At 46.6% G+C, this 71,306-nt stretch overlaps 2 protein-coding genes across 3 annotated transcripts; both read right to left on the bottom strand.

Annotated features, from left to right (window-relative positions):
* Positions 1–8,068: 8,068 nt before the first annotated feature.
* On the bottom strand, positions 8,069–21,937 carry CH25H (cholesterol 25-hydroxylase). The gene is made up of 4 exons (XM_032430416.1): positions 20,422–21,937; positions 15,800–15,997; positions 9,456–10,130; positions 8,069–8,158 (listed from the first exon to the last, which is right to left on the bottom strand). Exon 1 carries the CDS (start codon positions 21,370–21,372, stop codon positions 20,569–20,571), a length of 804 nt encoding a protein of 267 aa, XP_032286307.1. The 5' UTR covers positions 21,373–21,937; the 3' UTR covers positions 8,069–8,158; positions 9,456–10,130; positions 15,800–15,997; positions 20,422–20,568.
* Positions 21,938–28,225: 6,288 nt separating this feature from the next.
* On the bottom strand, positions 28,226–71,009 carry LIPA (lipase A, lysosomal acid type). Of its 2 annotated transcripts, none has more exons than XM_032430344.1 (10): positions 70,930–71,009; positions 56,372–56,483; positions 54,820–54,937; positions 39,838–40,036; positions 38,598–38,707; positions 36,935–37,071; positions 33,164–33,310; positions 32,070–32,141; positions 30,613–30,684; positions 28,226–29,778 (listed from the first exon to the last, which is right to left on the bottom strand). In XM_032430344.1, the coding sequence occupies exons 2-10, from the start codon at positions 56,480–56,482 to the stop codon at positions 29,545–29,547; spliced, it is 1,200 nt and encodes a 399-aa protein (XP_032286235.1). In that variant the 5' UTR covers position 56,483; positions 70,930–71,009; the 3' UTR covers positions 28,226–29,544. The 2 variants fall into 2 exon arrangements, with proteins under 2 accessions (XP_032286235.1, XP_032286233.1); XM_032430342.1 differs by lacking the exon at positions 70,930–71,009 and adding an exon at positions 59,845–60,010.
* Positions 71,010–71,306: the final 297 nt, after the last annotated feature.

The following is a 71,306-nucleotide window of genomic DNA, read 5'->3' as shown; positions in this document are numbered from 1 at the left end:
TCATCCGTGGACATGTGCAGAGCAGGAAAAAAAAAAAAAATGAGTTACCTGACATGCGTGCTCCCAGCTGAGGTTGAACAGGGTGACATGCAGTCTTCCTGTTTCAGGGCTCACACTGCAAACAGATGACCTTTTCAAGGTCTGTATAGTGCTACACTGTTTGCATTTTTGGGTGTTTTGTGGGTGACTGCACTGTTTTAAATGACCCCCAGACACAGGGCTGAAGTGCTAGTTTTCCTAAGCACAGAAAGACTATAATGTGCCTTATGGAGAAAATAAGCTTAGTTCAGGGCTGAGTTGAGTACAGTGTGAATGAATCAATAATACATAATAAATAAGGTGTCTTTAAACACACATAAAAAACATGGTTGTCAGTTGATAAAAATGTTGTGGCTAGAGGCTCTCAGGACCTCACCCTGTATTTCCCCGAGGAGCCACGGTCAGTGTTGGCTGATTCAGAGTTCAAAGCCACCTTACAGCACACCACGACCTCAACGGATGAGAATCAACTGTGCTTCCATGTTCTCTAGTAAACAGCTCGTCATCCTGCACGCTGAGCTCCCCCGGATGCCTTGGCTGCTTTGTCCTCTCCTCACTCACACCCATCCTTCTAGACTTATTTATTAATGGAGCCTCTATAACTGGTTGATGTCCATGCTTCCCTCCAGGAAATAAAATAAGTCCTCCATTAGCCACAACTCACCAAAGTAACTTTTATTCAATCAAAGTTGTGTGAGTGCTTTCCTTTAAAAGAGCATGCACAAGAGAGAGGAGAAACAACTCCATAAGAAAAATTAATGATTTTGTTAAAATAACTAATACCCTGCCACCCATGAATTTTCAGCCAATATCCTGACAAACGAGACTGAGTTTCAGAATTACTAAGTTCCCAGGGTTCCAAGTTAAAAGAGAGAGAGAGAAAAGGTAAAGTGGTAAGAGATGAAGAAAAAATCTGATTATTGAGATAAGACTCCAGAATTTGCCAAGTTAGGATTATTTTAGTGGTAGATGCCACTGAGAGAATTAGGGTTTGGGAGCAATGGAACATTGAAGAACTGTCCTGATTTTGTTAATGAGATTATTCCTCAGGCCCCAGAATCTCGAAACACCTGTGTTCAAATCCTGGCTTTGCCATATACTTACCATAATGACCTTGGGTCAGTCACCAAACCTTGATAAGCCTGCTCCTAAATTGGTTAAATGTGAGTAATGCAAGTTCCACTCTCAAAGAGGATCTGAGAGAATGAAAACAGATGAGGCAGACAGAATATAGAGCCCAGAACCAGGCACAGAGAAAGGCCTCCAAGATTGTTAACAAGTATCATTCCATTACATTTCCCATAACATATAAATAATACATGCTTATGTTTTGAAAAATTGGAAATCAAAGAGCATATTGGAGCTACCACCTGGCTCTTTCCGGTCTTCAGCTTACTGAAGTCATAGTCACATGAGTTAATTCCTTAAAATAAATCTCTTTCTCTAGGTATAAAAAGCACAGGAAAGAAAGCAATTGTAATCTTAAATTGTAATCTTAATATCCAGATGACCTCTTTAAAAAATTAGGTGTATACTTTTTAGACCTGATACATTATAAACAATACCTACAAATGTCGTAGGTGCGTATATGTAATTTTAGGGGTAAAAAGCATATATTGCAATTCTTTGATGAGGAAAATAATTGGTTTCCCAGTGATTTCCTCACGTAAAGATTTGAAGTGTTTATCTGAGGAGTATTTAAGAATTGGAAGGCAAGGCAAATTTCATACAAATGCCAACAATGATCTCTAGAAGGAACTTCTAGCCCTATGACTCTTCCTGCCATTTTTCTGTCTCCACAGAGCCCTCAGTTTATACTCTCATTGCTTGATTCTAATTTATCAGACAGCGGCAGGATGGCCATCTAGCTGGCATTCCCGAAAGGGAAAGAACCCCTCGATCCTTGTCAGAACACAGCTTCGCTTTCGGCTCAGAGGATCACTGCAAACTGTCTCAACATATGTGCCAAGGAAAGAAAATACTTCCAGGCCCTTCCCATGAGAGTAGATCTTCCGTCGTGGGTGAACTTTTTCACAGCAGTACTTTGAGCAGAGCTGAGCCTTCTGGACAGGGGAAGAGCAGTTTCCTCTTGGACTAATATGGCTCTATATTTATCTAGCTATTCTGGCATCCATGTTCCTGTACCCAGTCTTTTCCAGATAACAGACTAGCACTGATTGGACCCTTGATATTGTTTCCGCTCCTTCCCATACAGTGACTTGCTCTCCAGAGTCTCCTCTGAGAAAATTATCTGCCTGGGAAACAAGCCAGCTACTTTACATTTCCCATCTGTCGTCCTGACAATTTATAGCTGTTGTATTTCTGGTGGCGTAATAGAACATATCAGAGCTGGAAGGAAGTTAGAGATTGAGGTTCATAAATGAAAAATGTCAGAACACACACCAAGGACTAAAGAGGGAGGTGAGTTGTACAAGGCTATATTTAATGGAGTAAGGGTCATGCGGATGAATAAAACCCATCATTTTTTTTTTAACTTCTACTCTAGAGATCTTGATCACCCAGCTATATTCTATTCTGTACTTGCAGAAGATTATTTTTAAGAATCCCTGCTCACAGACGGTTCCATCCATGAAAAATTTAGTGATTCTCAAAGGAAGAAGGGGGAATTATTGAATTGGGGCAAGATGAAATTTTGAGAATTTTAATGTTAATTAAAAGGGAGACATATGGGAACGTGTGGGTGGTTCAGCTGGTTAAGCTTCAGCCTTTGGCTCAGGTCATGATCCCGGGGTCCTGGGATCGAGTCCCACATTGGGCTCCTTGCTCAGCGGGGAAGCCTACTTCTCCCTCTCTCTCTGCCACTCCCCCTGCTTGTGCTCTCTCTCTCTCTCTGACAAATAAATAAAATCTTCAAAAAAAAGGGGACACATATGTTCCCAAAAGATTGAAAAACATTGTTTCTGTAAGAGAACTCTAAGTATCAAAAGTCTTCTTGGCAGGAATCTTCGGTTGAATGTTTTTAAGTTCTATGAATTTTGGTGTGGTGTTCCCCACTTAGCTATTTCTGAGTAAGAGCTGACAAGATTGAGGGATGATTGAGGGATGACAGACCTCATCAATAATCTGGGGATGTTTTGGCTGTAAAAGACTGATTATTCAGTATTTTGTTGAAACAAAAGATACCATCACTGATCCATTCCAATGAGACATGATGTGACTAATTCACACCTCTTATAAAGACGCCACTGTTGTTCAGAACATTCTGGAGGTGGGGGGGCGGGAAGGGAGTTCCCTTTCTAACCTGCCTTCAGAGGCTTTTGTCTGCTACATAGTATTTCAACCATCCTCTAAGGTATTAAAAAAAAATTTTTTTACCTTGAAACTGATTATGAAACCAGCATCATTTCAGATGCTATTTTTGTTTCAAAAATTACTTAATATTCTAGATTTCAGTCATATGTGATATGTAAGAAACGAAACAAGTGAACAAAGAAAGAAACAAACCAAAACATACTCTTAGCTACAGAGAATAAACTGGTGGTGACCTGGGGGTGGGGTGGCCGGGTGTGTGTGTGGGGGGGGGGGAGATGGGTGAAACAGGTGATGGGGATGAAGGAGGGCACTTGTCTTGATGAGCGCTGAGTAATGTGTAAAATTGTTGGATCACTATATTGCACACCTGAGACCAATATAACACTGTATGTTAACTATACTGGAATTAAAATAAAATAAAATAAACTTGATACTCTAAATACACTTATGATACAAATATCAGTTGTTATTACCATCTAAAGGTCATGCCTTTACAGTCATAATATTTAGCTACTAGGAAAATATCATAATGACAAAGGAATATGGCTTTTCCATCCTGTCCTGCTGGTAGGTTTCAATAGTCTCCTAATAAAATGGCTTTCTTGAAAGAATGTGGTTACAGAGATTCCCACTGCATTGCTGTGTCACTCTTCCCACATTCTTTTGAACACATTCCAACTACAACTTTGGGGCCATTCCAGGGTTTGATAGAAATGTGTCAAGAGAGCAAATCCAGGCAACTGCTATAGTTGGGGTCACCTTTCCAAGGCCTCCACCTGGCAAGCCCCATGCCGGGCATGGGCTGGAAAGCCTGCAGAGGTGGAATTTCGCATTGTGGGAGGCTCTGGAGGAATAGAATGCATTGGGGCTGCCTTCGATGTTGGTGCAGGGATTCTTACTTTGCCCAGAATTCACAAAATCTAGAAGGATAGCTGTCACCTCCGAGAACACACAGTTACCTCTTATCTCCTGCATCTTTTGCCCACGGCAATCAGGGTTTCTCAAATTATAGCCTGTGAGCCATTTGTAAAAGGGCTCCTTGTTCCTACCCGAGACCTGCTGAATCAGAACCTCTAGTGTACAACCCAAAATTTAGGTTGTTTACCACTTCCTGGAGTGATTCTCAGGTACTCTAAAATTTGAAAACCACCGTTTACAGGTTCTTACGGCCAACTTCAAGGGAAGGTATGAACTCAACTTGACAATATATCAGGGTACAGCTTCATTAAGCTGGAAAATTCATTCCTGTTAACCAATTTTGTTCCTCGGTAGGCCTCATTTTCTCCAGGGAGGCAACTGATGAGGACATCAAGTCACAGAAGGCCCGCATGCTTTCTCCTTAAGATACTTACTTTCCTGTGCTCCCTTGGTTTTAGGTACTTTTGTTACTCAAATGCAGATTTTGGAAAATACAGTGACTTATTTAACAGACTGCTGAATTAATTAGCACCTACCATGAGCCCGGTCTTATGCTTGTCACCAACCATATAGAAAGAAGTAACTTAGAATCCTTCCCATCAAGAGTTCACACCCTAATCCCCTCTTCCTTGACCTCCTCTGGCAATTGCTCAAGAACAAACACCTCATTCCCCACAATGAAATTCTAGAAATTGCCTAGTCCCCTGGGTTTTCACTGTGTTCCTTCAAGCTCTTGAAGTGCCTCAGATGCTATATGGGTGACAGATCAAGTAGGCTCTGTGTGACCATCTCCCCATTCAACCATAACAGCTCCAATTGTCTCTCCTTATGTTTTATATCGTAGCCACATGAAATTTCAGTTAAGACAAGAAAGAAAAGTGGTAAACCGTCACCCTCGAACATTTTCAAGTATTTCAAGTATTTGTCTCCAACAAAGAGTTTCCAATGCCATATTCCACTCTCCCCTTCTTGTCTTGTTGGATGTTTCTGGTTAATCAGAGGGAGCACCTCCCATGGTGCTTACACGGTGTAAACTCTTTTCCCACTAGCTAAGATTTGATTAAAGGTGTATACCCTAAGGGAGCTGGAGGGAGTCAGAAACACTAAAATTCAATGGAATTACTGCCACTGTATTTCACTTGGAAGACATTTTTGGAACCATGTCAAGACACACAAGGAACTTGGAAACCTCAAAACTTAACTCTCCGTCTCCTGAATTCTCTCTCTCATTCCAACCTGTCCCAGTCCGATCTCTGTGCTCAACTCCTCCTTGAGCTGTGGGTCAGCACCAGCTTCCACTGAATTAAAAGACGTATCTATTTTCTTGTTTTTTTTTAAGATTTTATTTATTTGACAGAGAGAGACACAGTGAGAGAGGGAACACAAGCAGGGGGAGTGGAAGAGTGAGAAGCAGGCTTCCCGCAAAACAAGGAGCCCAATGCGGGGCTCGATCCCAGGACCCTGAGATCATGACCTGAGCTAAAGTCAGATGCTTAACTGACTGAGCCACCCAGGCGCCCCAAGACGTATCTATTTTCAACGTTAATATTTACCTTTCACATCAAGAGCAGCCTACTCCAAGCTCATTCAATTATTCACAAGAACTTAGATGTTGAAAGAGAACAGGATGTCCCTCTTTGTCATCAGTTCATGATGGGCCTTAATGCATATGGGTCTATCACCATACACATTTAGATGCAAAAGACTTGAGCCCCCGCCGAAGACCACATTTGAAGACAGAAGTAGGAAAAGGAACCATGTGGAGGTGTAAGCACAGTTTTCTGAGAGGATAAAGTTATTTCCAAGTCCCTGAGGGTGAATATAGCATCATAATCTGGCAGAACGGGGCGCCTGGGTGACTCAGTCGGTTGGGCATCTGCCTTCAGCTCAGGTCAAGATCCCGGGGTCCTGGGATGGAGCCCCAAGTTGGGCTCCCTGCTCAGCGGGGAGCCTGCTTCTCCCTCTCCCTTCGCCTGCCGCTCCCCCTGCTTGTGCTCTCTCTCTGTCAAATAAATAAATAAAATCTTTAAAAAAATAATAATCTGGCTGAGTGACAATCAATAGTCAGCACTGTTTGTGCTCTACCTCCACTCAGTAGGTCATAGGGGGTTGTGAATACCTGCTTGGTCTTGGGGTAGTTGTTGCTGAAGCAATTCTTGACAGAGGACAGTTGGAGTTCTGCCCCTTGCTGTTTATGTTGCCTCTTGTAGATGAGGTAGAATGGGGGAGAATTACAGAAAGGGCTATTTCAGGATGAGGCAGCTTACAATGACATAGATTCATCCTGCTGGAATACTCTCTGGACTTAGCTTAAAATCACTGTGATAATTTAGAGAGGTTTTAAATGTTCTCTACATTGCCATAGTGGATCTTTTCACTAAGGAATTGAAAAAAACGTGAAGGATTTAAGTCTCCATGACCTCCAAATGGATGCAGTGGTTGCTGTGGGAATCCTGGGAAGGAAAGCTCAAACACGGTCCAGACTCTTATTTGCTTTGTGAACTTGGACATCGTGTTGTACATCTCTAGCCTTGTATTCCGGATATGTCTTTTGCAAGACATGAAATTATCTGTCCATCCAACTTCACAAGGTTGTGATACAGACCAAAGCTCCCGACTGTGAAAGCATTCTATAAAACCCAAATACATGTAAGGGAAGTAGAATAATCTTTTTACTATTCCTGACGTCATTAAATAAAACCACTAAGTGTGCCTAGCCCAGAGCACAGACCTTGCTCAGATCTACTGAAAGTTAGTATTTCTACTGCCTCCTTTGCGTGCAAACAGCATTATCAAAGCTTGGCTGCTAGGGAAAGACCTCGGTAAACCAGAGCATCTAGGAAGTGGGGCTAGAGAAAAAGGAAACACGCCCCAGTGAAAACTATTCATGTCCTCTATCTCATCCCTAAACTCACATTTCCTCTCATGTCTGAATAAAGGCACTTCTCACAGCCTAAGGCACAGAGCAGTGTTGAGCTGCGTTTTCTGGAAATGAGACATGAGGGAGTTTATTTCACAGAAGACGGCCTCTAAGACTTGGAGTGCCTGACGTACACACAAGGACATGAAGGAAATCTTCGAGGATGAACTCAAAGATAAGTCGTTTTTGCCCATGTTCTGGCATCATACCATCAAATGCAGCGAGGTGATTCAGTCGCTGTTTGGAGGGTACCAAGCACGTAGGCACATGCAGAAGGTAAATACCCAAAGAACAGTACAAACTCAGGCACATCCATCACCATCACGTCGAGAAAATCACACCACATGCTACAATGTAGTGTGGTCAGGCCCCCTTCAGGTCATTTACTCAGAATTTTAAAAGTATGGAAAGTACCTCCAAGAACAATTACAAGAAGGAATGCAGGGTTGAAGATGTGGTTGCAGCAAAATCTTCTCTGCTTTCTGAACAAAACCCATCAACTGCTCCGGAACCTCATCATATGTGTCTGCAGGTTGTGCACTGTGCATCTCCAGGGGGCGCCGTTCAAATTGATACCGATGAAAATGTCACCCCCTGGAGTTGTTCAGTGTACAACCTGCATGGCTGTGCATGGCAGACTCAGGAGAGCATCTCCATCATTTCAGGGATGCAGTAGAGGGGAGGTGTGTGGGAGAAAGAGGCATTGCTTAAAACTGACTTTGTATCCTGGTTCCCGTATACACTCTGGGCATTATTTTTTTTAAAGATTTTATTTATTTATTTGACAGAGAGAGACACAGGGAGAGAGGGAACACAAGCAGAGGGAGTGGGAGAGGGAGAAGTAGGCTTCCCATGGAGCAGGGAGCCCGATGAGGGGCTCGATCTCAGGACCCTGCGATCATGACGTGAGCCGAAGACAGACGCTTAACCGACGGAGCCACCCAGGCGCCCCTCACTCTGGGCATGATTATGAGCAAGTCATGTAACCACTCTGAGTCTTGATTTCCTCTGTAAAAAAGTGACAGTGAAAAAGATCCTATAAGTTTGATAGGTTAAATGAGGGCTAAATGAGACCAGGTAGATAATAGTGCCTCCCCCATGGAAGGGACTCAGAAATGACAGTTATCAGTATTGACTTGGACTGCCAAGCATACACTGAAGGAAACAGGCTTCCTCTATTTATAAAGACAGATAATTATAATAATAGTACCCAGTATTTAAGTAGCATTTTACATATTACTATCAAAATAGCTTTTTTTTTTTTTTTTTGTAAGCACTATGAGTAGATCCATTTTACAGATCACTTAAATCACTTTCCCAAAGTCACCAAGTCAGGAAATGAAAAGCCAAAACTCAAATCCCTGCTTTTGACTAAAAGGTCGATGTCCCTGGCTCTGAATGATTCAGCAGGAAACAAACGGGCTCAGGGGAAGCATTTGAAGGAGGCTCGATGAGCAAAGTAGGGTTAGCCATTGAGCTTCTTTGGCAGTGGGTCTTATGAACTCACTGATAGATAGCTATTTAAGATGCTTCCTTTTTCCCATCAGCCACCTTGGGACTGCTTTTGTGCAACCCAGGGAAAAGAAGCAGAGCTCAGCTCTCTCAGGCCATGCAGACATTACTAGAAGAGACGAACAGAAAGGTGCAATTCAAAAGTTGGCTCCAACCTTAATTCCTTCTATTTTGCCAGCAAATGTGTGTTGTTTTCTCATCTCGATAAGAGGTGTGTGTGATGTGCCAAAATTGGAACCAGTTCAATTGCAACAAAAGGCCAAGTTTCCAAGGGAGGTTACGATCCCTTCCCCTGGCCTGGCCCAGAGTTGGAATCACCACTACATACCTAAAACAACACACTCGTGAAAACCAAGGACTCTGGCATCTAACTGCTTAGGTTTTTCTCCTGCTGTATAAAACCTCGTACGTTGAATTTCTTTTCCTCTCTAAAACTGAGATCGTGGATACTGATATACACTTCTTTTTTTTAACCACCTGAGCCACCCAGATGCCCGCTGAATACACTTTTAACAAGGGAAGGAGGTTACATAGAGAAAGCAAGTAGGAGAACGCTTGCCACAGAGTAGGTGCTCAATAAATTAGGAGTGCGTAATAATCCTAGACGTTTCTATACCTCATGTAACAGAGTTCAAAATACACGAAGCAAAAACTGATAGAACCAAGAGAAGAAATAGAGACGCCTGCAACTATAAGCAGAGATTTCAAAACCCATTTTCAGTCATTAATAGAACAAGTAGAAGGAAAATAAAGATATAGGGGATAACCGAGAGTTTATGTCATTCTAACTTACCTTAATCCCAACTCCCACTCCCGAGCTCAGCGGTGGCCTTGAAGAAACAGCCCACATTCCCAGTACAGGAATCCAGGTCCAGGCAGAAGAATGGACTCCATTCACAAAGAATCACGGTTGTTGGTTTTGACCAGCCTTGTGTTTTCCTTGAGGATCCGCCCCACTTACTTGCCTTTATCTAGTCTTAACTCAGAGCTCACACAGTGCTGAGCCAAATGCCCTGGGGGGTGGAATTTGTCAATAACGTTTACAGGTAAATGTATCTGTCACTGCTGCTCAGGGAGTTCAACGAGCCATCAACTAACCAAAAGCTTGGAAATCAACTCACCCAAATTAAGAAAATTAGGAAAAGAAAGATGCATTGGGGAAAAAAACTCTGAAAAGTTCCAAAATATTCCCGGGAATCTAAAGGTCATACATAAACCCAGGGCTGTGTGTATGCTCAAGAAAGATGGGAAAAGGCCCTAAGCTTTCACCTCTGACTGACCTTCAGGCTCCGGGCAAGCAGGAAATGAAGATGAAGGCAGAGTTGTAAGCTGCCAGGCTGACGGTTCAAAGTGTGTCCTAACAGAGTCTGCTTGCAGTGACTGGAGTATTTGTTGCTTCCAGGCATTTCAGACTTTGGAAAAACCACTAAACAAACTCAACAACGACAATCAGCAGGAACAACACAACCTGCAGAGGAGAAAGAGTCTCATTTATGGAGCTGCCATCCCATAATATTCGAAATGTCTGCTTTTCACAAAAATTACGAGCCATGCAAAGAAACAATCAAGTATGGCTCATTCACAGGAGGGGAAAGCAACTAAAAGACGCTGTCCCTAAGGAAACACTGTGGACTTAGTAGACAAAGACTTTATTTTTTTAAAGATTTATTTATTTATTTGAGATAGAGAAAGAGTGAGCAGGGGCTGGGGCGCAGAGGGAGAGGGAGAGAGAGAATCCCAAGCAGAACCTGAGCTGAGCGCAGAGCCTGACGCAGGGCTCCCTCTCACAACCCTGAGATCATGACCTGAGCCGAAACCCAAGAGTCAGATGCTTAACTGACTGCGCCACCCAGATGCCCCAACAAGAACTTTAAATCAACTGTCTTAAATATGCTTAAATATTTGTATATCACATATCTGATAAGGGTCTGGTGTCCAGAATATATAAAGAACTCTTACAACTCTATAACAAAAACCAAAAATAAAAGGGCAAAGGACTTTAATAGGCATTTCTTCAAAGAAGATATGCCAATGACCAGTAATCACATGAGCAAATGCTTGACATCTTTAGTCATTAAGGAAATACAAATCAAACCACAGCAAAAGACCACTTTACACCCACGAGAATGGCTATAATTTTTAAAAACGAAAACAACAGATATTGGGAGAATGTGAAGAAATTGGAACACCCATGCATTCCTGGTGGGAATGAGAAATAATGCATTTAATTTTAGAACAGTGTGGCAATTTCTCAATAAAGTGTTACCGTATGGCCCAGTAATCCCACTCCTGGTTATACCCAAGAAAAATGAAAACGTATGTCCCCACAAAAAAATCTGCATGAATGTTCATAGCAGCGTTATTCACAATAGCAGCCAAAGGGGGAAACGGCCCAAATGTCAAACAACTGGTGAATGGATAGACAAAATGTAGTATATCCATACAATGAAATACTCGACAATAAAAAAGAACAGGTACTGATTGGTTGCTACCACATGGATAAACCTTGAACATGTTATTTTACTTGAAAGAAGTCAGTCGAAAAAGGCCACACGTTATGTAATTCCACTCACACAGCCTCCGGCCATCACTTAGGATATACCTATTTGGTGTCCACTGGGGAAAACCACTCACAACTCCTAGACTGGTTGGCATCTAAGGGATTTCCTCCTTCCATCTGAAGTCAGAAAGATGTCACAGAACCTTTGTGAGTTTTTTTTTTTTAAGAGTTTATTTATTTATTTGAGAGAGAGAGATAGCAAGAGAGAACACGAGCAGGGAGGAGAGGGAGAAGCAGGCTTCCCGCTGAGCAGAGAGCCCGATGCGGGGCTCGATCCCAGGACCCTGGGATCATGACCTGAGCCGAAAGCAGACGCTTAATGACTGAGCCACCCAGGTGCCCCAAAGACACAAATTTATTTAAAGTAAATGATGGAAAAAGATGTCTTATACAAACCATAGCCATAAGAAAGTTATAGTTGTTATAATGATATCACACAAAATAGACTTTAAAACAAAAAAAATATTGCTGGAGTGAAAGAGGAGTATTTCACAATGACTAAAGGGTCAGTAGACCAAGAAGATATAAAATTATAAATATATATACACACCTAACAATAAAGTACCAAAATACACAAAGCAAAAACTGACAGGATTGAAAGGAGGAATGGAACAGGTCATGGAAATGAATTGATTAATTTCTTTTTTTTTTTAAAGATTTTATTTATTTATTTGACAGAGAGAGACACAGCGACAGCAGGAACACAAGCAGGGGGAGTGGGAGAGGGAGAAGCAGGCTTCCCGCTGAGGAGGGAGTCCGATGCGGGGCTTGATCCCAGGACCCCGGGATCATGACCTGAGCCAAAGGCAGACACTTAACGACTGAGCCACCCAGGCGCCCCAGAACCCTTGTGTTTTAACCATGTTATCTTTGCGTACAAGAACCACAGTGACATCTCAACAAGTAAGGAGAGACATTTCATGGAAAGTCACGAAATGCAAAGGCAGGACCTATAGCGGGCTTAACACCCAAAACGTGGCGTATGGACCCCTCAGGAACCCAAGCAGCTGGCTGCTCTCTCTACTCTCCTTCCCCTCACTCTCTTTCCAGGGATGTGTGCATCTCATCTCTCCTCCCTGAAAATCTGCTCATCCTTCCTTTGTTCTGTAGACGAGCTTCTGATGCATCGCCATTCACAGGGCACAAGATGGTAGCCCAAAATGGTCATCTCGACCCCCTTGTTTACATATTGTAAATTCCTGGGAGAGTCTATTTATTCCTCTGTGAAAAAGATTTCCGACCCAGGTCCAGAAAGCTGTGGCCACAATAGACAGATCGTATAGTACAACATGGCTACAGGACTCTAACCTGGCTGTGTACATGATGGGGGGGGAGGGGAGGTCCTCAGAGAAAGGGGTCCCAATTTTGTAGGCTCTCAAGTAGGTCTTCTTCCTTGTGAGGGTGTCTGTTTCCGATAGGTCAGGAGTACAGATGGGCAAAAGATAGATCTTAGACTCTGTGTAGGTGTGTGTGTGCTTATGATGTTATCGTGATGTCCCCTGCCATTTTTTTCTCATGGTGAATTGGCTCCAAAGCTAAAATTCATAAATGATTAATCATCATTGATGTGATCATCATTATTTTTCAGTATAATTGAGGTATAATAAACTACATATATTTAAAGTATACAATTTGATAAATTTCAACAGTATATACACCCATGAAACCAGCACTACAATCAAGATAGTGAACATAACCGTCTTCCCTAAAAGTTTCCTCGTGCCCCATGGTGATGCATCTTTGAGGCCCACTCCCTCCTCTAAACAACTACTGACCCACTTTCTGTCACAATGGATTCACTTGCTTTTCCTGAAGTTTTATGCAAATAGAACCATAAAGGACATACTCTTTTTGTCTGGCTTCCCTTACTAATCGTAATTGTTGTAAGATTCATCCTTGTTGTTGCATGTACAAATAGTCTCATTCCTCGTTGCTGAGTTCATTGTACTCCATGATATGGATGCTTTCTTAAACATTCTCTAAACAGAGATTGTCAGGGTTCACAGGGACATAATAAAAGTTCACACCAATTACCCGCAAAAGTATATGGTGGGATAGATCTTAGCCAAGTGCAGAATAAACATCTCACTCAAGTTGCTAAAAGTCAGCAGAGCTGATTATGTTGTGTTTATGTGAGTGATTAACAAAGACTATGGATTGCAACAATTTCTAGGCAGTGTAAGCACGTTTCTGCTACTCGGCAGGAGGCTCTGAGGACCCAAGGGTGGGAGGGAATCAGCAGGGAGGCACCAAGGGGAGCACAGATCTTAGTTCTAGCCCAGCTGTGTGACCCAGGAGAAGTCACTTCCCATGCCTGAGCCTCAGTTTCCTTATTCACCAAATAGGGAAACTGGACAGTGTTGTCTCAGCCTTAGCACTTGTACAATCTCCTTGGCTTGACAGCGTCAGCTCGTGAGCTATCTGCCCTCGGCTCTGCTGGATCTCATCAAACCCACTGCCAAGGATGAGCCCTCTTGTCCGCTTCCCTGGGAACTCAAAGTGCCTGGTAGGGGGTAAGTTTTTTTCCACTTAGTGTCCAAATACATGAGGCTTCTTTCAAAAGCCCTGAGCTCCCAAATTCTAGTTCTGTAGCCAGCTGCAGCTCTTGGCTTGACATTCATCCTTGGCACGGAGAGAAAGAAGAGCCCTCTTCTGGAGCGTCTCAGCCCGGGGTTCCTTCTGCAAACTCGCTGCCCGGGGGCCAGCTTCCTCTGTCTCTGGTCACTCTGAAGTGCCCTCCCCTCCTGTATTCTCCTGAGATTTAGCAGGGAGGCAAGAACCAGGGCTTAGAGAGGAGAGGATTTCAAGGAAGGGAGGTCGGCATGAGCCCTTGAGGCAGGGCTGATGGAGAAAGCGGTGATGCAGGATCGCTGTGGCAGAGATGGATGGAGACAGGAGCCACATCACCTCAGCACCTTCCAGACATGCCCAAGGTCCACGTCATCACACGGTGCACGCGGAGCATCCACTCCTCCCTTAGCAACCTACTGCTCTGTCTCCTTAGGTCTCCACAGCAGCCTGAGGACCAAGGCAATCACTTCCCGTTTACCCCCAACCTCCACCCATTTCATAGAGAGGGAAACTGATGTCCCAAGGGACTCAATGGTTTCCCGAAAAATGGAAAAACAGGGAGCTCAGCCACAGCCTGTTTGGGCTTCAAACCCCAAAGCCTGCATGCCAGAGACACTGACTGAGCACCTGCCAAGGAATCAAAGATCTGTAAGACGTGGCCTCTTCTTTCAGACACCTCTCTCTCCAGTAGCAAATGCAGAGAGTAGAGTTTCCAAAAGAGGGGCCAAGGAAGGGCTGTAGGCACGAGGAGAGGGGGCAATGAGGCTCCCAGCTGCAGGGAGCAAGGAGAACCTTGCTTTTCCTCCGTCCTGCCCTTTCTGCCAGCCCGCCGAGCAAGCTGCCCATAGAAGCCGGGGAAGACAGACAACTTAAGTTTCTCTTCTTGTTTTGAGTCGTGATCAAAAAGTACAGAAAAAGGAAATAAGCAAAAGATATTTAGAGGGAGGAAATGCCCTTGGGCTTTTGTCTAAAAATTTCTGTTCACACTAACTTGCACTTTTTTTTTTTTTTTTTTTTACTTTCATAAACCCTTTAATGCATCCTAGCTGAAAAAGAGACTGTGAGACTGTGAATGACTGGCTTTCTGGTCTGGTAACCCAAAAAAGGGTTAACTTTGATTATACCTGCAGTGGAAATGAGTTCACGGAGTGGGGATGGAAGTTACTCTACTTCACACTGTTCTCAAGTGTTTGAAATTTTTCCACGAGCTTGTGTTGTTTTTCTGACAAAAGAGAGATCCATTTCTTCCTCTCTACTTTACCTGCACTTGTTTGGGAACAAGCTTATTATATCCTGTCTGCAATCATAATGCTTTTTCAATAGCTTGTAACAAAAGAGCTACGACTCGGGCGCCTGGGTGGCTCAGTTGGTTAAGCGACTGCCTTCGGCTCAGGTCATGATCCTGGAGTCCCGGGATCGCGTCCCACATCGGGCTCCCTGCTCAGCAGGGGGTCTGCTTCTCCCTCTGCCCTCTTCCCTCTCGTGCTCTCTGTCTCTCATTCTCTCTCTCTCAAATAAATAGGTAAAATCTTAAAAAAAAAAAAAAAAAGAGCTACGACTCACAGAGTTCTTGCTCGATGGGAAGCAGGGTGCTAACTTCTCTAAACATCTTCCTTATTGCTCACAATTCTACCACCTTCGTTTTCCAGATGAGAAAACTGAGTCGTAGGTTAAGTAACTGGTTTACACTCACAGAGTGCCTAAGCCAGGGAGCCAGGATTGGAGTCGAGCAGAACTTGGAACGGTCCCCTTGCTGGAACCGGTACAGCACCACTGTCCTCTGCTGCCAATTACCTTTTTCCACCATTTCTAATCGCATGACTCCTTGGCTTAAAATCTGTGGCGCCCCCCGCCCTCCGCCACCCTAAGGAATAGGCTGCCTGGAGAATACAACCCGAGCTTCTCCGAATATCATTTCCAGTTTTCGATTCATTCATCTATGTACTCCTTATAAATTAGCAAATAAGAGCAAGCCCTAACATTGGCTTCGAAGCAATTATACATACCGTCTTCCAAACCCCCTGTGCAGAGGCAGGTGAGCAAACAGTGCTGAGCGGGTACGGTGGTTTGTCAAGTGGCAAGACATTCCTTCCTCGTTCTCAGAGAACGCTGTGCTTCCTTCCTTGTTTTTCAGCAGCCAAGTTCCTTCATTCCTCTCTGCCCTGCAGCGTTGTTGCTTCTGCCAGGGACGCCCTTCACCCTGCCTGGTGAACACATACAAATCCTTCTTGGTTTCTTCTTTTAAAAAAAAATATATATTTTATTTCTTTATTTGAGAGAGAGAGAGAGAAAGCACGAACAGGGGGTGGGGGAAGAGGAAGAAGCAGACTCCCCACTGAGCAGGGAGCCTGATGCAGGACTCGATCCCAGGACCCTGGGATCATGACCTGAGCCGAAGGCAGACACTTAACCAACTGAGTCACCCAGGCGCCCAAATCATTCTTGATTTCTGTTGCTCAAATGACCCACCTTTCCTGGGGCTCTCTTAACTACCTGTGAATACCCACCATTGGAGCACTGACTACATTAAGTTAGATGCATTTGCTTGCCTGATGGTCTTTCTTCGCAGACTGGGACCTCCTCTAGAGCAGAGATTATGTGTTGTGAGCATGACCTTAGTTAGGAAGCCAGGATGGACTAGTGGTGGATATGGAACCAATGAAGAAAGACAGGATTGATGGCAAAGCTGTGTTTCTACTGCTTCCAGGATTCATGCAACACTGAACCAGCATTTATCAAGAACGAGTGCAGTACTAAGGGCAAAGATAAATGGTAAGCAGGACAGAAATGGTAGTGTGAGGGGGTGCCTGGGTGGCTCAGTAGGTTAAATGTCGGACTCTTGGTTCCGGTTCCAGTTGTGACCTCATGGGTCATGAGATCAAGCCATGAAATGGTAGTGTGTGTGTGTGTGTGTGTGTGTGTGTGTGTGTGTGGAGAGAGACAGAGAGGAGGGAATATATATCTATACTGTGTGTATATATATAATGTGCTTATATAACGTATAGATATGTGTATGTGCATATACATATATATGTATGGGTATGCATCTGTGTGTGTGTGTATAGTGTGTGTGCAAATGCGCACCTGTGGGCATATAGCAGCGTGCAGACCTACAGTTTGTGCGTAGCACGTACACATACATAGTGTGTATGTGCACATATACATCATACCTTGTGTGTGCGCGGTGGAATGCAATGCAAGCAGCCATCTCCAGATTTGCATTAGAAGCTGCTACAAAGGACATTCATCACACATCGTGTAGATACTTTTTAACAAGAAGAGAAACACCCTGAGGCTGGCCTCCCTGCTGAGCAAAGTGTGGAGCCACCAAGGAAGCTGGAGACTTAGGAAGGAAAGCAGTTTGGAGAAACCTCACTAAAACCAAGCAAGAGTGAAGAAACTGGTTAGCAAAAACAATTACCTTTAAAAAGAAAAAAGCCAGGAAGATGGAAAACCAAGGAGAAGAAATCACTGGACTCAATCATTGGGAAGATAGCAGTGAACCAGGAGTGGATGCTTCAGGAAGAGGCAGGGGTGGGATGTCTCAGAGGTGAGGAAGTAGAATCAGACAAACACCGACTTCTCTCTTTCCAACACTTTAGCCTTGAAAGGACAAGGGAAGCAGCGTCCACAGTAAGGCAGGATCAAAAATCAAAACCCGGGCTTTATTTGGTCCCCGGGGAGGTGAAGAGCTCAAGGGTGTGGATGGGAGACCCCGGTCCCACAGGGCAGTCCCGGTGCTCACATCCTGGAGCCCCCACCTCCACAAACAAATGCACCCACCTCCACAAACAAACGCAGCCGAGACCCCGGCCCAGCTGGCCCTGCACGCGTGGTAACTCAGAGTCTCCCACAGGGACTCCGTGACCTAGGTTCTGGGATGATCCACGTGTCACAGATGAGGAAGCCAAGGCAGAGAGGCTAAGTCACTTGTCCAGAGTCACACAGCTAGTTAAGGCCCAAAATCAGGCTTCCCCCAGGGCAGTCTGGCTGTATGTTCCTGCCGATGTGAGGGAGACAGAAAACAGAGACCTTGCCTTGCATCATGCTTTCCCCAGGCCTGCTTATACTGGCTTTGAATCCAGGGACATCCACATCCAAGTAATGGGCCAGTGGGGGGGGGGGGGGGGGGGGGAGGCGGTGTCTGAGGGCAGTGGCTGGGGAGGAATAGCAGACAGAGGCCATTGGTTGGTGTTGCAGGGCAATTGTGGAGAGTTTCACAAGCATCCAAAGACCTGAGTTCGAGAACTGGCTCCAACGTCTAGTGTTCTAATAATCGGGAGCAAGTCAGCAAGTCACTTAACCTGTGCAGGTACCAATTCTCCATCCGTAACACGGGACGGTCATCATAATGGTAATAATAGCAACCATCCTACCTCCCTTCGAATGTAAGGAGCAAGTGAAACAATGTGAGAGTGTGAACGTGCACGCAAAAGTGAAGTATTTCACTCTTATTATTACGAGGCTTTTCAACTATCTGAAAAACTACTCATCCTCTCCTCTCCCCTACCTCGCCTGCCAAGGTATTAAAAACTGATAAAACATCCATTGAGAGAAAGTGTTTCCAGACCCAAATAATTTCCACGGGTACAATTTGCCCGAAATGCAAAATTTCCTTATACAGTGAGGCTACATGAGACATTTTACAAAGTCTTTGAGCGAGCTGTGATAAATTGTCATTATCTCAGATTTGTAGGCAGTTTGGAGGGGGGAGTGCCCGGAGCTGCTCAAAACAACTGATAGTTGTACCATGTACTTCACGCCTGTCCGTCCCTTCCTCTCTTTTTTCTCTGCGCAGTATGATGCTCATCCCACTCCCTCCAAGGCAGCACGTTCCTCTTACCTCTGACGGCCTGTTTGCATGGACCTCACTTTTATGCATCAGTATAATCCTTAAGACCCGGCGTGGAGCCTCTGCAGACAGAGGAGGAAGTAGCTTTGGTGAAGAAGCCCAAAGAGCACATGTTTTGGGAGGGAACGTGAGAAAATCAGCAGAGCAGCAGGGCATTCCGACTGCAACTTTGCCAAAGATTGGGAAAGCATGCACACACTTCCCAGCAATCTCATTTGGCAGGTTGTGGAAACCAGGTCTTTAGATGGATGCTTCACCTTTAAACAGGACAGTTTGGTTCATATATAATGAGCCTAGAATTACATGAAAAGTTGCCATTCTTTATACTTTTCTGTCTGAATTGTCTTGATGTTTTACTTTCCCCTATATAACCCTGTTCCAAAGAGAAAATGAAAACAATTAGGTAGCAGCCACTTGGGATGAGGTACATGATGGGTAACAGGTGTGTGGTCGGTCATAGGGACATTTACTGTGGCAAGTAATCTGGGAGAACATCTGGAACACAATCCCCTTTTACAGATGAGGAACCAGGGACCTGGGGCCAAATTTCACTTTTTCTCTCTTTGACAAAGGAGTATGTAATTTGCATGTATGTCTTTACTTAAGAAAAGCGAATACCCCGGGGCACCTGGGTGGCTCAGTCGTTAAGCATCTGCCTTTGGCTCAGGTCGTGATCCCAGGGTCCTGGGATCGAGCCCCGCATCGGGCTCCCTGCTCGGCAGGAAGGCTGCTTCTCCCTCTCCCACTCCCCCTGCTTGTGTTCCCTCTCTCGCTGTGTCTCTCTCTGTCAAATAAATAAATAAAATCTTAAAAAAAAAAAAAAAAAGAAAAGCGAATACCCCAAAATCCCCAGTTGCAGAGCTGTGTGTATGATGGTCACTTACTCTAGATGGATTCATAGAAAAAGGAGGGCTGACTCAGAATCTCCTTCTATATCTATCAGCCCTTCTCATGCACAGACTTGACTCACCAGTTTTGCAAAGCAAGGCACTCCACTAATTCTATTCATCCCCCAACACCACTGTCCTCCAAATAATCAAATGGTTGGGCAGGGTTGATCTCTCTAAAACTTGAAAGGGTATTTCTTTGAGTTGCTTGCTATGCAGAAATCAGCTGAAAACTACTCAGAACAATAGTGGTTTCCCTCTGTGCAATGACTAGACCCAAACAGACAAATTGACCCCTTCTCCTGCCTCCGCCTGCCTACAAATCCCCCACAAAAGACCCCACCACCAGATCCCTCTCCTTCTAGGGTTGATGGAGGCTCTGAAAGACACCTGCCGGCCCAGCTCCCTCTTCCGGTTTTATTATCAGTCAGTCTAAAGGCCAGTGAAACAGTAGCCGGTACTGGTTTGATTTATATTCTGTTCTTTCTTTTTTTTTTTAAATACAAATAACATTTCTTTCAATATAAATATACAGTTACATGAAAAAATAGAAAGAAGCACAACAATCGTGATCGCTATCCAGCAGGAATATGTTTTTTTGCTAATAGAGTCAGAGATCACATTCTCCATAAGAACACGTTATTTTAGCCTATTTCTAGGACACTTTCAAACATAAGACCTTCCTTGTCCGACAGTCAAATCCTCTTTGAGATGATTTAAATATGCCAGTGATGAGTGTCTAACATATCCAGGAATCAAGGCTACTGAAGTGAGCTAGAATCTGACTCCAAGAATACAACTGTCAATACACAGAAACGATATAAATTACTTCACCAGACTGTGAAAATACATCCGATTTTAAATCTCCAACAGGTAATCAATTACTTACAAAAACAAAACAAGACACAACAGCTCAGGTGTGTTTCTCCTGATTGAAGTTGAAGAGCCCTGCGGCAGTCCTGGATTCCGGGGTGGCGGGGGCGTGGGGAAGGGGGCGCCCCCCTGCGCCACCCCAGCCCGGCTGGGAGGCTGCCAGTCACTTGGAGCGAAGAGTGCCCAGGATTCTGTCCCAGTGCGTGAAGTAAGGGGCAAAGTTGCAGTGGAACTGCGAGTGGTGCAGGTCGTGGTGCGTGACGCCGCCGTACCACCCGAAGGGTACCAGTCTGTGCGTGGACCAGGGGAAGTCGTAGCCGGAGTGGTCCTCCACCGACAGCCAGATGTTGAGCACGTGGAACACCAGGACGGTGAGCGGATGGCACTGCAGCAGCGTGACGTTCACCGCGTCGAAGAAGCCCAGGGAGAACAGCTCCCAGGCGCTCATGTACTGCGTGGCCAGCGCGAACGAGGCCGAGTTGCGGTGGTGCATCTTGTGGAAGGTGCGGTAAAGCCACGGCACCTTGTGATGGAGCACGTGCCACGCGAAGAACTCCGCGTCGAAGAGGAGCAGGCAGCCCAGGACGTGGCGCGCCAGCTGCAGCAGCTCGGGGGCTTCGCGGGGCCAGGGGGCCGGGCCGCGGGCCCAGGACAGCAGCGTCAAGGGGAGCACGAACACGGCGTGCTGGTAGAGGGTCTGCCCCAAGCAGGGCAGCATCTGCCGCGCCGTCGGCGAGAAGTCCGGGTGGATCTTGTAGCGCCGCAGCGCGGGCACCCAGCGGCTCAGCACGTCCAGCACCACGAAGGGCAGGCAGAAGCCCACGTACGTGCTGATGGAAAAGAGGACCGCGAACAGGGGCGACTGCGTGAGCGCGTCCCAGGCGCGCAGCTGGTCCCAGAGCGGCTGCAGGACCAGCTGGTCCGAGCTGCCGAGGATGTGGCGCTCGGACGTGTTGCCGCAGCTCATGGTGAGGCTGTGCCGGGGCCGCTCGGGTCCCACCGACTTTTCTTAGCGCCGCGGCCCCGCCCCGAGTGATGTCAGCCGCTTCCTCTCTCTCTCCCATTCCCGGCCGGGCCGAGCTTGCAGGAATAAACAGCCCCACAGAGAGCCGCGCTCCGTTGCCAAAATGTACATCTACGGCGGCGCTGAATCGGCTTTTCTATGCGCAGTATGCAATGTTACTAACTTTTTACGTGCACGCAGATTTATGTTCCGATTTTTTTTTCAATTGCTGTACCGTGTACGCGCGATACAATGCGCAGATCTTCAGTGCAGTGTCTACAAATTTTGACAGCTTAATTCCTCTGCCACCATCGCACCCAAACAAGATAGAGAATGTTTCCGCCACCACGGTAAAGAGCTCCTTCTCAGTCGGTGCGCAATCGCTTGTATTTTTTAAATGCATACATATAATTGCGTCTGTGTGCTTTCCTAAAGAGGCAACCATCACTGCATTTTTTAAAACTTTTTAAAGCGACGTACCTTCTGTATTTCCGATCTTTTCTGTCGGCACACCTCCTATCGATCTAACTAGCTGCGAGCTGCACACCGACCTTCCCGCAGGGGGAGCCGCTGGGCGCCCGGGCGCGCGCTGCGGCGAGCGGACGGCCGGCGGGACCCGAACCTCTCCGGTTCCAGCGTCTCGGAGCGCAGCTCTGGCCGCCGGCTCGCCGCAGGCTCCCGGTCCCACTGCGCGCGCACTCCCCCCGCGGGATCCGCACACCCGGGCGGCCGCTCGTTTCTTTCGCCGCGGCGCGCGCGGAGCCCAGACCAGCGACCCCGACCAGGAGGCACGGCGACAGGGCGGGGACCGCGGCTGGGAGGCTTCAATTAAAAAAAAAAACAAAAACGTGCTGGGTTTTAACATCCAGAGCCTGCCCAGATCTGGCTACAAAGCCGCTCCGTCTCAATTTGGGATGGAAGCAATGAAAGCAGTAAACCACCCCCCTTGTTCCTCAACGGAGCATCCGTGCATCCGTGCGCTGGACGCAGTGCACTGAGCGGAGGAGGACGCGCCTACCCTGCGCTCCTCTCGGCGGGCTTCGCGGCGCCAGCCTGCCGCTGGTCCTCAACCCGCGTTCCCCCGACCACCCCTGGCGCCCAGAGCCCGACTGCGCGGCACCACCCCCACCCCCCGACCTCCGCGGCTCTCGGGGGACCGAGCGGGAGGAGGTGGGTACTGGGCGAGCTCGGGGGCCACCGGCGACCCGCGTAGAAACCACCTCCGCCTTTGACCCGGGTGGCTGCCACGCACACAAGAGTCCCCCAGAGGATAGAAGTTGAGGACGAACACTTTGAAGGCGGGACCACTCGGAACTAATTGTAGCTTTGCCTCCTGTGTCTGTGAGGTTGGGGTACGGCGCTTCGCTCCCCGGAGGCTTTGCATTTTCTTGTCCACCTCCCACCCCCGCCAAAGGAAAATAAGAGTAGCCATCGCATGAGGTTATTTCAAGCATTAAAATGGGAAAACAACAAAAACAAAAATAATACTATAACGTCTGCCAGGCATTAGCTAAGTGTTTCATTTGAAGGGATTTCGTTCGGGGCTGGGAACCCCAAGCTGCCGAGAAGAGGCCTCGCTGTTAGTGCTGTGGCCCTTACGGAAGCAAAAGCAGAGGGCTTGGCACACAGCAAACTTGCAAAGTAAGACGCATATTATTTTAAATTTGTGCTCCACATTTCACCTAAAGAACCGAGGAAGTTTACAATTAAAATGAAATAAAATCGTGTAAGGAGAAATAAAAGATGTAAAGCCACATATTAGGAGGACCAGTATATGGACCTAGAAATATAACAATATATAGGGTATGTACGTATGATATGTCATAAGCCAGTTCCTAATATTTAATGATATATTAATATCTAATAATGTGTCGGATGTTATACACACGCCCTATAACAAACCAGTTCATAATTCAGAACCTCTAGGTGGCGTTTGTCCCTGAACCACCGCTGATGGAATACACATACTCCCTAGATGCCCATTCTCTGGGGCCTCCAGCCTCTGGCCATACTGCAGTTTTGTTTTCTTTGAAACTTCAGTGTGCTAAGAATATTATGATATTCTGCTTGTGTATTGATGAGACAAAGGTTCAGAAACAGCTCCGAGTTTCTTGACAGGCAATGCAAACATGGAAAGAGGGTGGATTTTCTAATTGCTTGGATATCTGGATGGTAGAAGAGCTGGGTACGATGCAGGCCCCTGGCCTCCCTTGCTGGTGAATTTCTAACACATAGACAACCTGACGCTTCTAGGCTCCTCTTCAATCTTCCCCTCCTCCAAGGCTCTTTCCAATTCACCTTTAGGGCAACCCAGGAACTTCTTCCTTCCCATTCCTGGTAGACAAGACTTGCCCTTGAACTTTGCATGGCTCCAGCAGCAGCTGAGAGAGAAGAGGAAGGGCTTGGTCTCCTTCGCTCTTGGACCCCTCAGTGCTCCAAAGGGACTGTCAGAGCTCACTTTCTCAGACTTACAAATGAATTCTGCTCAGAGGTAAATTATCACTCAGATTTGCCCTCCAAAGAAATTAACTCAATCTTCAAATTTCCATTCAGCACACGCTGTCCTCTTCTTGTGGTCTCAGCTATCATGCTTGGGTGCTTTGGATACTCCTGTGGATTTTTTTAAGTGGGTGGCATTGGCAGACTTGCTTAATTTGGACCTAGCTACTAGGTTGCTGTCAGGACTGCCCTTTTGAGCCCCCAGCCCCACCCAACCCATTCTTTGCCTACTTCGGTTCTTCCATCTTCTATCACTAAACCTGTTAGAATACTCTCCATGGGCCGGTTGCTTAGAGCCCTGTGCAGCAAGATCCAGAAGCCTCGGCCGCCCCCTGCTTGGCCCAGGCTCTCCCCTCTTGCTCACAGCACTTTAAACAGGCATCCACCGGCGTCCCTGCCTTTCCAGCCCATCAGCTGCCCGGGACAGAAGTCTGTGTCCCATATACAAATGCAACCATCTCAGGGAAAGTAGTCAGTTAAAATCTCATCGTTGTCCACTCGATGTCATAGGGAGGATGCCGGGAAAGGTAAGCACAACATCACAGGCAACCAAGACAGCACCACTTAAATGGGCCCAAATGAAATCGAACCCTGTTTAATCTTGACTAAAGTGCTGCCATTTCCTCAGCTGGCAAATGTGCACCTTTAAGCACTTCATGAACACAAAATATATTTAACAGCTTGCTATGTGAACAGTTCTTTTTAGGGCACAGGTACTATCTTTTAGGGTTTTTTTCTTCCCACAGTGCCAAGCATTATACCATGCACTAGTGAGTGTTCAAAAGATATCTGTGGACGCAATGCTTGTTTTTAAAGATACTAGCTCTAAATCGAAGCTAAAAAGTAGATTTTTTTTTTTTTTTTTTTGGCTAGAGCACACTGCTTGGTGTGGTTTAGCTACTTATCTACTGGGATGGCTTTCCATAGAAGGGGTTATTTACTGAGCTCTGGTGGTATTAGGACTTCAGCCATACTATTGCTTGTGCTTCTCCAGTTGACTTTGACTTCTTGTGTATCATTTTTAACTTGGCACGGTCTTTCTGACAAGGTTGGAGGACAAGATTCTTTTCTTCTCCAGCTACCCCAGAGATCAAGTCATTTTTATGAGCACAGCAATCAAGTCTGTGCATATTTAACACAATCTCGAAGTTACTGGGTACTACTCAGCAGACGACGTTGGATACCACCCCCACCCCCACAAATAGAACACGTACTTGGATTACCAATGACATCCTCTCTTTTTCTGTGACCTTTATGGTTTTTTTCTTTCCAAAATTAGAGAAGATGTTCTTTGATCTATCTAACTGAAACAGATACTGCCAGATATCAGAGATGAGAAGTGGGTTATAATGCCTTATAGCTGTAACACGTAAGACTCACAGGGGATGGAGTAATCTCAAAAATTAATCTCAAAGATTAAAATGTAATCCCTTGAGGCGCCTGGGTAGTTCTGTCGGTTGGGCGTCTGCCTTTGGCTCAGGTCATGATCCCTGGGATCTAGTCCTGCTTCCCGCTCCCTGCTCAGCGGGGAGCCTGCTTCTCCCTCTCCCTCTGCTTGTTGCTCCCCCTGCTTGTGCTCTCTCTTTCTCTGTCAGATAAATAAATAAAATGTTTTTAAAAATGTAATCCCTTGTTATAAAAATGAAGGCTTCTTGTCAGAAAAGTCAGGACTAGCTAGGGTTGAATAGAAAGTTACAGCCAATTTAAAGCAGAACCTTTTGTCAGTTTCAAGGTAGATACTTCTACAAAAGGACTTTGGTGTTGCAATGAGGCATTGAAGTTTCACTTACAGGGAAGTTTCCAAAAGACTCAGAAAACACTACTTACCCACACCAAAACAGAAGATGCTGATGAAGAATGTGGGAGATGTTAGCTCCCCCAAGAGACTCCTTGACACCCTATTACACACAGATGCTGATTCATACTTGGTTTCAAACACTTTCTCTTTATGTTTTTTATCCATCCACCTAAGTGTGTACTTCTACTGAAATTGTCAGAATGCTCATCAACCCCTTTAAAATATTTAAAGCATGTAAAAATCATCTCCATTAAAAGGCATCCCATTGCCTGTAAAGCAGAGAAAATACCTCACCTACCAAGGGAGTTGCTGCGAAATTCAGGCCTTGTGAGAAGGTTTTAAGAATCAGAAGGCACAATGTAAAATGCAAAGTATTTTTTAGTACCACTAAAACAAGTTGGCAGAAAGAGTTTTACTTGCTTAGTTTGGAATTGAACTTGAAATCTGCACCTGGCACGGTGTGATACTCAATAAATACTCTTGAATGAATTACTGACGAGCTTTTTAAAAATCAGAAGGGTGCCTGGGTGGCTCAGTCGGTTTAGTGTCTGCCTTTGGCTCAGGTCATGCTCTCAAGGTCCTGGGATGGAGCCTGTTTCTTCCTCTCCCTCTGCCCCTCCCCCAGCTCGTGCTTTCTCCTGCCCTTGCTCTCTCTCTCAAATAAACAAATAAAATCTTTAAAAAAATAATAAAATAATAAAATAAATAAAAATCAGAATAATTATTGTCACCTAATGTTGCCTTTCGGGGGGGGGGGGTCACATTTTGAAAATATCTCCCTATATTAAAAACTAAATGACAAAAGTTAAAAATGCATATATTTTAAATGTTTACATTGAACACATTAACACCTCTAATAAAATAATCTTCATTATTTGGAGATCGTATCAATAGTCTCAATTTTGGTCCTTCCTAAGTGTGAGGCCTAAAGCCTCCCCCCCTGCCCCTTCCCTGTCTGAGGTTCTGACCATTCTTTTACCACATCAGGCAAATTTTCATCTTCATGTCACATTTGGGGCACAGCTATTCTTTGAGGATATTTTTCAGATATTATGAATTAGGTCTGAATTGGTCGTAATCCTGGCTAGAAATGACCAGAGACTTGGTTGACCTCACCAGTCCTCAAATTACCAACTGGCTCTCGAATCCGCAAAATTCTCCACCTCGCCCAGAGAAGACACTAGAGAAAGCCGCCTTACAGAAAGAAAAGGTTTGGCAGCAAAGCCAAGAGCGCCCTCTGATGGCGAATGGGAGAAATCACTGATGACAGCCCCACGTCGGGCTCCCTGCTCAGCGGGGAGTCGGCTTCTCCCTCTCTCTCCCTCCGCCCTTCTCCCTACCCCCACTCGTGCTCTCTCTCAAATAAATAAGAATCTTTTAAAAAAATAATAAAATAAAACAACGATGAAACATTAATGCAGCCAGGGTTGTAAGGATATAAAGGACCTACGCAGCAGTGTCAGGAACGAGAGGCCACCAGCAAAGGCAAATGTGCAAGGTAACAGGACTGTCCTGAGAACAGCTATGCAACATCTCCACCTCTAGACGGGCCCCACCCTGAAGAAAGCTCCCCAGAGAAAAGTCTGGAAAGGAGGAGAAGAGAAACTCTCACCAGTAAGAGGTGGCCTCTATAGAATGGACCCCCTCCCCCTGCTCATCCATATCACCTGGTGTGTGAAAGCTTTACTCGCTCATTCTCAAGGGAGTTGGGGGAGCCCCCGTGGCAGCAACCTCAGCTAGAGAAGCAAGTCATCTACGGCGCTGAAGCCATTCTCGGTGGGGCAAGCACTCTCCCACTAGTGCTGGAAAACAGCAAACGAAAACACCATTCACCGTCCCTTTCTTTCCAGCCCTACCCAAGAATCTTGGACCTGGTTGGCCAAACTGGTTTGCTTTCATCAAAGGAGAAAGAAGGTTTGGGGGGGCCGACATAAAGCCCCTGGGGAAGGTGGCACCCTCCTGGGCATGCATATCCTTTGCATCCAGTACACTCGGACTCTTCTCTGTGGGTGCCATGAGGAAACACAGATTCTGCTTCGGTCCTTAGACCCTCCCGGATGTTACTTGTGCATCTAATTTCATTTAGCTAACTGGGAAAGTCTCTCACTTTTCACACATCTTGTTGAGTCCACATGTATTTTTTGACTCACTATATTCCAGGCTTTGTGTTCGATTCTGGGTATATAGAGATGAGTAAGATCTTCTGCCCTCAAGCTCAGAGAGTAGTGGAAGAGATCACACTGGATGCCCTCCCCCCCAACATCTATGCTTTGGGGATCCTATGGCACAAATGACTTGTCTCTGCCTCCTTCAAGGAGGGAGTTAATGGACAGTCCCTTGAACCCATGGTCCCACCTGAGGATGGGTCAGTCTCTGCTCGCTCTCCACGCAGCCTCACGAGCTCAATGGACCCTGCGGGATAAGGTTGAGAGCCAGAGTTTCCAACCTATCTCCCAACCCCCCTTAGTTTGAGAACGCTCTCTCCTCACTGTGGGAGGGGATCAAAGGTTCACGGGCAATAAAGGAGAACACACACATACCCACAGTCCTTCCGGCTAGGAGGCTACTGAGTTTTATTGAAAAGTTCACATAAGCCTTTTTAAGTATTACAAAGTAGTTATCACACTGTCTGCATACATTAGCCAGTTCCAAGTACTGTTTATTATCGCAGCTAAAAGAGCTGTATCAGAAAAACATCTCAAATGTCATTCCGTCCAGCTGTCAGTATTGCAAGGACACCGTGCAGCAAGAAAAGCAGGTGAGTAAGGGCTCCCCGAGCTAGGAACGCAAATCAGGAGTATTGAAAATATGGTCATGTGCAAAACTGAAAAACAGAAAGAATCCCTGAGCATTTGTCTTAAAACATTCACGCTCACATTTCTTTCGTGTGAAAATGAGTAGGACACTCTTAGCTGCTGTAGCTCGGTGCTCCTGCGTGGGAAGCAGAAGCCCAGGGGCTGCCCAAGAGAATGCATTGATTTCGCAGAAAAGAGTGGTACTGTCTCCCCACAGGACTTGTCTTCTCACACACATGGATTTACGGCCCACCACACAATTACGAGTTCACGAATATAGATGGTCGCCTGCATTAGTCTTCGAGCTATTTAAAATAGAGGGCTGGGGTTTTTTGTTTGTTTTTTGTGTTTTTTTTTTAATGAATATCATTTATTTTCTGAAGATTCCAGCAAATTATTTGCCTTGATCTGAGCAATTTAAACATTTGCTAAATGATGACTATCACGGTTAGGTTTGGTGAAATTCATTAGAGAATCTTCGCAACTGGCCCAGCTGGGGTGTCACAGGATTAGACTGTGCGCCTACTGCATGAGGGCGGGAGTACTTGTCATTTAGCTCCCTAGTGACCACAAGGCCACTGGACTGAAGAGCCCTTTAAGGCAAAGAGGTAAAAACTGAGTGCACGCGGAGCTTTTTCAAATCGGTGTCAGGTTATTTACCAACGGACCACGCAGTCTAAAAACTCCAACACCTACTTGGCGTGTCCTGTGTGACCATAAGAAGGCAACATTGTGTATTTTAAACTGTAAGGATATCCAGAATGGTTAGGATCTTTTACAAGTCAGTGGTATTTTTAAAAAAGTCTTCAAGAGGCCGCACTATCTTCTGAGACGCTAGCCTCAACTAGGCCATGATTAAACAAAAAAAGTGCAATTTCTAATCCTGGAGGCACTTGAACAACATCAATCATAATTTGATCAGAGACAAAAATGCAAACAGCCTGGGAAAGACAGACAGCTATTTTAGAGTAAGAAAGCACACACACTTGAACAGGGCCGATCACCCAACGTGACGGTCCATTTCTGCAGCATGCCTCACGCCTCTCACAGGTATTTCTTCATTAGATCCACCACCTCGTTATAGAGCCGCCAAGGGGCATCCAAGCCCCAGATAAAGTCCAGGTGCTCCCACTCCGGGATGAGCTTGCTGTACACCAAGTTGGTGACCTGCGGCAGCAAGATGCTGATGTCGCTGACGTCCGCCAGGGAGTCCTGGCCCCCACTCCAGACGGCCGTGGGCACCAGCATGTCCTTCACGTTGTAAGGGGGAGGGTGAGTCTATAATAAAACCGACAGAAGGCTTCGTTGGCGTTTTAATTTATAGAAACACAGCCAAATAATCCCCCGTGAGATATTGATTAGCAAATGTGACAGTGGACCCAAGTTTTGAAAACCGTTCTCAGTTTTCTTTTCAAGTTACTGTTACCAGAACCAAAAGACACCTAGCCCCCAAGGGCGAAATCCTAGCTAGAAGAGCTTCCAGCTGTCGAGTGCCCTGGAGGAAGGGGCTCCTCTCCCTGCTGGTGGTCATGAAACCCTGGAAGCCAAGGGGTTGGGTGGTGGCTCTGGAGTCCTGCCTCCTACTGTCACTTCGTCTCCATCTGGGGTACGACACGTCACAGGAATTCTGTAGCCTCAGTTCCCTCACCTTCCATGACAGTAACCACCACACCTGTCACACGGGCATTGTGAGAATTAAACAAGAAAAGTAGGGGCAGAGTGCCTCCCACCTCAGAGCACCCGGCCCTCAGAATATGGTCCGTTTCTTTGTATGTGGAAGGCAAGGCGTAGGCGATGGAGTCTGGCCAACGCCCACCAGCTGCCAGGGAGCAGACTGAGGCTAGTCTGACTCTGAAGTCTGTGTTCCTGGTCACGATGAAGCACGTGTGACCATGACCGCTGTTACAGACTCAGGGAAGAGGACCGAGAGGGGAGGCCCAGGCCACAACACCAACCACAAAGCTCGGGTTGTTCCAGAAGACGGACGGAAACCAACAGCATCTACTCAACCCTCCCCAGCATGTCCCGCAGCACCCGCCCCCCCAGCCCAGCCCCGTGACTCCAGTTGGCTTCCCTGGTAGGTTTAATTCTAAAGACTTTCGAAGCCTTTACCTGGTTGTAATGGAAATAATTCCTGGCATGGCTTCCCCAGTCAAAGGCTTGAAACTTCTGGAATTTAATAAGCTAAAAAGAAGATAATTTGGGGGAACATATTATCTGACACAGAAGTTTGAGAAAGCCTCACAGGTGGCTAGTTAGCTGTATCCTCAGAAGTCCCATTTTACACTGTACCCAGATTTACTCCTTATTTCCAAAGTGTAATTTAAAATAAAATGGCATGGTGGGGGGGAGGCGCCTGGGTGGCTCAGTCTGTCAAGAGTCCAATGCTTGACTTCAGCTCAGGTCATGATCTCAGGGTTGTGAGACTGAGCCCCATTTCAGGTTCCCTGCTCAGTGGGAAACCTGCCTGTCCCTCTCCCGTGCTGCCCCCTGCTGGTGCTTTCTCTCTCTCACTCTCTCTCTCAAATGATAAATAAAAAATTTAAAAAAAAAGAAAAAGTTAGGGGACGCCTGGGTGGCTCAGTCGGTTAAGTGTCTGCCTTTGGCTCAGGTCCTGGGATCGAGCCCCACATCGAGCTCCCTGCTCAGTGAGGAGTCTTCTTCTCCCTCTGCCTCTCCCCCTGCTCTCTCTCTCTCTCTCTCGAATAAATAAAATATTAAAAAAAAAAAAGTTAGGAAGGAAATTCCTACAAAAATATGTCCTGAGGTGGAAATAAGTCCCTGATATACTGTTAGGTGGGGAAAAAGCAAGTTATAAAAGAATAAGTAAAAGAAAATAATTTAATTAATCTATTTCTACAACTATTATTTCTATCTTCGTCTTTAGCCAGTTCTTTCTGAAATGATCTGCAGCAAGAGGTAGAGGGTAGAATGCAGAGACACTTCATATCTCTGGGTACACATTTTCTGTCTCTGCGTCTGACTGCCAAGTCTTGTTTCTTAATCGTGAAGAGAATTTTCATTCTCTTTTTCCTATACGTAATTTCTAAATTTCCTAGAATGAACATGCATTGCTTTTGTGGTATGTGATAAAACAATCAAAACTGCATTTTAAAAGTGAGTGGCTCCCATTTACGCCCATGACTGGTTTCGCTCTGGCGTATCCACCAATGGTTTCAGTCCACTGTGTTCATGGGTTCGTGACAACATCGCAGCCTCCCTCTCAAAGCTGCTCCCAAATCTTGCTTTGTGAAGCAACTCCGAAATAAAATAAATCTAGGACTCAGTGAAAAACTGACAGAGGGGAGGGGTGAGGCGGGGTGGGACGGGGAGGGGCGGGGAAGTGAAGCCCAACAGGGGTTGGATGAACTCGCCCGGGGTACAAGGGCACAATGACAGGAACCCAGGACTCTGGGGCAGGAAACCAGCTCCCATGTGTAAGCAGCCTGGCTCTGTGCGGGACCGGAAGGGTTTGGGAAGGGCTCGCAGAGAAGTGATTCATGGGGGGCACAGAACTCTCTCTAAGGCTGACTTTACACAAGCCCCGGCCGCACCCCGGGGATGCCTACCTGGCCCCAGTGCAGAATGTTTTGCACAGAAGTTCCGGCAGGAGAATGTGCCACATAGACGGGCACTCTGGACTGCAAAAGAAACATGGTGAAATAGAGTGGACACAGCATGATAAACATCGTTTGTGCTTCAGAGCCACAATCTCAAATACAGGAGATTAAGAGGAAGGAAAAAAGTTCTAGTTCTGTGATGACAAATACGTCCTGTAATAATACGTACAACCACACACGCACAGAATACATACGAAGGAAGCAGAGCAACGTGGTAGCTAACTGTAGGGCTGTGTGGGTTGAGCTTACTGGTCGTTTTGATTTTCTTCTTCAAGTTTTTCTGAATTTCCAACATTTCATATAATAATCAGACCTTGTTTTTATCATCGGAAACAAGAAAAATTAATACTACTGTAAAAAAAAATTCCCTAGAGCCTTCATTCTAGAATTTTAAGGCCTGTTTTCAAAACGAACATTACAAACAAAAAATATATTTAGAAATACCAGCCAGGGGCACCTGGGTGGCTCAGGCGGTTAAGCGTCTGCCTTCAGCTCAGGTCATGATCCTGGGGTCCTGGGATCGAGCCCCGCATCAGGCTCCCTGCTCAGCGGGGACTCTGCTTCTCTCTCTCCCTCTGCCCCTCCCCCTCGCTTGTGCTCCGTCTCTCGCTCTCTCTCAAAATAAATAAAATTTTCTTTAAAAAAAAAGCATTAGAAACACCGGCATATTGCTGGTCAAGGGTCTACATTTTGTAAAATAAGTAAATACATGCGTACACACACACACACACACACACACAAATTTAAATACACTTACAGTAATCTCTTAAAAGAAAGAGATCACTGGAATGAATGTAAATACCAGGACTTAAATTATGACAAGTGTCCTCATTCAGTAGGAAGTTGCTAACAGCAGGCCTGAGGAGCGCTGCACAGAGCATCCCAGGCACCTGCCAAAGCTACTTCCGTGCCTCTTCAACGAGAGACCCGTGAGCACTCTGAGGGCGTCGTCCCCACTTCTCTCACACCCTCCAGCACAAACACGCATCTTTACAGATAAAACAAACTCATGGACAGTAAACACTGGCCGTAAACACACATACCATGTTTAAGTTCCTCTCGTTAAATCCGCAGAGAATAAAAAAGGCATTTCCACAGAGCTCCTTCAGAATGACATGACTGCAAACATGTACACTCAGCCACTTCAAAACTGTACTCTGGGGAAAAAATTCTTTGACCCCAAACATGTCCTATAAAATAAAAGGGAACCCAAGAATATCTCAGCATTTCATTCTGGCAGACAAGCCCCCCTGACCCACCTCAGAAGCAGAGACACACGCCGAGTGTTTCCACGTGTGACCCCAGAAAAGAAATGGCAACCAGCGGACGGTCACACCAGGACACGCATACGATAATGTCTACTAAGGCCAAAGCAGATGTTAGGGAGGTGTATTTAAAGTCTCCCGTGAAGAGAAGAGGCAGAAAATCAAATCAGTTCACAGCAGACTCTTCACCACGGGAAGGAGCATTAGTGATCACTCATCCCAGGGCCATCCCCAAAGAGTGTCGTGGGTGGGTGGGCTCGTAGTGACTCCCAAGAGAGAGTCAAAGCCAAGACCGGTCAACAGTGTGTCTGCATAGGACCCATACACCCAATCCAATTCTACTGGCCAGGGAGCCGATTCTGGCCCCCTGCCTGTTGTCTTTTCCTTTTAACACTTTTTTCTTGCGCTAAAGCGTGCGTAACACAAAATTTACCGTTTCGGCCATTTTTAAGTGTTCAGGGGCGTTAGGACACTCACATTATTGTGCAACTAGCACCACTACCCATCTCCAGAGCTCTTCTAACACCTCAAGCTGAAACCCTGTTCCCATTAAACAAGAACTCCTCATCCCTCCCCCCACCAGCACTGCCTAGTCTTATAAATAAAGTTTTATTGACACATACACAGGCACACTCCTTTGTCTCCCCTTTGTCTCCGGCTGTCTTCACACTACAGTGGCAGAGTGCACAAGTTCCAACAGAGACTGGAGGAGCCACAAAGCCAACAGTATTTACTATATGGACCTTTAGAGAAAAAGTCTGCTGACTCCTGGTGAACGTAAGCCCTGACCAACGGCCCCTGAACTCGTGTGCCAGTACTTCCGGGGCAATCGCTATGCCTGCAAAGGTCTTCGCGTACTGGTGCAACGGGAAACAGGAGAAAGATCTTCCATATATTGAACCCAAATGCATCCCCCTATAAGTTACACTTCTGCTGATGCCTACCCCGTGGAGGGACGAGCTGGAGTGAAAAATTCAAATGCCTCCCAAGGCAGTATCCCCCCACCCCAGGGAAAAAAAAAGGGGGGGGGGTATGTTGAGGTCCTAATTCCCAGTAGCTCAGCATGTGACCTCATCTGGAGACAGGGTCTTTACAGAGGTCATCAAGGGAAGATGCGGTGATCAGGGTGGGCCCCAATGCAGTAGGGCTGGGGTCCTTATAGAAAGGAGAAATCTGGGCAGAGACAGACACACACCCGGGGCACACACATATGTGGACATGAAGGCAGAAACAGGAGTGATGCTCTTACAAGCCAAGGAATGCCAAGCAGGGCACTAGAAGCCAGAGGGAGGTTTCGAGAGTGTTAAAAGCCCCAGTGAACTATAAATCGTATGCCCAGCCTAAGGGTGCAGCTGCTTTGTGATACACAGTGCCCTTTTCTCCCCCACCAACCCCCGGCCAAAAAATAATCAATTATCAAGATTTCAGCATTAGATATGCTTTTCTAAGGGTGTGGCTAATTTGAAGTTTTAACACCGTATGGGCCATATTCAGCACATCTTTGGGCAAATTCCGTCCACGTACACACAGCCTGTGACCTCTGTCAAGTCTGTCGACTACAAGACAGCCAACCAATATCTAACGACAGATACTGGGTCTCCCTGAATGTGCCCCTTTGCCTGAGTAATCACATGACAAGTAGCTGGGGAGAATCGAGAAACATCGCGTGCAGAGAAGGTCATACTGCAGGAAAAGGCATCAGTATTTAAAACTCCTGGCTTTGAGTCTACGTAACAGTCACATGTGATAAATGCAGAGATTTTGGAGGTTCTCTCCTAAAAACAAGAGGCTAGTGCATCACCGACCTAGGGGGCAATAAGCCACGCTTTCCTTTGGACTGACCCGGGGTGTGAAGTTGACCTTCAGCTTCGGAGCTGCTACCCGAACGCCACCGTGGCACACTCCCCTGTGAATTCTGTCCAAGCAGGACCGCACGTACAGAAAAAGAAAGATCCGCCTTACACACTTACAGGCCCGCTCAGATCAATCTTGAGGTCTTTCTAATTCATATCTTTGTATTCTGAGAGTTAGGGCGCTAAGCTTCCGTGGGGACAACACGGATTTCCCAGAGCAGCTAATTCAAAGGTTTTATGAACATTTATTTTTTCGCTCTGTCACTTTCCCAGGATATCAGAAAACACCACTGTTGGGAACAGTGACTCCCAAAGACCAGTCTGTTTCGTCTACACTAGGATCCGGTGGGGTGCTCTGTGAAAACGCAGATCCTGGGCCCCTCTCCAGATTTCACGAGCCACCGTCTCCAAGGTGGGGAGTGGGGGGGTCTGTATCTTTACAAAGCTACCAGATCACACTCTCCAAGAATTAAATAAATCAGAAACCCTCCTATGACACAGCCATTGCAGTTCTTCGGAAAGAAGGGCACAGGGACGCGGCAATGGCAAATGAGCAACCACCTAGGAGTCTGGTTAAGGAAGCTGGAGTTCCTGATAATGGAGTACTTCCTACACGGCCATTTAGAACGTGAGGTTGTTTTGTGCAGTAACATGATAGCTCTCCAAGCGTGAAACACGGAATCTGCAGAACATACATAGTTGGCTACTGTCTTCATTAAAACAAAACACTACATTTCTCTCGGGATCTGGGTACATATTTAAATTCACACGCAAGGTCTATAGGAAAAGACCCACCCTGAGCACTGTGTTCAACTCTGAGGAGTGAGAGTGGCCTTGGTAATGGAAGGGGACTTTATGTGCAATTTCTGAATGGTTTATAATGAAAACTGAAGCATCTATGACCCGGGGCATTAAAGATAAATTTGGTTAGAGGGGGCCACATCTTATCTGTGTGTCTGGTCACTGGTGCAGAGAATCCATCTCAGGTGAGGGTCGGATTCGGAGATCAGAGTACTGTCTGTGTTCCCCGTGAACATCCCTTAAATGGCCGATATGTTATACCTGATTTTAAGTATATGCTCCTGTGTGGGATTTCATGTATGTGTATAAAAGTATACACATGAAACCCACAGAGTGTGTGTGCATGATGGACCTCTGGCCTCAGCTGGCTCTCAACTCGTCCTCCTGAAAACTGCTTCCTCCTCGAACAGGGCTTGGGGGTCACACCGTTTTAGGGTTGTGTTAGGGGCCACGTTATGAAATGTAATAGGAACAGTGTCTTTCGATGGCCCTCAGCGTGGCCAGGGTGGGGCTGTGGGAACAGCGCGCTTCCCCTCTCCCGTCTCCTGCCTGATCCCACATAGCCACGGGCTCACCGTGCACGATAAAGGGCAACTCCAGGAGTTTACCTTCTCCCGGACTCCCTTGAGCTCCCTTTGTGTGGTGGGTGGAGAGCGCTGATAAGTTAACCAGGAGAACATGGTGCTCTCCTGTAGAGTTAGTGACACACCTTACTCCCCAGAACCTGGAAGTAGGGGTGAAGGGGGAAAGAAACACGATGGGGAGAAGCTGCCCCACTGTTCCATCGACAGCGAAATACAGAGGAGGAAGGCACCGATTCTCGCTCTAAAGGCCAATTCTTCAGGTCTGAAAAGGAAGTCTGTGGGGCAAGAGGGGGTGGGGGAAGCCCAAGTACCTTCAAGAGAAATTCTGGAAATCCTCCTAATTTACAGAGAGGGCTAGTAGAGAACGAAACTGAAGCCACAGGAGCCAGGGCAAAAAACATTTTAACCTTTTTGGCCAGCTCAGGAATCCGTGAAAATGCTATAAAACCTGTGGGAACAAAAGGAAGACAGGAATTCCATCTTGTAGGACTTTTCTCTGGAAAGGCAAAGGTGGGCGTGCATGACACCCTCTAGTGGCAGCCTGAGAACCATGCAAGCAACGTCACCGCCGCCAAGAGGCCGAACACTCACATGGGGGCCTCTGAACTCGGTGCGCACTGAGTTTGATTAAACTAGTAAATCAAGTACTTGTTAAGTGCTTGACTCAATCTTCAACCTACATATGCACTGGAAGAGAGCCAGAATATGTCCCTGCTCCCTTAGTCATGTAAGCCGAGCCAAAGAAAGACTCCCTAGCAGGGCACCCCACCACCGAGCCCCAGGAACAATTTACAGAGGCGTTCCGATCAGTCGCCAATGAGTCAGAAGGAACCTACACATTTAGAATGTTCTAGCTCTAAAATATCTTTCAGCTTCCTCTTGGGTCACTCCTTGCCTTGAACTTGGCCCCAGAGTGTCACTTTAGAAGGCAACTGAGGCAAGGGTCACAAGTAGAGAAGTCATGGGAGAAGGATTATAAAACGAAGAAAAATGCTTAACTTGACTCTTAAGGAAGGTACACGCATCCGTCTTGCCTTCTGTCTGTAGCCTCTCAAACCGGCTACGAGTGTGTTCGGAGCAGTGAGGGTGCGGACATTTAACCAAACACGTCAAGGCTCTTAAGAGCAGCCCTGCCTTTCACTGACTGATTCTGCTCCTTAGGAATGCATTCTAAGGAGACTGTGTGATAGAAACACAGAATCTAATCTTAGTGCACACTAAGAGAAGGAATTAAATAAATTATGGGACAGGGCCCTAGGCCCTAATCAGAGGAACTCTTATTTGCTAGAATTATAGGCAATTTTTATTTTCTTTAAACTTTGCCAAAAAAAATTTCTTAAGTAGGCCCCACATCCAGCATGGAGCCCAACACGGGGCTTGAACTCACGACCCTGAGATCAAGACCTGAGCTGAGCTGGACGCCTAACCGACTGAGCCACCCAGGCGCCCCGAAATTTTTTTGTTTTTGTATACAATGAACACACCTTCCTTCTATAATCAGCATAAATAAAAAAATGCATATGACTTTCTGAAACTATTTTAGAGATGAAGCATAACATGGCATGTTTGTAGTTAGTTTTATTCCACGTAAGAGTCGGTGTACTTTCTTATTTTCTGTTTAAAAGTCTCTGCACTTGGAACGCCCTTGTTTTCTATCCTCTCATATCCCCATACTGCTAAACCAGGAAACCACGTGCTAAGCTGTGGCTTCCATCAATTCCTTCCATGTCAAGAGAACCATACACCATGTCTAGCCATTGATACGAAAGTCTGAATTTCCGGAGAACGTTGTGAACTATTACTCCGGATTCCCTGCCCTTCCCCTCGTCATTATTTCTGCTTGGCATTAAAACAAAAAACAAACACACACCTCTATTCAAACTAACATTACTTTTTTATATTTCACTTCTCAGAACAAATACAAACTCTGTACCAAGACACTCTACCAAGCTCCAGTCTTCATCACATACGTACCTATCGTGGTGCCTTGAGAGTGACCCACATAATACACTTGTTCTTGGCCAGTTTTATTCAGAATGAAGTTAATCGAAGCTGGCAGGTCATAATTTGCCATTTCATCAAAACTGGAATCCAAAAAAGGAACGCTTTCGTTAAGACATCACATGCAAACACAACCCCACGCCAACACAACCCCACACCAACACAACCACCTGCAAACAGTAAGGACACAGTGGGATGAGCGCCCATCAGCTGAGCCCAGCGGGGTAAAGCAGCACTGAGCGCAGAAGACATCAACGGGACTGTGCGGGCCCCTCACCACTGTCCTCCTCTTTCATACAATAAACTAGTTTTACCCATTCTTGAACTTTTCCATACGTGGTGATCAAACAGGCTGTACGTTTGCGTCTCTGGCTACATCCATGCTGCTGTGCAGCCGCTAGCCATTCGTTGTGTAAATACACAGCACTCCATCTGTCCATTCATTGCTGATGGGCATTTGGTAGTTTCAGACTTTTCACTATTACAAATGGCGTGACAACATATATATCCTCACACGTGCCTTTGGGAAAAGCTCCCATTCTTGCATTTCCTGTCCTTAGGTAAGCTGTGGTTTTACAAATGGGAAACAAGCCCGAAGGAGTCTACGGCTCTGACCTTCTCTAATACCAGGTACCAAGACACCGCCCTGGACCCGTGCACGGGTGCTGTTTGTCATCAGGAGGTGCGTGAGCAGACCGTTACCTGGCGTGCAACACACCAGGCCCTCTCCCTGTATCCTCTCCTCTGATTCTCCCGACGACCTCATGAGATAGGTATTTGTTAGCCCCATTTTACAAAAAAAGAATACTGACACACAGAGGACTTATGCAACAAGCACGATGTCCTGCAGTGAGTCAGGCAGAACCAGAAGTAACAGAGGGGAGAAGACAATTTCTGGAAACAGAGAACAGTGCATGTTGATGGAGGAAGGAAGAAGGTTCTAAGACACGATTAACCCAGCAGCTCCCACATGGCTGGGAATGCCAAAATAACTAAAAACCCATAAATGAATCTAATTCTTAATATGCAATTATTTGCTTGTAATTTACCCGACTGTGATTTACTAGATTCCTCACCAGGTTTAAAGCCTTCCACGAGCCATCAGTTCCCCCTCTCCTACAATCCCAAGTTGCCCATCGGATCTGCCTCCCCGGATGTGTCTGCGTTAAGGGTGCGAAGGAAACAGCCCCGGTCACGATCAATTCCAACGTACCTGAAGGTCCAGAATTCATTCTGGGAAACTGAAAGAGTCTTGTGTTTCCGAGACCAGGTGTTCCCCCTGCTGTTGCCCAGCCACACGTCGAAACCGGCGTCTGCCAGGATGAAGCCCAGGCTGCTGTTGGGCAGGTTTGTGACCCAGTTACTAGAGTCTGCCAGCAGGCCATGCTGCAGGAACACCACTGGCTTAGGACCTGAAAAACATTCGGGTTTAGGAGGCAGAAGCACCTTGCTGTAAAGCCAACGTGCGATCTTGCTGAGCAGATCATTCATAAAAGATTCCAAAGCAAATAATGAGCTAAGAACAAATCCAAATTTTGAGGTAGCAATGTATTCCTATATGACGCAGGTAAAGAATATTTTTTTAAACAGTGCTGGCAAAGGAGTAGCAAAAATAGACTATTTTGCATAGCTGATAACCAGACACAGTGACTTAACCGTAAAAAAATATATATATATATTTTTAAGACCTGATGAAATGTTTCTATAATTTATTTGCTCCAGTAATTGCATTTCTTACAATGTATCCTAAGGAAATAAACCAAAAGGCAGAAAAAGACTATATACAAGGGCACCTGGGTGGCTCAGTCGGGTGGGCGTCTGCCTTCAGCTCAGGTCATAATCCCAGGGTCCTGGGATCAAGCCCCCATCGGGCTCTCTGCTCAGCGGGAAGCCTGCTTCTCCCTCTGCCCCTCCCCCTGCTTGTGCTCTCTCTCGTTCTCTCTCTCAAACAAATAAAATCTTTAAAAAAAGATTATATATATACAAATTCACAAATATATCTATACATATTCTTTTATTTACATATATATTCTTTTATTTATTTATTTTTATTTTCTACTCACCTATACACTGATGAAGTGGAAAAACAAAGACTCAGGAGCCAGAGAAACATGACCTCTGGCTGTTTACATCATGTTAAGCCCATTTAGTAATTCATTAACCAAGCACTCATTGAGCACCAACTACGTGCCAGGCGTTCCCAGCACTGGGCACATGGCAGAGAACAAACACAGAAGGAAAACAATTCACCGTCACGGAGCTGATGTTATACGGACCACGAGTGTTAGACAGACACACCCAGGTTTGAACCTGTCCTCTCCAACTTCGGACTCGTGCCCTGTGCAAAGCACTGCAACATCCCCTGAAACTTACATCATCCCCTGTAGCAGGGAAATGTCATACGCACTTTATGAGGAGTAATGAGCCAGGAGATATGACATGAAAAGTTCTTAGCAAAGTGCCTGATACACAGTAAGAGTTCAATAAACATTAGCTCATTATTGTCACCTAGCCAGTCTGAGTCTCCGTTCCATAAATAACTGTCAGCAGAAATAAATGAGGTAATTAAGTGACAGACACAGAGATCACAAAGTAAGAGCTCCCTTTGCCTTCGGCCTGTTTATTAGGATAGTGAAACGCTGGGGGCCGGAGAAGCTGATTGTTGAGTGGTCAAATAACTCACTGCAGTAATCCAGCCATCTACAATGACAAGGACCGCGGCTAGCCCAGAAAAGTTGATAACCCAGCCTGGAAAGGGGGGAAAAAAAGCAAAGCACAAAACAATAGACTACTCTGGACAATAGCTAGACAGCAATGATGTGTGCAAACAATAAGAGGTGTAAAAATATCAAGGAGAAATAGGAAGAAAGATTCGTCCAGGGCGCCTGGGTGGCTCAGTCATTAGGCATCTGCCTTCGGCTCGGGTCGTGATCCCAGGGTCCTGGGATCGAGTCCCACGTCAGGCTCCCTGCTCAGCGGGAAGCCTGCTTCTCCCTCTCCCACTCCCCCTGCTTGTGTTCCCTCTCTTGCTGTGTCTCTCTCTATCAAATAAATAAATAAATAAATAAATAAATAAATAAATAAATAAATAAAATCTTAAAAAAAAAAAGAAAGAAAGATTCGTCTGGGCAGATGGGAAGTGAACTGACAAATGTTTACTCCTGTTTATGTCCTACGATGGATTTGGTAACTAATGAACTGCTTTTCAAGTGGCTGTCCCTCTGAAGCAGGTGGGCTCTCCAGACAACTCCAGGAGGCCCAGTCCAAATACTTCGCAGCACGAACACCACCCCACAGTCATGCCGTGTGGACGCTGCTCCCCGCATCTGTAGAGACCGCGCGATGGCCTGCTAAGCAAAGGTCCAAACAACTCCTGTGATTCTGTAATGATGCACGGCAGCCAACTGCATGGCAGGGGCCATACCTGTGACTTTCTCCCGGGGGGGAAGGACTAGAGAGCAAAATAGATCCAGATTGGGGCAGCGTGACAAGCACTTCGTTGTCTTCAGCGTTCATTCTGGTGCGGCGTTACCAGGACTACCTGACTGACAAAGCTCTACGGACAAGGCGCTGTGGGATCCATGGCATCTGAGAGGCTGGCTCAGTGAAGAAGATCCTAATCTAATGGGGGAAATAAGAATCATCACAGAAAGTTCAAATGAACTTGTGATGCAATCACAATTACTGAAATTAATTTGTCGTTAAATCGCAGCTCATGAGATGTGTTTTAAGTAACAGCTGCTCTTCAGCAGGGCTGCCCTGTGGGGACGGTGACAAGAGGCAAGGTCGCTCAGGGTAACTGGGCATCGCCCCGTGAAGCCACACGATGCTGTTCAGCACCCATCCCTTCGGCACCGTAAGACCCATGTCTCTCCTCAAAGGGGCTCTGGGGCCGCACCAGGAGGAATAAGACTTAACCTTAAAAGATCAGCAAGTCAGGCCGATCGAGGCAACCCTTTGGCAACATTCGGGCACGACCAGGGCTGGACTGCCTGGTTCCAAGAGGCGCTCCTGCCCATCATCCATGACCTAAAACCATGGTCTGCCCGTGGAGCCGTCTCCCCCGGGGAACGGGGACCAAGGATGGGCCAGGGGCATGGCAGACTGAAAACCTGCCTCTGCTCAGCCGACTCCTCAGGGCCCAGCTCTGAGAACGGCAGGAATGGTCTCAATGGGGAGGGAGTGCTGAGGAGGGGGCGGGGGGTGACGAGGGGCAGCCCCGCCAGGGCTGAGGCTGGAAGGGGAGGCAGGGGTCAGCCTGTGGGAGGCCAGATGTCAGTTCCCTCCCTTGGAGAACGTTTACAACTCCCCTGACATCTCTCTGTGTTGTACGTCCCTCCCTAACCTGGGAGCTTCAAAGGAGAAATGTGGAAATTGGCAAGGTGAAGATACACCGGAAAACTCTTTGAACACCACCAGTCAATAATTCCTGGATTCCCACAGGCAACGAGAAGTCACGGGTGCTCTCTCAGAAGGTAAGCATGAAGCCGAGAAAGGGCGGATGGCCAGGTGAAGCGCGTGCCCAGGCCCCACGGCCGACCTCGTGCTAGACGTGGGGGACACAAAGGTGGGTAAGCCACACTCCCGCCCCCAGGGAGCTCCATGCCAGCCCCGGAGACAGACGTACAATTACCTTCTAGGCAGCGTGAAGAAGCCAGACCCCCACCCAGGAACGCCCCCAGGAAAGAAAGTCAGGCAGCCAGAGTCAGGGACATGGGAGCCAGATTTTGAGAGAGAGACAGAACGCCCCATGGAGGGTTCTGGGGAAGAAAAGGGACCCTGGATTTGTGGAACAGACAGGGCGCCCCAGGCCACAACCAGACGGGACCCCAGAGCGCACACCAACAGCCCCCTGCAGGAGCCGGATGCCAGGCGAGGCCAGGGACCACTGGTAAGGGTCAGTGCCTTGTCTGACCTGGAGACATGAGGGACCCTGTGGGGAGCACATCCTTCCAGCTGGGCCAGCTTCCTTTCCTTCTAGAACCAAAGTGCCCCTCTGGGCTTCCAGCACCCATGCTTTCATCAGACAGACAAAACATTAACAAAGCCTGGCCTGGGGTGGCAAAGGGGTGCAAGAAAGTTTGTCCCTTCCCTCTGGCGATCAGTGACTGCAGGAGGACACCCAGAAAAGACAGGGCCCTGCAAACGCCCTGCCCACGCACCTGCTGGCTTCCCTCACCCGCTCCCACCAAGGGAATGAAAGGAAGGCACTGCGTCCTTCTTTATCATCCCGCTACCAGTCAAGGACTTAAGCATTTGCTGGAAAAGAAGTATCTCTCTGGGAGGCTCAATCCTACCGCCATTCACGTCTTTCAGTGAGTTACTTTAATTGGATTTCTTTTCACCTTGCTGAGAAAAGCTGACTGAAGTAATAACTCGCTATTATTACACACTCGTTCGCTCTAAGGGACTGCGCCGAAAACAGAACAGGACATGGTGGCTGAGAGAAGTCAAGTACTTTACCCAAGGTTGAACGAGAGCTGCTAAAAGGGGGAGTCGGGACTCGAACTGGGGATGTCTGATGCCAGGGTCCATGCTCTTCCCCGCTTGGCCATAAAAAGAAGGTTACCAAGAGAGACGTCATTCGGTAGCATACAGAGGCCCTTGGAGAACGACAGGCTGAAGAGGGAAAGCTATCTTGGAGGGAGCCGGAGCAGGCGCTCAGAAGGAAGGAAGCTCGCGTGGATGGAAACTCAGAGGAGGAGGCAGGGACGCGGTAGGCAGCCTTGCCGGCTCAGCAGGGCGCCCAAGCCCCAGCCCAGGCCACGCACTGCAGCGCCTGAGGCCTGGCTCGTCTGAGCGACAAACCAACACAACGGCACAAGGGCTGGCTCCCGGCTGTGCCCAGAGCTGGCTTGTTGGTCCCAGACTAGCTGGGGGCTGAGGGGAGGGCCTGGAAGCCCCTCAGCCCAGAGAGGGCCAAAGGTCACCTCAATAGCACAGAGCCAGGGAGGGGCAGCGGCCCAGGGCCCGGCCCGCCACAGTGCTGCCTGACTCAGCCCAAATACGGGTGGAAGCGAGAAGGGGATTTCAGGCTCCAAAAACGAAATGTGCTGAGCCCACAGTCCAACAGGAGGAAGCGGACTGGGCGGGTGGGGAAGGCCCTCCTGCCCCCCAAGGCACTGGCCTTCTCCACCGCTGTGCTCCAACGCTGTGAAATCAGCTGAGTCCAAGAAGCACGGGGACAACAAAATGAGGTCACCGAGGTCAGGGTGTTAGCGTGAAACAGACCTTGGTTCTCGCCAGATGGGAAACCTTGTAAGATTTACTCAATGTCTCTGAAGTCTAAGTGCTACTTTCTAAAGTGGGAATCACACGGTGGCTGATACGCAGTAAAGCTCAACAAGTAACAGCCGCTCGTAATCGTAATAAATATATAAAGGTCATACAGTATTATCAGAACACAAGCACTGTGAAGAAAGATAAAATGAAGTGGCATCCCTTAGCCAGGATACTTAATCACGGTTACAGCAGGAGCATACTAAGTGCTGACTATGTTAGACGCCGTGCCAAGCACCTTGCACACATTATCACCGAACAGCCGAGTGGGCCCCCAGATGTGTCTGCGTCCTAATTCCCAGAACCTGTGAATATATCACCTTACATCGTAAAAGGGGCTTTGCAGATGTGATTAAAGGTTTTGAGAGGGAGATATCACCCTGGATTAACTGGCAGGCCTGTGTAACCACAAGGGTCCTTCCGAGCAGGAGGCAGGAGGGCCAGAGAGAGAAAGAGAGAGAGAGATTGGTGGAAGACGCTTCGCTGCTGGCTTTGAAGGCGGGAGATGGGGCTAGAAGCCAAGGAATGTGGGCAGCTTCAGGATGCTGGAAAAAGCAAGAAAACAGACTTTCCCTTAGAATCTCCAGAAGGAACAGCCCCGCCAACGCCTTCATCTTAGGACCTCTGACCTCCAGAACTGTAAGACAATAGATCTGTGGTGTTTTGAGCCACAGTATGGCTAAGGAATCTCCACACAGGTGCATAGCCAACAACCCTGAACCAGAGCAGACGGGTGGGAGTACGTCTCCGAGGCCTCAAGGAGAGAGAGGCTGGGCTCCTTGCTGCTTTGGAAGGAGGCTGCATAACCTAAAACCTTCCAGAACAGCTTCGAAGGTAGGCTATGAGTCACATACGGGCTCCCCCCACCCCTGCTCCCGTGCTAAGGCAGATTCTAGACAGAAGGGCCATGAGGACTTGCTTATGGAGTACATACGCTGCCGCCGTGCCGCACGGAGGAAGGGACGCTCAGAATCGCCCCCTGTTTCAGACACCCCTGCCATCATCCACGGGACTGGACGATGCAAGCGAGCTTGAGACCCAGTGAAGTCGGCCCTCAGCCATGCACGAGCCCAAGGTCCAGGGCAGGTGCCAACCATCCCTGAGACAGGATTCAGGTCACCAGAAACTGCTGAACCTTCCCCAACTACTCACGCTAGACCGCAGCAAGCATCCTGGCATCTGGTTAATTTGTAGGCATTACTAGTATTTGTCACAACAGCTCCCGATTATGGATCCGGCCCTGTGTTCCACTTGGATTAAGCTGTCACAAGAGAGATGCGAAGATCCACCCCCCTGCTACAGATAAGGTAACCAATGCCTGCAGAGAGAGGGAGGTTAAGTGACCTGCACACTCACCCCAAGTTCTTCTCATTCCAAAGTCCCCGCTTTAACCACTACTCCAGAAAAATGTGTCATTAGAGAATAAAGTGGTAGGGGAGAAGAGGTGTGCTTACAAGTATTCTATTTGAACCCGGCCACTTCAAAGCAAGCCAAGCACTCTTTCCCCAAACTGGCTGCCTATCAAAATCACCTGGAGCACTTCAAAACCATACACGTTTTTGGCCCAGCTCCTGATTTAGGGCACTGGGAACTCCAGGGGCAGAGCCTGGAAGGATTTATTTTCGACAGGTTCCATCAGCTCTTCTGAAGCAGCCTGTCCACAGCTGGGTTCAAGGTGGCTTCATCCAAAGGGGAGCACGGACGTCCTCTGCTCATCAGCCCGGCCCAGAGAACACGCTGCCTAAATGCCCAGAGAGAGGCCAGACGTGGAGATCCCTGGCTGACATCCGAGAGGCTCCTGGAGGGAGTTTCAGAGCCTCCTTCTCAAGGATTATTAAGAGTAGACCTCCAGGGGCGCCTGGGTGGCTCAGTCGTTAAGCGTCTGCCTTCCGCTCAGGTTGTGATTCCAGGGTCCTGGGATCGAGCTCTGCATCCAGCTCCCTGCTCAGCGGGAAGCCTGCTTCTCCCTCTCCCACTCCCCCTGCTTTTGTTCTCTCTAGCGCTGTGTCTCTCTCTGTCAAAAAAATAAATAAAATCTTTAAAAAAAAAAGAGTAGACCTCCATTCATCCCAAGCAAGGGACGACGGAGTGAATTTCTGCAGTTAATGCTGGTTTGAAGCGTCGGCCTCAAAACACAGCCAAAAGCGCAATCAGCAAATAATAGTGGGAAGCCTTGGTCATAACACTGAGAGTCACTGGAGAAAATAAGAAGGAGGAGCTCATCAGGGCGCCTGGGTGGCTCAGTCGTTGAGCGTCTGCCTTCGGCTCAGGTCATGATCCTAGGGTCCTGGGATCGAGCCCCGCATCGGGCTCCCTGCTCAGCGGGAAGCCTGCTTCTCCCTCTTCCCTGGCTTGTGTTCCCTCTCTCGCTGTCTCTCTCTGTCAAATAAATAAATAAAATCTTTAAAAAAAAAGAAAAAGAAGAAGGAAGAGCTCATTGCCAAAGCATTTATTGCCAAGAACTGTTGTGACAGAAGCTGGTGCACAGGTTACCTAAACAGAGCACCTCCCACACCGTGGCTTTATCAGGGGCATTGCTGTCGTCCCCAGGGCTGCATGGGTAGGAGGTCGGTCCTAAACCAGCCGCCTTAGCACAGGCAAACTAATCAAGCCCTATAAATGCTGGTTTCCTCATCTGTAACAGGGACAGAGTGCATGAGAATCCACTTCACGACCCACAGGGAGCACTTGGCCCCTCCCCAGGAAGCCCTCAGAAAGGTGTGCACTTTGCCACGGGCCAGATCACCGTGCTCACATTCCAAAGTCGCCCTGCTGAAGAGGGGTGACCCTCTGCAGGAGGGGACACGATAGTGCTCGGATCACAGAGCAGGCCAGAGAACCACCCCGATCTCCCCAGCACCAGCCACAGCCACCGTGGTCGCTGAACAACCCCGGCAGCGTCCCCAGCACCCCACGCGGAGTCTGGCACATGCTGCTCACTCATGACAACCCTGAGGAATGAAGGCAATCGCCAAGGAATCAACAAAGAAAGAAAACCCACGACATGTTCCCACGCACCCCACGTACACTATACGCACCTTCCGGGTGCCTTAGTTTACTGGACACCAGGCCTCTGACTCACTCCCCCCACCTGGCAGATGGAGACTCCGAGGCCCAGAGAGAAGCAATCACCCCAGAGCGCACACAGTGTGCACGCGGCCGAGCCAGGACCCAAAGCCAGGTCCATGCAAAGTGGCCTTTGTGTTCTCCCTGCCCCTCGCTGCGGCCACGGCCTGCCTTCGAGAGGCTTCGCGCCGTGATACCTTGATTGAGTTCGTGGAGCCTCACTGTTGGCCAAATGCTGGGGAATTACCTAGCTCCAATTCCAACTACTCAGTCAACAGAAGGAACAGAGAGAGGCCCCAGAGGCAAGCGTGTCACGGAGGGGACTCTGGCCCCCAGACACGGTTACTCCTTGCTCGCTGGCCCTCCCTTCCATACTGTCTGTGCACAGCTCACAAATCCTGATAATCGACATCTTTCTCCTTCCCTTGTAGTGTAGGATACATTCTGCGTCCGTGCATTCGGGCTGCTACAACAGAAAACCACAGACTGCAAGGCTTGTGAACAAGAGAAATTCTATCTCACGCTTCTGGAGCCTGGGAAGTCCAAGATGGAGGCTCTGGCTGATCTGCTGTCTCGTGGGGACCCCCTCCTGGTTCACAGACGGCTGACTTTTCACTGTGTCCTCACAGAAGGGGTAGGGGAGCTCCCTGGGGTCTCTTTTCTAGAAGGACATGAATCCCGTTCACCCAGACCCGAATCACCTCCCAAAGGCCCCACCTCCAAACACCACCACATTGGGCGTTAGGGTTCAACAGAGGAATTTATGGGGGGACATAAACATTCCACGATAGCACCTTCCCTGTCATTCAAAACAGAAACTAGAGCTTCGTGTGTTCCGCACAAGATGTTCTATGGGCCTTATTTCATCTAATTTTCACAAGACCCTATGAAACAACAAGTGTTATTCTTCCTGGTTAGTAGATGGAGAGGTTAAATAAACTGCCAAGGTCACACACCTAGTTATGGTAGTACAGCAGGAACTTAAACTCCAGGCCGGGGTTGCTAACACGCTCGCTCAGTGTCTGCACACATACGAGGCGTCCGGCCTCTGATTCCATGCCCAGCGCGGGACGTCCCCCACTTGCATCCGTGGCTGTCTCTGAGCTCAGCAGGACCAAGTCCTTCACCAGCGTGGCCTTGGCCTTCGATGCCCTGCTCCACCGAGTCCCAGGAAGGCCCAGCCCTGGAGGAACTCTCGGAGACACTGAAGACAATCAAACAATCAGAAGCAGCTTCGGCCTCAAAGAGCTTACGATCTAGTGAAGGTGCAAATCACACACACACCGTCACCTACATAACCCATCATGACCTACAGTCTTCCCGCCCTCCATGCTAGGAAGGAAACTCCCAGAGGGCCATGAGAATGAGTGGATGGGCAGTCCTCCCTGAAGAAGTGACGTGGAGGGTGAGGAGGGTGAGGAGGGTGAGGACAGAGAATGGGTGAACAGGTAAGACGGGTTAACAGGGAGGAAGGGGGGGGGGGGGCAGGGGCCGGGGGTGCTGGCAGGGCGCTCTCTTCTGCTCCAGCCTGACTCTCTGCTCCAGCCCCAACTTGCGTATGGGAGGCGACAGGTGGAGCTCCCACTGGTTTGTGCCGCTCCGGTAGGCAAAGGTCCAAACACGGTCCGCTACCCCGAGAGCCATCAGAACCAAGCACAGCTGGATGTGAGTTCAGCTGGCCAGAGTCCAGAAGCCCGGGCATCCATTAATGACCCTACATCTGCCCAGTGTTGCCAGGAGGCAAGGAATTACATCTCAGCTCGCCCAGGGCTCTGGGAAGCTTGTTGGAACACACCATTTACTCAAAGAGACGGTTCCTTCAGGAATCGCGTAGAAGAGAAGAACAGAAAATCCAGAAATAATCAGAATCCTAAAACAGTCAAAGGAGAATATAAGTCAATGGTCTTTCTGTCCAAAGATCTAATTCACGAGCCAGACTGTGAATTTTCAGTTATGACTTAAAAAGCTCAAGGAGCAAGCGTCTTTGCCAAGCGTCTTTGCCAAGGCCAAGTTCAAAATGCCTGAAGACAATTATTCATGTCCCAGAACACCACTTCACTCATTAGGCCATCAAATACCTATCATAGATCATATCAGATATCATATGTGCATGTATGCATTTATGTATATATACATATATCAGATACAAATAATCCACTATTGGTGCTTCGACAATTGCTTTATGAACAATGTATTTCCCAATGAGGCAAGAAGTCTTGCCTTGTTGTAGTCACTGTTCTATTTTAGGCAAGACAATATGCATTTCCTTGTTTTAGTCAAATAAAATAAATATCTAATTATCATGGGATCAACTCACTCAATACTTATTACATAAGGTTGCATTCTCTAATTCAAAGAACACTGTCTCAGCAGTCAGACTGGCTGGGCCACTATTCTTTGCCTTAAAGCCATTTTCGTTCTCTCTTTGTCTCACCCAGTAAAATGAGGGTGTTCATCTAGCACACAGGCTCCAGAACCCAAGGATTCTACCTTGGAATCCACTAGGAAGTTATGTTAAAAATGCAAACTCTGAATCCTGGCCTCGCACAGGACCCTGAGACCTCCCTAGTGCTGCTAACATCCCATGACTTTATGAAACACAGCTGAGGACACGAACGAGAACCACTTCCCTATTAAGGATGAGTTTCCAAATTTCAATTCCCTTTTGAGTTAGTGCAGAGCAGGGGTAACTCAACGCTTGACAGGGAAGTTGGCGTAACACCGAGAAGCACACACACAGGCTCCCCAGGCTGCTAAGAACTTTCTAAATAGGTGCTCCAAGCTGACCGGTCGATGGGAGCTTGAGCAGACAGGCAAATGATTGTGTAAATCAGCATATTCTTTACTGGGTCCGTACACTCTCTACAAATGTATGTCACATATGTGTGGGCACAGCGTTCTGTGCCATTTCGCTGCAGGGAAGGTGCATCGCCTTCATGCAGTTAAGAGCCCCGATTCTGAAGACTGCGCTGATGTGACTCTCAGTCAGGCTGGTCAACCGTGCTGAGGGACACAAGGACGACAAAGACACAGCCCCTGCTGCAGAGAGGGGTGGTGGGCAGGAAGCAGCACAGAAATAAGTCCATCCCAAGGCAGAAGAAGGAAAGCACCTCCAGAGTGTTAGCGAGCGGTTTGGGGGTTCAGGGGAAGAACGTCTCCTTCCCGCTCAAGCAATGTGGGAGAGCCACCAGTTAAGCTGGGCCTGGAGGGAGGGGAAGAATGGTTTTTATAAACATAGAAATGAAGATGGTGGGCAGAGCGAGCAGCATCCGAGAGGGCTCAGCAGAAAGGGAATGCCTCGCTTGGACTTCAGAGTGCTCAAAAGTCGTTCTTTGATACTATTACTATAGCGGACACGCCTTTAGTTACTCAGAGTTGGGCTAAGGTCCCAGCTTAAACCCGGACAGCTGATAAATGACAAAGGTTTCTTCACTAACGCGGAAACCCAGCTGGGAACCGATGGGCCTGAGGTCTCCTACCCCACCGTGAGCAGACACGGACACCTCACGCATCATGGTCCGTAGCTGTCATATGACACTGAGGTGCTGAATCCCGAAGGTCTCTGCACACACCCTCGGGAGCTTCAAAGTTCTTCTGCAGTGTGAAAGGTCCAGACAATGGAGAAACAAAATATTAAGGAAAGGTAGGTCACTTCGTGTGCCAGGGCCCTGAAGAATGCCGAATGGCCCTATCCTCTAACGACCCCTGGGCTCGAAGAACTTCATCCTGCAAAACTACACAAGATGGATGAGACAGGGGGCAGGAGAAGGAACCATGTGGCCAAACCCTGGGACCATAGAGGCCTCCAGTAACCTCTAGGTGAGGCGCTCCGCACAATCCGAGGACCAGTGCCTGGAAGTCGCTCCCCACACTGCCTCAACTGAGGTCATGCAGCACGGCCAGAGAGCACAGAAATGGAGAAAACCCACTTAAAAAGGGTAAGAGGGACGGTTTCACCATCCCCCCCCAATAAATGAAGAAATGGTTTAAGGCACCCTGCAATGCCTTGTAATTAGTACAGATGCGGGGCATTATATCTGGGTGTAGTAAATGCATTAATTTCCTAAAGGACAAACAATTTTCATCTACCTGTTTTGAAATTCTTCCTTTTTCTGATACATGGCAAGCCTCAAAAAAGAAAGCGGCCCAAGCCTCCCCCAGGTCGTGAGCTTATTCCAGGCGTCCGGTTAAATGGGCACGAAAGCATTGAGTAGGGTGGCGGCCCGGAGTCAAGAATGATTCTGCAGTTTCCGGGGCAGGATCACTGGGAGGACAATGGTGTTATTAATGGAGGAGGAAGTCAGGGGACGAAGTGACATGAACGAGAGGATGAGTTCCGCATTGGGTGTGAAGGACTCTGAGGAATTCTTTGTGTCTGTGTGGCTTAAGTGAGCCAAAGTAACACCACTGACAACGGACAACGCTGACCCTGAGTAGGAGGAGAGGACAGTGAGGGGTCTCTGCCAGGGACCGTGGACGTGCAAACCATGAAGAACCTACGCAGTGCTCAGGGAGGCCAGGAACTGCCTTAGATAACGGAGTCATCTGCCGCAGAGCTCCTTGAATGCGCCCCCCTCCCAGCCCCGGACCCCGGGCTTAGGGCACAGCAGGTGTGAGACATGCATCACTGACGCCCTACAAGGAGACCTCTGCAGAGCACAGGTAGCAGGTGGGGACCTCACGCTGTGACCAGATTCAGACAGCTTTCAGTCTGTGCCCCCCATTCTGTGCCCCGCAGCATGCACGCCTGCCAATAACAACAACAACAGAGTAGGGACTAGACCCCATAGAACCAGAGTGACCAAGCCTAAAAGGGAACTTTGGGATCATCCCAGCCAGTCTGCTGTTTCTGCAGGTGAAGAATCCAAGGCGCACAGAGGCGGAAGCATGCATGCGTCCCTAGCAGCCGACGCAGATCTGGCATCGAGCTCTCCTGACTCCTTCCTGCCACCCAGCAGCATATGGAGACTCGGGCTCCCTTTCCTCACCTTGGGGTGCACAGCGCTTCCCCTGCAGGAGTACGAACGTGCATGCATACGTCCTTAGGGCAGGCGGCACTCTGCGCTAACTGCTGCGTGACACGGAAGCCTGGGGGTGGGGACAGAGAACGCAGGGGGTGTGTTCTCTGAGCGTTTTTACATGAGTTCCTTTTAACAGTGATTCACGTTACTAATTCTATTAGTCAACTTACCACTTTTAAGAGAAATGATATCTGTACATATTCTTCTTTATATGGGATCTGAAATCAAAGGGTTTACTAAAAAAAAAAAAGGCATGGAAAGTAAGATCAGATGTTCACGCTGGAATAAAGTATACATTTTGTGTGTTTTGAGCAGGAAAAAAAAAAATAGAAGCCCTCACAGCTCACTACTCATTTTTGCAACACACTTACAAGAAGAAAGCTTAACAACATATATGTGTAAACCATAAAAATCTCAAGAATAAGAAATGAAATTTCAAAAAGAGCACTGTCTGGCTCAGCCACTTCAGCATTACAAAATGCCTCCTTATAGTCAGAATTTATGGGAGAAAAAAATAGACAAACCAGATTATATTTAGAAAAAAAAAAGAATAATGCTACAAAGCTCATGTTAACATAGGTTTTTAGTTTGCTTCGAATAATAATTTGGGAAGGAATTGAGGCAAAAAGGCCCTTCTGCTCACATAAAATGTTAGTTAAAGAACAGTTAGTCATCAAATTTCCTTAATCTTAATTTTCCAGGGAAAATCTCTACAAAGAGCAAATGTTAAAGAATAAGGTAAGTCTGGAGAGATGATTGAATGGGGATCAGATCCTTATTCTGATACATGTTTAACAATTTCAAGTAGTCTGTCTAGAAGTTCATTAATCTGAACTGGAAACCACAGTTTTGCTATGGGAAGATATGTACATATCTCCAAAGCTATAAGAACTTTCATATATTGCTAGCAAGAGTAATTACTAGAACAAGACCACATGAAAAGCAATTTAACAGTATCTATCAAAATCACAAATGTATACAAGATCCTCTGACTCAAAAATTCTATTTCTGGAAATGGATCTTATAAACAAACTTGCACACATACAAGGTTATTTTCAGCAGCAAGATCTGTCTTCTATCAGAAGACTAGAAACCGTCCAAATGCCCATCACTAGGACATCTGTTAAATAAGTCACGGTACAGCTATGCAGTGGAATGCCAAGTGTCTGCAGAATTGAACGGTGAAGTCTTCCATGTTTTGTATGGAAAGATCTCCAAAATATTAAGTAAAAAATTCAAGGAACAAAAGAATATGCATTACATTCCACCTTTCGTATTAAAATGGAAGCAGGGGAAAATAGTAATCTATGTTTATATTTGTTTCTAAAGAGATTTTTTTTAGAGCTAAAGAAATTCAAGAGATTTTGGAAGGATGCACACAGACCGGGGAGGTGAACAGTGAGACAAGAGGGAGGGGTTTCACCGTATGGCTTTTTATTTCCTTTAAGTTTTGAACCATGTGAATACATTGCCTATTCAATCAATTAATTTTCAAACAGCAAAAGCTATCTCCTTAATGCTCAAAACATTTCATGAATGTTTCCTTATAACAAAGAAAGCAGAGATTTCAGCATATCCTCAAACAATATTGATCTTTTGAATCCTTAAGCAAAATATGAAATTAGATGACTCATCCTTACTTCTTTCAAAATAGTATTTTTATATGCCTTGCATAAGTGTAACGCTTTTAGTACTTTGGCCTAAAAAATAACCCCATTTCAATGTTTTCAAGTTAAATCTCAACTTTCACCGACATGAAAACCAGCCAAATTCCAGCCATGCAGGTACTTCTCAGAGCTTTCCTATCTCACCACCAGAAACACCCATACCTTTGGCAGAATGGTTCTTTCTCCCGTGAGGGATTCGGTGAAGGCAAAGAATATATCCGTCTTCTGTCTCGATGAAGCGTTCCTCACTAGGGTATCCCCAGTGAGCGATAATTTCACTCTACAGAGAAAAAGAATATTGGAAACTCTATGGATAGAATCGGACAAGATCTGCCACATTAGCAGGCAAAGGAGAAGACAAAATGTCAGCAGACATTCTCCAGGCTTTGAGAAAACAGTTGTTATTGAAATTTTAGTGTGCTCAATCAAGCTCAATCTACTTGTTTTATCCATCTGTTCCGCTGACTGGTGTCTGATTAACCTTGGTTTCAACATTCTAGCATGTTCTACACCAAATGTGTCTAATTTCACCACTGCTTTGGGCCTCTCTGTTTCCATCCTGGCTCCACAAATAAACACACTTCTTTCTTTCTTTCTTTCTTTTCTAAATATGCCAGCTAATATCATGATCTACCCTATCCTCATTTTAAGAGGTCCTGTCCTAGGGAACAGAGTATAGCATTAATCTGTTTTCATCAATGAACTGATAAACTTACGCTAACATAGGACACTAAGAGACGAAAAATTGGAAATTATGATCAAAATCACACTTCTCCAATCCATGGAGCAGGTGTTAATCAGGCATCCAGCTCTTCACTGGGCATGGAACCTGCTGAAGATTCTCTCTCTCCCTCTCCCTGTGCTCCTCCCCACCATGCTCACTCTCTCACTCTCTCTCTAAAAAAAAAAAATGATAATAATAATAAAGTACTTATTTTCTTTAGTCATTTGGATTTTCCCAAGATTTGATGCCTAAATGAGGTATTTCCAGGTTTTACTGTTTACTTATGATTAATAACTTTGAAATGTGTCAATTACTCAACAAATTGTATTTGCTTATTTGTTCCAACAAAATTTTTTTTCAGATATTTTGGTTTTTGTATTGAACTGTGTTCCCTGGACATTGCTAATCACACTCCTTGTTCAACGTATTATAAAAGCAGCAGTTGGGGGCGGGCGCCTGGGTGGCTCAGTCGTTGGGGTCTACCTTCGGCTCAGGTCATGATCCCGGGTCCTGGGATCGAGCCCCGCATCGGGCTCCCTGCCCCACGGGAATCCTGCTTCTCCCTCCCTTACTCCCCCTGCTTGTGTTCCCTCTCTCGCTGTCTCTCTCTCTCTCAAATAAATAAATAAAACCTTAAAAAAAAAAAAAAGGCAGCAGTTGGTAGTAACATCCTTGCAAAGTTTTGATACATTTTTATCATTCTTTCAACAAATTCAGTGGGACTTAAAAATGAAATGAATTTATAAAAATTTCATTTATCCCATTAAGAAGTAGGTAGTTTTAACAGTTAAATGCAGTTCATAAAATACACATTACCTGATGGGAAAGTCAGCAAACCAAATTTAAGATTCAGAGAGCATGAAAAGCACAATGATCTATAAAGAGATTGGTTTGTGGCTTCATGTAGCCCACATAACGGAATTGCAGAAAATACTTGACATTTGTCACAGATGCATTTTAAAAGCATCCTTGAGACTTTGAGAAACTTACCACATTCATATTTGTTTCAGGATCCACACCTGCCAGCTTGCTTTCGAACGCCTCGGAAGGCAGGGTCCCAAGGACCAAACAGACCACCAATCCCAGGAGCTGCATTTTCATTCTGTATAAAATAGTCTATTGTTATTTGTCTGAATTTCACTACACAGATTATGTTGGTAGATTAATGCTCCCATACAAAGTTCTGAACCAGGTTTAGGGCAAGTAAACACCAGGTCAAGGGCAAATAGGAAACAAAGGACTCCAGCCATATCTGGAAACAAAAAAAAAGGGATTATTTTTTTACTAGGAAACTCCCCCCTCCCCTCCTTTGCCACCACCAGTTAACATGTGACCTTTGGAGCCCAGCACACCCACTCACCCTCCCACCATGAGGTTAAACAAAGTGTTCTGGAGAAAAAACAGAGGACAGGACTTAGAAGACAATAGGCTGAAAAAAAGGAGGGTCCACAAAGTTCCAGAGCCTGCGAGCCTCCCACCTTTTCCCTTCTAATTGCGATATAAACATTTTTAAGTTCTCATGTTTAAGTTCAGTATTAGTTCTTGCCTCCCACTGTCTATTTTTGTTCTTGTCCAAAATTACATGTCAGGATTCAAATTTGTCACCCAAATATTATGCTAAGTGAAATAAGCCAGACTGAGAAAGACAAATACCATATGATTCCACATGTTTGTGCAATCTAAAAAATGAATAACAAACAAAAAGTAGAAACAAAGCCATAAATACAGAGAACTGATGCTTGCCAGAGGGAAGTGGGTGGGGGGACGGGCAAAATGCGTGAAGGGGAGTGGGAGGTTCAGGCTTCCAGTTATGGAATGAGTAGGTCATGGGGATGAAAGGCACAGCATAGGGACTATAGTCAACAGTATAGAACAGAGTTACATGCTGATAGGCAGTAGCAGCATAACATACAAAGATGTTGAACCACTATGTTGTACACTTGAAACTAATGTAACATTGTGCCAACTAAACTTCAGTGAAAAAAGAATAGTAATAAATTTTTAAAAATAAATAAAATAAATATGTCATCCAAGGAAAAGAGTAAAATGAAAGAGAGGCTGAAAGAGAAACAGGATAGAACACCACCCGCTTCCCCTTCTGAGACCCTCCAACCACCAACAAAGATGATCTAGTTTCTACCAGTGATGGTGCAAAATCACAGCACAGCGAAGACCTTGGGGCTGAGTGTAAAAGGCAAAGTGAAGTGAGTCTCCCAAGGAACCTGGATGGTTAGAGGCAAAACTGGAACTACAGCCCAGCATCCTGCATTTTTTAAAAATATCATCATTTAAAAAAAGATGCATGCATGTATATCCATACAAAGACTTGTATGAAGGGGCGCCTGGGTGGTTCAGTTGTTATGCGTCTGCCTTCGGCTCAGGTCATGATGCCAGGGTCCTGGGATCGAGCCCCACATTGGGCTCCCTGCTTGGCAGAAGCCTGCTTCTCCCTCTCCCACTCCCCCTGCTTGTGTTCCCTCTCTCGCTGTGTCTCTCTGTCAAATAAATAAACAAAATCTTTAAAATTAAAAAAAAAAATCTTAAAAAAAAAGACTTGTATAAAAATGTTTATAACAGCTTTGTGTGTAATAAACAAAAACTAGAAAAACTTGAATACCCCAAATGGGTGAATGGATGGAGATATATATATATATATATATATATATATATGCATATACATATATATAATATGTACATGATATATACATACTATTCAGAAATAAAAAGGAATGAACACACAATAACATGGATGAATCTCAAAATAATTATGGTGTATGAAAGCCAGACCAAAAAAAAAAAAAAAAAAAGAATAAATACATAGGATTCCATTTATATAGTACTATGGAAAATGCAACCTAATCTCTATTGACAAAAAGCAGATCTTGAGCTGTCTAAGGAAAAGGGCAAGAGGAAAGGATTGCAAGGGGGTATGCACACGGAATCTTTTGAGGGTGATGGACAGGTTCACTATATTGAATTTAGGGTTTCATGGGAGTATACATAGGTCAAAACTTATAAAATTGTTCATTTAAAATACATCTTGTTATTGTATGTCAATACAATACAGCTTTTTTTAAGACCTGGGCTTAACTGAGTATTCCACAAATCTTAAAAGATTGGTTCTCAGGAGATTACCATAGTGAATTCTGCCAATGCAAGTCCTACTGATGCTGCAGTTACTTCTCCAGCAGTGATGAACCCTGGACATCTAGACAGAAAGGAGTGTAACCTGGAGCCTGCGCTGGCAAAGCAAGCTCACTTGGCGTTTATTTCTTTATGGTGGTTGGGAAGGGATGTATACTCCCAGGCCACCTTTTATCATAATCCCTACCTCCCCGAAGTCCACTTTTACTAGGGAACAGGGAAGAGATTGAAAAGGAAAAAGAAAGGTCATGCCCACAATTTAAAACAAAGAATCTTCTGGCAGCAGATGCTTTCCACTCGGTAAGGATCCCACAGAACCTGGACCAGCTGTCAACGGAGACGCTCCAAGAGGTTAGCAGCTGAAGATCCTCAACTGCATATGTCACCCTGTTCATGTTTCCTTCCAACACAACATTAAGCAAGTTTTTCAACCAACTAGTCAAGTGATTCTTGGAAGGATGATGATTAAGAAGTTTAAACGGAGAAAAAGCCCCCTTCCAGGCTGGACTGTGTGTGTTTTTCTGGGCTCTCTTAGCAACTTCTATCTCTGTTCTCTCTACATTGTAACAATGCAAGTAAGTGCTCTTCTGCCCTCATTTCGCCCCCGCCGGAAAGCAGGGCAGGCGTCTGACTCAACTTTGAACCCTTAGGATCTATAGAGTTGCCCTGCACCTATGAGATGCACAGTACAGATTTTGAAAAATGAGATACGGGTCGGTCCAAAAGTTTCGTGGCTGAAGAAAAGCCCCAAAGCAGCCTCCCATTTTGCTTCCCACTAATGACAAGGTCAACACCACCACCAATAATCTCGCTCCCATTAAACTCCCGCTACGCTCCAGACACGCCAGTAGTGCTTCCGACCTATGTTAACTACTCCTCCAGCACATCAGTACGGTCCCGTTAAATCCTTGTTTCGGGAAGCTGAGCTTCACCTAGGTCAAGTACGGGAAGCAAAGTGCCAACCGGTTAAGGGGGAGCTTAACCAGGGGAAGGGGGTAGCTGGGAATCAGGAATCCCGGTTGCCACCGCAATCCGAGGGCTCTGGGCGGCTTTGCTGATCGGCGACCGCTCCCGTACAGGAAATCGGAGGGCTCCCACGGAAGGGAGGCAACTTCGGAGACCCCGCGAAACCTGGACCACGCCGCCCGCAGAGGAGGAGCCCGCAGGTGCTCCAGGCGGGATGCGCCACGAGCCAAGCGCAGGGGGTCCCGCCGGCCTGCAGAGGCTCGGGCGTGGGGGGGTGGGGGGGTGGGGGGGGTGGCGCGCGGAGGCCCGAGCTGCAGCACCCGTACCCGGCGGCGCAGCCCGGCGGCACTCACCCGCACCGGTCTTCCCAGGCCGCTGTCCAGAGCCGCAGTGCCCGCTCGTGGAACTGGGCACCTGGCGGGGCGGGGACCGCGGGACGCGAGGACAGGTCTCCCTCCAGGCTCAGGCTACGCGCGCAGCCAATCGGAGCGGCGGGCCGCCGGGAAGTGCTGCCGAGACCCCGCCCCGCCCAGCGCCGCCACGGAGCATGCGCCTTGGGCGGGCCCCAGCAGGGCGGAGGCTCCGCCTCCCAGCCCGGGCTGATCCCCAGCTGCACCTGCAGGCCGAGGCTGAGGCTTTCTCCCGCCGGGTCCGCACCCTCTGCACCTGGCATAGAGCTGTGGGCTCTGTAAGTGCAAAGAAATTGTATGTTCCGTATAAAGCGCTTAGCATTGTGCCTGATGCAAAGCAATCTTGCTGTACATTTTATTTTTATTTCTAAAATGCCCAGTATTAAGAGACTAGGGGTATAGCAGCTAACCAAACAAGGTCCCTGTTCTGCTTACATTCCAACGGGAACAGACACACCGTGAATAAATATATAACATAAAGTAGTAGAAAGTGCTGTGAAGAACAATAAAACAGTAACGGGACAATGAAGGAGGATGTTGTGTTACGTGTAAGGTAATCAGAAAAGGACTCTGATGAAGTGAGAACTGAACACAAACAGGAAGCTGATTGAGAACCATGTGGATACTGGAGAAAGACCATTCTGGGGTGAGAGAATAGCACGTGCAAAGGCCCTGAGGCAGGAATATTCTGGTGGGTTCTAGGAAAAGTAATGAGGTCCGTGTCACTGGAACAGAATGTGATGGTGGAGAGTGGTAGAACATGAAGTCCTAGAGGTACTTGGGTGCCTTGGAGGGGCAATTGTAAAGACTTTGCTTTTTCTTCTAACCAAGATAAGAAGCCGGCGGAAGGTTTCAATAGAAAGGCAACATACTCTGGTTTACAGTTTAGAAAGATCACTCTGACTGCTGGGTCAACTAGGGAAGCAGGGAGACAAGTTGGAAGTCTACTGCAATAGTCCAGGCGAGAGTTAATGATGCTTGGACTGGGGTGGTGAGAGCAGTGGAGGTGGAGACAAATACTCGAATTCAAATGAAGAAAGCACCAAGAGGAGCAGCTTGGGAGGGAAATCAAGAGTTGGTTTTAGATGTGTTGATTTTGAGACACTCTTTAGAGAACTCTCTCAGCCAAGACCCTGTCAGCACACCGAACCCACTCTAGGTATTCCAAACAGAGCAAATGGTTACACTGGTGGCGGAATTGTCTGGAAGCCAAACAGGGTTTAGGCTGAGACCAGCAATGGCAGGAAGGGCTGAGGTGGTGTTGGGAAAGACAGTGTCACCAGAGACCAGAGGTGGTTGTGTTGAACAGCAACCTCTGCCAGAGACACTTCCAAGGTCAAGAGAGGAGGGTTCGACATGCTGTGGCCTTTCCTGCCTCCTGCCCGCCAGTTTCCCACCAGTCCCTCCTCTGGGTCAAATGCAACCTGACACTGGCTGACAGAGGACCCTAAGAAACGCAGGCTACAGGGCTCAGACCCCTCCACCCTCCATGACACAGAGCAGAGGGTGGGCAGGGAATGGATCTAGAGACAAAATGGCAAAGATCAGCACTGGCACGTACACATCTAGTGTTCAAAGTCAAATCCCAGGCTGGCGATAGAGACAGAGTTTAAAGCCCCAAGACTGGATGAGGTCTCCCAGAGAGAAAGCGTAAGCAACAAAGAACACACACAGAGGAAACTAAATGAAGTGAGCCCTGCAGCTGCCCCAGATAACAGCCTGGGAGACTTTCCAGGCTGCAGGTCAGGGAGAGGGGAACTTAGGTAAAAATCCAGCAGTTATGGGGCACCTGGGTGGCTCAGTTGGTTGGGCGTCTGCCCTCAGCTCAGGTCATGATCCCCCCCACGACCCCTCATGGGATCGAGCCCCATGTCAGGCTTCCTGCTTAGCTGGGAGTTTGCGTCTCCCTCTCTCTCTGTCCCTTCCCCCTGCTCATGCTCTCTCTCTCAAATGAATAAATAAAATCTTTTTTTTTTTTTTAAATCCAGCAGTTTCTCTGAGTGGACTCAGATGAGAATTCAAGAAGGCTAAGGCAATCGAGTTTGCAGGGCAGAGTAACGAGGTGGAGAGAGTTGCAGAGAGAGAGAGAGAGAGAGAGAGAGAGCAAGAGCTCTGGGGGTCTACCAAGCATTCCCCTCAAGTCTTGCACTGAGAATTAACTGGAATTTGCAGATGAAGAAACTACACTAGACCAGGGGGGAGAAAACACCTGAAAGGAACAAATGGGTAACTCCCCCAAGTTTACACAGGATTGGGAATAGTTCAGGTGACACTGGGCCAGAGTGGAAAAACCTCGTTACATAAAAGGTACTAGGTAGAAGACTCGCAAGGATATTATTGCCTCGGCATGAAGCAAAATTATCCCTAAGTAAGACTACTCAAAAGGAAGAGTCCTGAAATACAGCCCCAGTTGATTTTCACAAGACAATATCCTGGGGAAAGAATAATCTTTTTAACAAATGGTGCTGGGACAATTGGATAGCTGTATGCAAAGCAGTAAACTTCGACCTTATGCAAGAATTAACTCAAAACGGACCAAAGACATGCATCTGAAAGCTAAACTATAGGACTTTCTTGGGGGAGGGGGAGAGTGGAAATAAGAGAAAATACTGGATTTGCCAAAAGGATTTCTTAAACAGAACATAAAAAGCACAACCCATGAAAGAAAAAATAATTAACAAACTGGACTTCTTCAAAATAAAAAAAATTTTGTCCTTTAAAAAGCACTTTATAACCATAGTGAGATTCCACTTCATATCCACGAGGGTGACTATAATAAAACAAGACAGATATTAGCACACATGGGTGAGAATGTTGGACATGCAGGGAACCCAGAAGCCGGGGTGATGTGAGATGGTGCAGCTACTTTGGATGATAGTCTGCAGTTCTTCCAAAAGCCAGCACCTCCCCTGCTGTGTATACACCCGAGAGAAATGAAAACTCATGTTCACATAAAACAACTCATATGCAAATGTTCATAGGATTATTATTCATAAGAGTGGAAAAGCGGAGCCAGCTCAATGTTGAGGAGTTGATGAATGGGTACATAAAATGCAATATATCTATACAATGGAATATTATTGCATCATTAAAGAAAAATGAAGTACTGATGCATGCTACAACACGTCTGAGCATTGAACACATGCTAAGTGATAAAAGCCAGCCACAAAAAATTAAAGGAGATAATTCCACATACATGAAATGTCCAGAAGAAGCAAGTCTATACAGGAAGTAGATTAGTGGTTGCCTGTGGATGGAGGCGGGGGTGGGAGGAGGTGGGGGGGGGTTGGGACAATGTGAGTTGCCAGCTAAAGGTTGTGGGTTACTTTTTGCCCTGACGAAAGGGTTCTAAAATTAATTGTAGTGTTCATTGCCAACCCTGTGGATAAACCGAAACACATTTAATTGTACACTTCAAATGACTGAATTATAAGGTATATGAATTATACCTCAATGAGCTGGTTCTTTTAGACCTCATAAAAGTGATAAGGTAGGGCACCTGAGTGGCTCAGTTGGTTAAGCAACTGCCTTCGGCTCAGGTCATGGTCCCGGAGTCCCAGGATCGAGTCCCGCATCGGGCTCCTGCTCAGCAGGGAGTCTGCTTCTCCCTCTGACCCTCCCCCCTCTCGTGCTCTCTCTCTCTCTCAAATAAATAAACAAATAAAATCTTAAAAAAAAAAACTGGTAAGGTATACTCCTTGCAATTTAATAACAAGACTAAAATCCCAGTCAAAAAATGGGCAAAAGGTAGCAGATATGCTGATGGCAAATGAAAATAGGCTCACCATCATTAGTCATCAGGGAAATGCTAACTAAAGCCACAATGAGATACCACTCTTCTACCCACCAGAGTGGCTAAAATTAAAAATTGTTGATGAGGGTGAGAGGTAGTTAGAAATCTTCTGCATGGCTGGTGGGAATGTAAAATGGTACAACTACTTTAGAAAGACATTTGAAACCTTCTTAGAAGGCTCTACTTGGCCTACCATCGACCCAGCTCTTCTACTCCTAAGTATTTACCCAAGAGAAATGAAAAGTATTTATACACAAGTGACCATAGCAGCTTATTTGTAATAAGCAGAAACTGGAAACGACCCATATGCCCACCAACAGGTAAATGGATAAACAAATTTGTATCCATATGGTGGAATATTACTCAGCTGTAATAAAAAAATAATAATGAACTATTGATGCAAACAGCAACATGCATGGCTCTTAAAATAATCATGTTGAGAGAAAGAAGACAAAAACAGTACACACTGTATGATTTCCTTTGTAGAAAATTCTAGAAAATGTAAATTAATCCAGATGGACAAAAAGGATATCACTGGTTTCTTGGGAAGGGAATTTTTTTTTTTTTTTGAGACGAGAGGAAGTTGGATTCCCAAGGGGCAGAGCAAACTTTTGAGGGAGTGGATATCTTTATTTTGATCATGGCAATGCTTTTACAACTATAGATGTATATAAAAGCTCATCAAAATTTGTACTTTAAATATGCGAAACTTAATCTTCGTCAGTTATACCTCAATAAACCTTTTATTTTTTTTCAAGATTTTATTTATTTATTTGTCAGAGAGAGAGAGCACAAGCAGGGGGAGTGGCAGGCAGAGGAAGAGGGAGAAGCAGGCTTCCTCCTGAACAAGGAGCCTGATGCGGGATTCGATCCCAGGACCCTGGGATCATGACCTGAGCTGAAGGCAGATGTTTAACCAACTGAGCCACCCAGGCGTCCCTCTCAATAAACCTTTTAAAAATACTAATAGCTTCCATTCACTGAGCTCATGCCATATGCCAGATCCTAAGTAGTTTACAGACACTATCGTATTGAATCATGAACCTCTCAACAGGGTTATTTTTCCTCTCCCGCAGATGAGGATATAAAGGCGGAAGTCATGAAAATAGCCATCAAACTCAAATAGCCTGATGCCAAAAGCCCAGTTCTTATTCACTATGTGAGAACTGTAACCCTTCCTCATTTCTCTCCTGAGCGCCAGGCACTCTCCTGGTTGATCTAGAACTAATCAACACTGGCCAGTGCCCTCATATGGTGGTGCAGAAGGCAAGGAGCTGGGGATCTGCAGCCTTAAAGCAGGAAGGCCCAGCTCTCCTGGCCTGTGGGCAGGGGGCTCGGTAGGTGTAGAAAAAGAGAGGCTGAGTCTCCAGCCATTAGAACAGAATGTTGTCTCACCCTTCATGTTCAATAGGTAGCAGAAGTTCCCCTAAGAAAACTGGTTCTACATGTTTGGATCCTCCTGCAGGGAGGTCCTGTCCCCTCTGGGGCTTGGGGCCTCAGGGTCTCACCGGCCTTGGGCCCTGTTTTCCCATCTTTGACCCCTACACACATTTCCGTGCTTAAGGTTCCAGGGACTCCATCTCTATGTGCTCTGTAAATTCTAGTGATCGCCCCACCTCCCAAAAGGAGGCAATTTAAATGTGTCTTGTTTTGTTCTGTTTCCATTAGAAGCTCTGGTGAAATGCTTATTGGCATGCAGTTGATGCTACCAGGTGAAATGGGTTTGGGGGCGAGGGGAAGGAACTGTCACAGAGAATCAATGGAGTTTAGGAATCCAGGACACTCCAGGCGTTGACCTGAGAAGGTCAGCAAGCACTGCCTCTTCCTTTTCCAACTGGGGCTTTCCAGTTAGTTCCATCACAACAAAGCAGATTGTGGCTGGCAGGGGCACATTTCAGCACCAGAATAATTTCTAGAGATCATTGTGTAATGGCCCATTACTTCCCAGCAAACAATTGCCTTTGATTCCTGTTAGCAACATTTATAGGCTCCTGCGAAAGACAAAGCCCTGGGTGGGGACACTGAAATGTATGAGTCCAAGGCTTCAGTGCCCTCCCACATGCCTGAGCAACTGGGCACGATGCCTAATCCAGAGGTCAGATCTAAACGCCTGCAGGTATGCTTCATTTGCCAGCATAGCTGGGCCCTCAGAATGTTCTAGAAATTTGAATTAGTGGCTGCCAATTAAAAATCAAAGGAGCTCCCCACACTTCTGCCTTCAGCAGAGAAGAACTCCACCAAATAAACATAAACAGGGTCCGTCCGTGTGGACCAGAGCCAGCCTGAGGTCATTTGCTGTCTGGTTTCCAATTTCACGATGTGTTCGGGGTGAGTGATGATTGCAAAACTTGCCCCTCCGAGGAACCTGGCCAGACTCCATTTTGGAGAAGGGCAAGATTGGGAGGGAAGCAGTTTAGCCCAGGATCTCTTCTGGGGCTTCCCGTCAGCCCTTCCTGTTGGAGGCTATCTTCGGGAGGTCTTAGGACTCTGTGCCTAGTCAGCCCTAACTCAAGCCATGCCCCGAATCTGTCCCGCCTGCCAGCTTGTCTTCAAGATGCCTCTTCGGGGACACAGTACGTCTCTCTGACTGGGCTTCTAAATCGAAAGCCTGGTGTTTGTGTCCCTCTTGTAGGGGGAGCTTGGGACACAGGACCAGTCTGGAAACGGTCAAGGGAAGAGTTTTCACTCTGCACATTGTAGAGGGGACACTCTGTAGGCCCGTGGGTCCTTGACTCCCGAGAGGTTGAGTAAATTTGCCTTCAGTTAACCCAGGACCTTCTGTTTCGTTCCCTCCTGCCTCCCAAAGATTTTGATCCGTTTGTAAGTGTATAGACTCACCTCTGTTAACTGTGGCCCAGAAGCATCTTTGTGCTAAAGGCATGGGAAGTCTATAAAGGTAGTCACTCCCTGGGAGACGGATCCCGTTCAGGTCTGCTGCCCCTGCCCTGTTCCTGAGGCCTCATTCGGGAGGGTACCCCCTGCATAAGGCTGGCCTGAATCCCATGTCCCAGCTTGGCCAAGTGTCTGTGGAAGGTAAGCCTCTTGTCCCCTTCAGGTCTTCAACTGATTACCATTGTTGTTCCTCAGTCCCACAGTGACCAACTGTCCCATGCCCTGCTGTAGGTCTTACCCCCGGAGAAGACCCTCCTCTTTGGGCCCCATGAGCTTTGCTTATAGTTATCCCAAGTTTGACACATTCTATATCCTGACACTGCCCCCCTCAGGATGTCAGACTTTGGAGGGCAGAGTACCTGCTTCCCACGGTGACCGGGCTACGTGGCTCTGACTACCTTGCTTACAGACTCATGGTTTGATAAATTTGTTGTATTCAAAAACTTGAAATGTAGGACGCCATTAAGGGTCTGTTTATATGTTTGGAATATTTGTATTACTTAAAATTAATTAATAAAAGTGGGTTTAAAAACCCATCAGAAATGGGAAGATAAATAAAAATAAAGATAAAAACAAAAGGAGCTCGTATAAAAATCTATTACTCTTAAAAAATGTAAAGAAATCTTACATCCACTATGCCCCATCTATGGGATGTTTTCACCCATCCCATACCCTCTCCCCACGCCCCAACTGCCCAGCTCAGGGAGCATCTAGCCACCTTCTAAGATCTGGTTCAAGCAATACCTTGTCAATGAAACCTCCTTCTCCATCCCCCATGCCCCTCATGTCACTCCAGATACACTAATTCCAGAGAAGTTGGTCAAAAGCAAATTGTTAACACACTGGTCAAAATCAATACTTTGAATAACTGATTTTTTTCTAATGCGTTAGTGATTTGGCGGACACCATGCAGGTTGTTCTACAATGTACTGTGCATCTTTTAGTAATTTTTGTTCACTTCTCAGATATTTCAGGGGCCTTTCCTTGTCTCAATTTCTTCATCTGTAAAATGGGAATTATCAGAGGACTCATCTACGAAATGAGTTACACATTCCCGTGTCTTATATTTTAAAACACACAGGAAGTACTTAAACATTGTCTGGAAAAATACTAAGTACGCTCAACTGTTATTATTTGTTTTTTAATTACGTAAGTACCATTCCTGTGATTCCACAAGTAATCCTAGTCAAATGAAGAAAAAAAAAAAAAACAGAAAATGAGAGTAAGTAAAACAAACAAAAATCTATAATAATCTCACTAAGAGGAAAAACTTGGGTAACATTTACTATATATCTCTCCAGACCTATTTCCTGCACACATAATTATTTATTTTTTCCATGATGAAATATTTTATGTACAACATTTTATACCCTGACTTTTTAAAGATTGTGTGTGTGTGAGTGTGTGTGTGTGTGTATTTGTGTGTTAGTTCTGATTTATTTTGACTAATTAGGTCATCTGATTTTTTGGACATATCTCTGAAATTTAAGAAGGATTTATTTCTGGGGTCGCCTGGGTGGTTCAGGTGGTTAAGCGTCTGCCTTCGGCTCAGGTCATGATCCCAGGGTCCTGGGATCGAGTCCCACATCAGGCTCCCTGCTCAGCGGGAGCCTGCTTCTCCCTCCCACATACCAGAGACAGATATTTGGTAAAAAGGAAGGCAAGGCAGCACTAACAACCTGCTCCAATGTGGTCAGACCTTGAAAACATGCTGAGTGGAAGGAGCCCTAGAATAATTATACACATTGTCTAAGTCCATCTGTAGAAAGAGAAAGTAGATTCGTAGCTGGCAGGCACCAAAGCAAGAGGGAAATGGGCAGTGACTGCTAAAGGGTACGGGAATTCTTTGGGGGATGACAAAAATGCTCTGGAATTCAACAAATCAGATAATAGGATTGTCGGACCCCATCTCATTTAGCGAATATACCAAAAACCACCAAACTGTGCACTTGAAAAGGGTGAATTTTAGGTTCGTGAATTACATCCCAATAAAGCTGTTAAAAAAGGTGTGTGACTCTGGAAAACAGTACGGATGTTCCTCAAAAAGTTGAAAATAGAGCTACCGTATGACCCAGCAATTGCACTACTGGGTATTTACCCCAAAGATACAAATATAGGGATCCAAAGGGGTATGTGCACCCCAATGTTTATAGCAGCAATGTCCACAATAGCCAAACTGTGGAAAGAGCCAAGATGTCCATCGACAGATGAATGGATAAAGAAGATGTGGTATATATATATATATATATATATATATATAATGGAATATTATGCAGCCATCAAAAGGAATGAAATCTTGCCATTTGCAACGATGTGGATGGAACTAGAGGGTATTATGCTGAGCGAAATAAGTCAATCAGAGAAAGACATGTATCATATGACCTCACTGATACGAGGAATTCTTAATCTCAGGAGACAAACTGAGGGTTGCTGGAGTGGTGGGGGTGGGAGGGATGGGGTGGCTGGGTGATAGACACTGGGGAGGGTATGTGCTATGGTGAGCGCTGTGAAGTGTGCAAGACTGTTGAATCACAGACCTGTACCTCTGAAGCAAATAGTACATTATATGTTAAAAAAAAAAAAAAGAAGAAGAAGATAGCAGGAGGGGAAAAATGAAGGGGGGGAAATCAGAGCGGGAGACGAACCATGAGAGACTATGGACTCAGAGAAACAAACTGAGGGTTCTGGAGGGCAGGGGGGTGGGGGATGGGTTAGCCTGGTGATGGGTCTTAAAGAGGGCACGTTCTGCATGGAGCATTGGGTGTTACACGCAAACAATGAATCATGGAACACTACATCAAAAACTAATGATGTAATGTATGGTGATTAACATAACATAATAAAAAAATTTTTTAAATTAAAAAAAAATAAAATGAAGTACAATAAAAAAAAGGTGTGTGAGTGAAAGCAAACTGGTGTGGAAAGACTGAGCTGTGGGGGCGCCTGGGTGGCGCCGGTCAAGCGTCTGACTCTTGATTTGGGCTCAGGTCATGATCTCAGGGTCCTGGGATCGAGGCGAGTGTTGGGCTCCATGTTCAGTGGGGAGTCTGCTGGAGATTCTCTCTCTCTCTCTCTGCCTCTGCGCCCCCCCCCACGTGTGTGCACTCTCTCTAAAATAAATAAATAAATCTCTAAAAAAAAAAAAAGCAGAACTTGAGCAGTGACACACATCAGGGTGTAATCTGACAGTTATCACTTTTATGAGTCTGGGTACTCTTAAGGTTGTGGTTTCTGTTTCGATTTTCTATTCCTTGTTATTCGTTCAGCTGCCAGTAGGCCTTTTTTTTTTTCCACTTTATCCTAGAGAAGGGGACAATAGAGTTGAGCCCTACAGAAAATGGGGGAGTAGCCATGTAGATACTGGGGCAGGGGTGGGGGCAGTCCAGGTGGACCCCCAGCAGGTGCAGAGAGGCCTGACTACCCCTGGTGTCTGCTCTGAGGGGGCTGATGAGATGGAGGAGGAGGGTGAGGACGTGGGGCCATCATGCACGGCCTCATAAACCCTTATGAGGACTTAGGCTTTTGCTGATTTGCAAGCGTTTCATTCTTTTATTCTAATATTGGTTATTACTGAGGAGTTGGTGGTCATTCTATTATACACTTAAACGGTAGTTTATTTTTTATTTTTTTCAAAGGCTTTATTTATTTATTTGACAGAGAGAGACACAGCGAGAGAGGGAACACAAGCAGGGGGAGAGGGAGAGGGAGAAGCAGGTTTCTGCCGAGCAGGAAGCCTGATGCGGGGCTCGATCCCAGGACCCTGGGACCATGACCTGAGCCAAAGGCAGATGCTTAACGACTGAGCCACCCAGGTGCCCCTACATGGTAGTTTAAAGCAATGAAATTGTGCTTATATCTTTAACCCATTTGTCTAAGGGGTCTTCTATCCCCCCCCTCACATTATCCACAAATTTCTTTCAGAGCTCTATAATATATTATCACTAAAAGGTGATTCATGATTACAAAACAAAACAAAACAAACACATTAAAAAAAAAAACAAACCTCGGGGGGAGACATTAGAGAAAGAGTGAGCATTACACGTTTAGCCTGTACCATTCATTTCAGTATAGAGAAGGAATCTTCTAGAGAAGGGAAGGACGAGCCCAAATCCCCGGGACCTTCAGGAGGCAAGTGAAAGGGGCTGGCTGAGACCAGGAAAGGTCCCAGTGGGTCAGTGACCAGCTGTGCTGGGTTCTCCCACAGGATCCTTGTTACGCGGCGAACCCTGGGAGCATGGAAGGCAGTGCCGACTCTAAGCTCCAGCCAGTTCTAGGCTCCGGGGCCAATCTCACAACTATACTCAATAAGATCGGTCTTTGCGAGTATTGCAGAATTCACTTACATATTTCTAGACAGCACAGATCTGCACGAGGTTCAGGCTACAGATGCAATTAGCAGAAGCAGCATTCGTTTTAAAAGGCGTTCTGTGCTTTTATATCTGCTGGCTTCCTCCTAATTTTGTAGGCAATGCTCTAGAATCTCTCCTTCCCCTCCACCCATTCCTGCAACACTTCCCCTTCCTGCGTGAGTCAGAGCTTAACGTCTTCAGAAAATCAAAGCCCTCGGGTCTTTCAGCCTTCAGTGAGAGCAGGGAGAAAGCTGGCTCTCAATTACAAGAGAATAGATCAGTTGGAGTTGCAGGAGAACCCTGGGGTTGAGTTCAAGTTCAGCCACCCTGCAGTGCGGAGGAGAGAAGGCCTTACTTTTCCTGCCCTTCAC

The sequence above is a fragment of the Phoca vitulina genome, unplaced genomic scaffold (assembly GCF_004348235.1).
Source record: "Phoca vitulina isolate PV1807 unplaced genomic scaffold, GSC_HSeal_1.0 scaffold43, whole genome shotgun sequence".
Lineage (NCBI taxonomy): Eukaryota > Metazoa > Chordata > Mammalia > Carnivora > Phocidae > Phoca > Phoca vitulina.
The sequence above is the reverse complement of the archived record's forward strand: the minus strand, read 5'-3'. Positions and strand labels throughout refer to the sequence as shown.

Bases quoted from the DNA above. Each gene is read 5' to 3' on its own strand.
- CH25H (XM_032430416.1), bottom strand. From the start codon at position 21,372: ATGAGCTGCGGCAACACGTCCGAGCGCCACATCCTCGGCAGCTCGGAC.
- LIPA (XM_032430344.1), bottom strand. From the start codon at position 56,482: ATGAAAATGCAGCTCCTGGGATTGGTGGTCTGTTTGGTCCTTGGGACC. The intron at 37,072-38,597 runs GTACGTATGTGA...TTGTTCCCACAG, and splicing joins CTCTCAAGGCACCACGATAG to GTTTTATAGCATTTTCACGG. The intron at 29,779-30,612 runs GTAAAGGCTTCG...GTTTTATTATAG, and splicing joins ATTATTTCCATTACAACCAG to ACTCACCCTCCCCCTTACAA.